Raw genomic sequence first — 60,698 nt, 5'->3', positions numbered from 1 at the left:
AATAGACCCAATTCATCCAACTGCACCTGGAGAGGAAGGTTAAAAGGAACAGTGACAAACCTTCTATGATGAAGGTTTCTATGTTATTAACATGAATTCCTTTTTTTCAGGTACAGGGCACACGACAGGCAAAACTTTCGGCGCCTGTCGTGTGAAAGTGGGTTTTCTCGGGGCACTCCCGTTTCCCCCCACATCAAATTCTTCAGGCATTGGATTTCTAGATCCCAGCCTAGGCAACCTTTTTGCCAGACCCAGAATCGGGCCGTTTGATTTGATCTGAATTTGAATGAATTACATTCATGTTCACATCTGCCCAACTTTTTCATTTCGGGACAGGTCCCGGCCTTTCTTTCCTCTGCTGCCTTTGCCTCCACCCAAAAGAACATTTAGTGAGACATTCTCTACCCAAAAAGTCAAGAATAATAACGATAATTAATTTATTAAAATAATAATTAAAAAAAAAACACCACTTAATCTTAATAACAATCCACGAAAGGGGACGAAGAGGAACTACAAAGTTCCTGAACACCCCAGTTGGAGAGAGAACTCTTCTGATTTCTCTCTCTCTAAACTGAACCCCTGCCACGTTAGTTTAGTTAGTTTAGTTTCTTCTATGATGAAAAAGTTTGGCCCACTGAGTAAGGAAAACACAACCCCAGATGCTGTGGTAAAGATCGAAGTTTTGAAGCATACATTAAACACAGTTGCAAACGACGAAGGTGTAGAGGGGTTCACGGATGTGCAAACTCTGGACTGAAGAAATCCCCTGTGCAGAGCCAAAACTTCTAATGGTGAACAGGGTCCAACAGTTTCAAGGCGAAAGTCCTGGCAGAGTCAAAGACCACAGACCAGGAGTATAATTTTGATCGAATAAGGTCACGATAGATATTTAGCATGGAACATCGATCTGCACCCCAAGATGTGAAAAAGAGGACACGGAGGATGTTCAGCGCCCTTGTTCACTTCACGCTTAGCTGCTTGATGTGTGGAATAAACGTCAGCTTACTGTTAAATATAAGCCCCAAGAACTCGGCCTCAGGGACCAAGGAAAGCACAGCTTTACCAGTATGGAATTCAAGATCTAGGTGAATACTCCGTTGACGGCAAAAAATGCATGCAAATGTTTTCGAGAGAGAAAGGTTAAAACCCTTTGCTGTGGTCCACGTCAGTAAATGATTGAAGGCAGTCTGTAGCTGCCGCTCAATATCCCTCATATTTGACGACTGGCACGAAATGTTTGCAATTGTAGGGAGTAATTGTGCACTGATGCCATTAATCTTTATAATTAAAATTGTAATACTCAAGACACAGCCCTAAGGGACTCTAAGTACCTGTGGGAAAGAATAGGAAATTGTCGAACGGACCTGGAATCGCCGATGCATTGATAAATGTTTAATAAAAATCGGTAAATTGCCTCGCAACCTATACGAGTTCAGGTCTTGCAAGATCACGTACCTCAAAGTTGTATCATGAGCTTTATCAAGATGAAGAAATTTAGAAACAAGATATTGCCGTTTGAGAAGAGTTTCCCTAATTGATGTTTCAAATCGAATCAGGTTGTCCATGGTGGACCATTGTCTTCGGAACCCGCACTGAGTGAATGAGAGGAGGTTGTTTGATTCAAGAAACCAAACAAGACAAGCATTAACCATCCTCTTTAATATCTTACGGAGACAAATCGTCAAAGCAATTGGACGGTTGTTCAAAGGAATCTTGAGATCCTTCCCAGTTTAGGAAAAGAGAGTATAATTGCATATTGCAAAGCATTGGGAAAACATTATCTTGCAAGATACAGTTAATAACAATTATAAGAATAGCAAGAGAGGTAGTACAGAGATGGGGCACAAACTCGTAGTGAGTATCATAAGGTCCGATTGATGTACTTCCAGGATAAAAGGATGATTATAGTCATAGAGACGATCACCCTGAAAAGAATGAGGCAATCATTCTGTTCGTGTTTTGATGGCTAAGAAAAATTGGGAATGAAGCATAATTGCTAGATGCACTATAAAAGCTTTTGCCGAGAGTATTGGCGATGCTCTGGGTATCAGCAACTTCCTGGTCATCAGAGAACAAGATTAAAAAAGGTCAGAGGTATACCGGCCACTAACCTTTCGAATTTTGTTTCATATGCTTTGGAACTGGTGGTAGAAGAAATGCTAGAAGTTTATTTAATCCAAGACTCTTTGTAGCTATGACGTCTGACCTGCCGAGGATGAACACAAACCTACTCAAATGCAATGCGGTTTAAAAGTGTGGGATATCTACGAAAGGTATCCCAAGCCCGTTTTTGAGTTGCTGTTTTTTTGTCATGTGGCAGTCAGGATTCTCCCAAGGATGAGGATACCGTGGAAAACTTGTCGAGGTTTTAAAAACGCACTGAGAAGCTGCCTGGATAATGCAGTCAGTTATTGCTGCAACACAGTCATCTATCGCTACCACGATCAAGTTCTGAGAGAGTAGGTAAAGGAGGTACGTTAGGTGGTCCAACTTCCATCGAGGCACGCGGATCGGATAGCATCAACCACGGCCAGTCTCCCTCAAAATGATAAGAAAGTGATCACTGCCCCGTGAAAAACTGTCGACTGTCCAAAAAAAGTAAAGGGGAGCAGATACAAAGGTCTGTCGCAGTAAAATACTGACTAGGTGCATAAACACATGTATAAGAACCAGTATTGAAGAGAGACAGGCTGTGGTCCAACAGCAAATACTTTATAGCACGACCCCTCTCATCAATACTAGCCCAAAGGGGGTTATGTCCATTAAAATCCCTCAATATTAAAAAGGGAAATGGTAACTGATCAATGAGGGTATCAAGGTTTAACTGATTATACATCTCTTCAAGAGGCAGGTAGAGAGAAGAAATAATGATGATACGACCCAAGAAAACACGGATGGCTAAAACCTCCAAGGGTGTATCAAGTGACAAGGATAGGATGGGCAAACGCTGATCAACCAGCAATGCCATCCCACCATGCACTCGTCCATCACATGACCTGTCGTTTCTGTACAAAAGATATTACTCAAAGATGACTGTATCAGCAAATCTCAACAGAATTGTTCTAATGTAACCAGCCGTATATGTGCCTGTACACGTAGAATGAAACAAACAGCTGTGAACTTATAGGTTTCTTTTAATATTTAATATTAATATGCTTATATATGTGTTTGTCTACGTATAATGAAACAAACGGCTGTGAATTTGTGTATTGTATGAAGTATGAAGAAAAACGTATATTAGAAGCATCAATGTTACACATTGTTAATATAAATGTTACTCATTGATAATGTTGATATAAAAATACCTTCGTAAAAATACATTTTTAATGTTCAGTAAAAATAAGTTGAAGTACCTCACTCATAAATTTTTATATCGTTTGTTTATAATTTTAATTTCACTCTATCGAAAGTTATTTCTTAAACCTTTTCTCTTGCTTAGATTATATTTTAGGTAAAGTCAGTTCAATGAAATATGAATAAAAAAATGGATTTATTGTTTAAAAATGTCAGCAATATCTATCAATGTTCGGGTCGACTGTAGCATATCCTTACATAGTCACACCAAAGCTTTGCATCCAAGAATCCGATCCAGCTTGAGGCTACATAACATCAAAAATATTTTTTGTGTCAGGTTTAGGGACACTAATCCAGTCAACATTCAGTACAAGGTAAGTTCTTATAACATTTATCTAACTTGTCTAAGAAACGGGTAACATTTGGAATGTAATAAAACTGTAACATTCTGTAGATGTCTTTAACCACAAGAAACAAGTGAAAGCCATGTTACACACCTACAGTAACGTACAGATTCGTGACGATACATGATGTAACCATTTTTGTTTTGTTTCACTTATCTACTACTTACGTAACACCAAAACTAGTGATACCTTGATCTCATGGTTGTTTTGTAATGAACAATAATCCTTTGGAATAGTTAGTGAAGTTTTAGAATATGTGTTCGTATATGCAATCCTCGAAAACCTCAGGTAACTAAATAATCACTTATTTAATTGGTTGATTTCCTATACACTTATAATGAAATTTATATTTAACCTTGAAACCCTAATTTATTTTACAATTTCATATCGTTTTTATACAAACGAAAAAGATTTCCCCCTTCATGATCGAGCACATTCTGTAATATGAAGTATGCATTTATAACTTAACATGTTTTCAAACATTTCATTTCCTAACTCGCTTCGTCAAGCAAGCTATAACCTGATTCTTTGTTTGGAATTAAGTACAAAGCTACATAATGGACTATCTGTGCTCTGCTTACCATGGTTATCGAAACCCCGTTTCTACCGGTGTGAGTCCGCGGACATTCCATTGTGTCACTGGGGGGCATGACCTGATTCATCAATGAAGTTGAATATAAGCTTTATGATATTTTTGCAGGAGTCTCTTTTCAAAGTATACTAATACAATTCTCATAATTTCATCATTGTTGAGTTTAATGCATAAAGACTTGTTAGTTATAATTTTTATTTTTGTATAACGCTGTATGTTATTGTTTCAACTTTTTTGTAGGTATCTATGCTTTGAGCTTTAGTTTTCTTTATCGCACTACGTGTGAGTGACTGGGATTCCTACTCGCGACCCAAAATATATGAGTTCAATTAATTGCAACGATCTGTTGAAAAAAATTACTGTAAACACCAGTAGCCAAATGTCCCTCGTCCTCTGGTTATTTCGCCAGATGTCTGTAGGCTTTTCACCAAAATCTGTCCTGTAAGAAGGTGTATAGATAGGTAAGCGTGGTATTAATTTTAGCTTCTTACCACATTGAGACAGTGTATACCTCAAAATACTTAGCAGAGAACTGTGTTACAAATAAACATGTATGGATTTCGTGTAAAGGTAGGACAACATCTCCTGCAAGACATACAAGTACAGTCTGCATTCAAAGTACCTTCTGCTGATCTCGAAAAATTATGCGTGATGCCTAATGTATTATGCAGTGTAAAAATCTGTCAATTATAACTTTGAAGCCTGTGTTGTAGATTATATTCCTCGAAAGGTATCTGATGATTATGCAATGACTACTAGCGTACTGTCAGATGTCAGATCATTGTACAAACTGGCTGCCTTTCTAATATAAGTATCAATGACTTCTCTCTCACAAATTCACGTCTGACTGTCTGTTGATGGGTCATCGCTATTGCAACTTCAACATTTATTACTTCACCAGTAGATGATGATAATACTGTCTTCATCATTTTAATCATCTGCATAAATCAGTTCCTGGTTGAGCTGTTCTGGAACAGAAGAGGCTACTGGGATGTGACTGGCAGTGGTATGATGAGTGATGTGTCAGTCAACACATGTGTGTGTAGCTGTTGACAAGGGCCCACACATTCTACTGTCATCAGCCTTACCAATTAGTATGTGGCTCGCATTACCTCTAGCGTAAACTTTCTCTAAGAGACACTTCACAGAACCATACCCAGTCATGAAATGTCTGATACACCCAATAAAGTTCATGAATGTACAGAAACCTCTGGACCTGAGAATAATATCATGAAATTCGCTTCCATCGGGTTGACATTTTATAATTATCAGTGTTTTTTACCAACATAGCCAATGAAATGCTATGATGGGTATCACATTATACGGTTTGGTATGGTTGCGAATAAATTACATGCTAGAGTAGATACAAGACAGATTTGTAGGTCCAAGGTCGATCATAGGTAGAAAAATTATTTCCGCTGTTCTAAAATAATAGGACCAATGACGTATGAAAATACTCAAGAGTGTGTTAATAGTACCATCGACAGTGTTTTACGTGGCTGGAAATCCAACTTTTTATAAGTCAGAGACTGCAACCCTGTACATGGCAATGTGAAGTATTCTACAATAAATCATCCAAGACCTAATAATATTCTGTTGTGACAGATATTTGAAGGATAATCCTTGTATCTTTTTTTGCAGGAGTAATTGTGGCTGTGACACAGAATAAGTGTTGAGGTTATCAGTGGTTCTCACACTGTGGTCAATATTTTTACCCACATACTGAATGTTATCGCCTGCAGTGAAGTTAAGGGTGTCAGTGTTGTGAGTTACAGCAGTACTCTATTAAAATAACTGGACTTTCTGATTTAAGCTGCATAAACCACATTCACTGAAAGACTCAAAGAGCATCCTATAGAAAAGTGCTCAGCCAGTCCCTGGTGAAGTGCAACTATTAAAACCTGTGGTATAGCTGCTTCAGTTATACCCCGGCCAGTCTATTACCTAATGAGAGCAGGTGCAACAGAGTATGCAAAGACTGCGGGAAGAAAGATTACATCTTACTGGGATAAGGATGTGTATATAAATATTAGTCAACTGATTTAAAGACTTCACATTATTAACTGTAGTCTACTCATCACCCTAGGTTATAGGGATAATTAACTACTTTGATGAATGCTTTTACCTTTACGTGAATCTTGTAACTTTCTTTTCTTGAATCACTTTGAAGTTTGGTTGTCTTCTGTCAAAAACTTTGTTTCAAACTCTGATGTTGGTGTACAGAGTTTATGGTATATAGCATTAGCTTCATGGAGGATCTGGGCGTACTTTATTCGAGCCGTGAGAAAACCACTTTCAACTATTCAGAAAATCCATTGTTCTAAAATAAATTTATTGATGTGAATATTTCCTATCAGCATGTTTGTCTGGTTTCAAATAATTATATACAAGAAGAAAGATGTATATATATGATATTTGATGCAGTAGTTCTTTGCCATAAAGCGATATAAAGGGCTATCTGTGCTGTGTCCACAACACTTATTAGATCTAGGTAGTAGTGTTATATGCGTTCAACCATTATTTTAAGACACGAAAGGGAGTGAAGACTATATATTGCCTGGAATTTGTAAAGGTGATTGTGTGGAAGGTTTTCAAATAACAGTTTGGCTTTCCTTGCTTGGAATATGTCACAAAACTACACAAGGGTTATCCATATTTGCTGTCATTAATTTAGCAATAAAAAAGTAGAGAAAAGGGAGCTAGTCATCACCAACCCCAGCCAACTCCTGTTCAACTCTTTTACCAAAATATAGATAAATTTATCATCACTTTATGATAGCTAAAAAATCGACCATAAACACTTACTGTAAAATACTACAATATTTTGTACAACGGTGATACTACTTCAAGTTTTATTCTGTAATATATATTTCAGGATCGTACTTACATTGATTATTGTAACTTTGATTTGTTGTTACACGCTTAAACTATACAGCGCAATTACGGACATAACTACTTTTATAATTAGATATGAAGAACTGACTTTATATTGTTTATTTTATGTAGACTTCCAATAGTTCAAGGCTCGTCCTCTGCCTTTCTGGCTCCGATATTTGCTATTTTGAGTTTACCTCAGTGGAAGTGTCCTAGTGAAGAAGAAATGTTGTCGGCAACAGAAGAAGAGCTACAAGAAATCTGGCAAATCCGAATGAGAGAGGTGAGAAATTATTCAAACATAGTTTATTAAAATAATCAATATTCTATTTAAACATATGGTATTAATATGAAGGTAACTACAGCTTCCCTGTCAAAAAGTGTAAGGTTATGAATGACACAATAAAAAATAGTTATATCCGTGTTGTTCACCTTCGTTTGTCCATTCTATTTATTCTATACATTGAAGTAAGGTATGTTCGTTTGTAGTCGAGCACAAAACTACACAATGGGCGATAGGTGCTTCGCCCACAACGTACATTGAAACCTGGTTTGTAGCATTGTAACTACGCAAACATACCTTTGTGCTACAAGAGTACAATTGACTTAAGAAAACCAAACAATAAAATATACAGATTTTAAGAACGAAAGGTAATTCTTTAAAGGACTTAGCCCGTGCTATGTTTTTATACATTTTTATATGAATGATATACCTACGATCGAGTGTATCAAGTATTCTTAGTTTTTATTTCTAATACGTGTCTTACATAAAAATACATGTATTTAAATTAATATAATTCTTATCTGGAGCATTACTATTTACAATTAAGCATGAGATAATCCATTCCACTGAAAGTAAATATAGTATTAAATTGTTCTGATTTTATTGCCCTAGGAAATTATCATGAACATGAATAAATACAACTTTACCACAAGGATCTGTACTTTTGTATTATTTTAATAAAAAAATATTATAAGATATCTATTCTAGCAGTTTTCTTTTTAAAAAAATATACGTAAGTGTACCTATTAATTTTAATATACAGTAACTATGATCTTACTTACCTAAATAAACTTTAAGTGGGCACATAACAGCCTTATTATATAAAGTTTCTATCTATGTTGTTTATAATGTAGCTTCTCTTATATTTCACTAGAAACAAAACGCTATCATTTTGACATCCATCTTTGAAATGGTTATTGAACTCACAGGTGTTATTGGAGTAATGCTTTAGTGGTTAACACCTTTAGTTTTTATTCCCACTGTATCTTTATAGGACTTTCTCTTTTCGAAGAAGCAGCTTCTATAGCTAGTAAAAACTGTGGAATAGCAATTATGTAAGTCTTGTTCTATAATGAACTTATTCTTGGTGTGTTGTTATTATTATAGATAAACATGGAAGGTTCATTAAAATCTTTCGCTGAAGAAATAAGAACATTTCATGGGTCACTCAGATACGATAGCTGAAAATTAATTGTTCGTCCATAGAGCCAGCCCACACTTCATCTGAAACCAAAACTGAATGCATATTATTCAGTAATTGAAAATTTTCTAAACTGTTGCGAAGAGGTTATAGAAGCTCTTAAATAAAGGTAAAGAAATCCGCCAACCATAAACTAAGCCGAAATATTTGTTCTCGGAATTAGGCTTAGTATTGATTCTTTCTCAATACATTTATGTATATCTTCATTTATTTACAAAATACACATTTATCGTATTTCTCTTACTTGAGTTGTAGCTATTTCTAACTCTATAATATTTAAATTTCTTGTTATTTTAGTTATCACATTTATTTATTGTGTGCCAGGATGTATCAGGTATCGAGTAAGCTTGACTTCAGTTACGAATATGAAGACGGTTAATAAAACATAAAACATGTTATTTTACAAGGTTTAGACGTTTCCGAATAACTTATTCCATCTTCAGGAAAATTTGAAAATCGTGTTGCATAAATGATTATTGCTAAACTTATAATAATATCATCATTAGTTTACTTAGTTATTAAGAAAACCGGTAAATGGATGGATAAAATAATATATATCTATATATTATAGAACAGCTGAGTTAAGAGTGTGAAAACTTTGAACAAATTTAGATCTAAATGTGAGTCGTTAAGGGTGAGGTGAACTTTCCCTTAATATGGAGATTAAGATCTAAAAATCTTGTGGTGGTGTCAAATATAAAGTTGAATGAAATATTGTGACCTGTAGTTTCAGAATGTGGATGAATGGATGGATGTCTGAGTTTAAATAGCAGATGGTATAATTCTGTTTGAAAATCTAGATGTTCACATACATCTTGTTTTTACAATGTACGCAACTTTACTGCAGTACGAGCTTAATTTGAGTGTAAACTTATTTTTATTAAAGAAGAGAATTGTTTTGTTTTTAATTGATAGGGATTCTGAAACCAAAAAGTAAAAAAGAGAATGAGTGGAAATGTACATTGTCTGGTGGTTGAAATTTATTTTACAGGAAATTGCTTGTAATCTTTATTTGTAAACCAGTAGGATAGCAATTACTTAATATTTGCTATTTAGAAGATTAATTTATTTGCATAAGATAAAATAAATAGAACAAAGATTAAAAATTATGTTTAACCAGAATACGTTTTAACAAGTTGAGGATAAAATTATTGACGTTGGTGTGGATGGCAGTAAAAGTTCTTTATGATAAATATAGGTTCAAATACCTTCATTTTCTTTGTTAATATTGACGTCTAGGAAAAGTAAAGAATTATTTTCTTCAAGATCGAATGTCAATGGGATATGGAGATGTTGGGAATTAGGGTAAGAAAGAAACATGGCTTATAACGTGACTTGATTGTCTAAACAGGAAGAAAGTTTTATCAGTATAGTGCTTGTAAAAGCCAGGTTTAAATTAACGTGGGCAGTTTTCTAACCACTTGATGGTACAGAAAACTATTGGCTATTGTTAGACCCAGGAAGGATCCCATGGCGATTCAATCAACCTGGTCATAAATGACGTTATAAAATAGTAATTGGTTTAACTTTCTGCGGGGAACAGGAAGTTTCAGGAATTGTTTAATGGTGAAATCAAGATACTGTTCAGTGTCTGTGAGAAAGAGAAGTCCTACGATTACATTTTAAGTTTCATTAAGGGATATATAAGGTATATAGATATTCAATATCAAAACTGACCATAACATATTTATCAACAAAGAAGTATTTTAGCAAATGTAAAAGAATAAAAGTAAATTCATTCAAGGTGAGGGGTTTTAGGATAGAAACAATAAAAGTAAACAATTTATAATTGCTAAAATAAGTGGCTTTAAAGTTCAGGAAACCTAGAATTTATACAGGTATCGAAACAGTTTTAAACAGAGCTAAAATATCACAAAGACTAAAATGTAACAGCCCCTTAAAATCTCATTAGTAATCAGTCTATAAATCTGCTGATGTCTAAATAATGGAGAAATGCTGCTGTTTAAATACAATATAAACAAAGCTAGATTATTTGAGGTCTACATCTAACTCGCGTGATTTGAAATCATTCGTCTTTGAGAGAAGAGGAAGGAAACTCTCAGTACCTTACACGCTTCGCCTGCAGAAGAGATGGTTGTCTAGCCATGGATGTCATGAATGAAGGAACAAACGTCCTAACGTCGAAAAACATATTTAAAGAACAATAAGAATGATTATAGGTCCGCGTGCAATAAGAGTAAGGAAGTGATTTGTGTACTTGAGTGAATTTATTGTCCAAATTAAAATTAACATGAACATAAAATCTGGATATCAATTATACTTGATAGAAATAGAAATTGTATTGTACCACCATCACTAGAAGATTGAGATTCACCTGAAGAAACATCGTATACATACACTTTTATGGGAAGATACAGGAAAGTATGTTATACATAAAGTATGCTTATTAATAAATACTCATGATTTAGGCCTTACACCAGCGAAAATTTGGAGAATTAATTTAGCCAAAGATAAGTTTTACCTTCGTTATTAGTGATATAGACTGATAATGAACAGGTTGTAACAAGTAACTTTGGTTATTGATGATCAGTGCTATAGCAGTAAGTATTTAGATACCAATTCTTGTTTTGTTCTTGTTCAGTTTTCAGAACATTTTTCCTTCTTGTGCTGTTCTCACAGTATTTCCAAAACATTAATATTCTGGATGTAGCTACAGTAAAGAAACAGTATGGAAGATCAAACAGTTTCCATTTTTCAAGCTTTCTCCAGTGCGTATACATTTTAATACGGTTCACGTATATTCAATTTTTCTATAAACAAACACTAATACTTTAATTATAAATTTCTTTAGCTAAATAAATAAAATCTCCAAATTAATGTCACTGCAACTTTAAACTTTTTATTGTGAGATTTGATCAAATCAAGAATATTAAAATCCATTTTGTGTTTTATGAGGTTTTATTATCATACAATCTTGAAATGTTAAAATAGGAACCACAACAACTATATCACAATACATGTAATAGAAAAACGATTATTATGCATATTTGTATTTTTTGTGGGAAATAAATATCACATCACTATGTGGAACTACATATCCTTTAACATTATCATTATATACGGACCAGCATGGCAAGGTGGTATGGGAACTTGACTCGGGATTTGAGAGTCGCGGGTTTGAAACCCCGGTCAACCAAACATTATCGTTTTTTCAGTTTTGAAGGAGTCATAATGTCATAATCAATCCCATTATTCTCTGGTAAAAGAGTTTTCTAAGAGTTGACTGTGGATAGTGATGACTAGTACCTTTTTCTAATCTTTAATTGCTAAATTATGGACAAACAGAGATGTGTTGTTTGTCGTGAAGTTCGAAACAAACCAAATCAATAGTTATGTTCTACATATGTTTAACATTATATACACATTTACACTAAATTTTTTGTTACTGATTGAATAAAAGTGGATGTCCACCTCATTCTACAAATTACTTATTTGTTTTTAAACATGTCCCCTTTGTTTATCTTTATACTTATATATAAATCTAATTTCGCTCACAATACATTACAATTAATGATTTACTTGAACCAATTTTAATAAAAGTAAAATGCATAATGTTTAGACCATTCTTTGTAATGCCAAGGGAAATATAACTCCAATATTTCTTCCAGGTGTTGCTTACCGTAATTACAGCGTGGGTATTTTGTGCCGGACCTTGGAACAACCAACGTAGCGAGAACTGATCTTAGTGTACAGACTATGTACTCTAGTCCCTGGTTTAGGCTTTTATCCATGTAATGAGTTACAGAAACTGATTTTTTATCATTCTATATAAAGTAGATTAATTTTCTCTTTCCCAGTTAGTAGCTTATAAAATTATCTTCTGGTCGGTTTTTCTAATTAGAACCAATTTATCTGTTCAGGTATAGAGAATCAAATTTTATTATGAAGTTCACAAGACAACTTAAAACCCTCATAAAATTATACTATCTTGAATTATAAGTTAGAATAATTAAACGCGAAAATGTGAAAGATGTGGAAATGTTTTATGTTTTATTGCAAATGTATTTTGTTAAACTTGTTGATGTGTATTTAACAATGTTACATTTGAGTAATCAGATAGGTGCGTGGTAGACGAAAAAATGCTGTTTCAGACATTTTTGAATCCTTATATTAAAAACTTTAGCCCATTTTCAGCTATATATCTATGTTCACTATATCGTGACCAATACTTTAAACACTCGGTTGTTTGCTTCTGAAGGCTGCATTGCTACTCTCATTTGATAATTTCAGGTTGAAATCGGTTATAAATATCTCATTTTAGAACCTAAAGTTCATACATTTCACCATTATTAAGCTATAGTTTTCATTATATATTTTTGTATGATGTGTGCCTCGAGTGACGTAAGAAGATATGTATGTTTTTATTATGTTCGTAGCTATATGTCCAAAAACATTTAAGTAATTTAAATTTTACTTTTATAATATAAATATAAATATAATATTTTATAATATACAGTTGTCTTAGTAACAGCAATGATTTCTATATATCTAGCCGTGTGAATTACAAGTTCACGTAATTAATTATCATTTGCTATACTCTGATTATTTACATTTTAGTGAGAAAATTCGCCTGGTTCTTTTCCTTTTACTTTGAACTAATTCTGACGGGCGAGGTGCATATATCATTTGTTTCAAAGTATGTTTTTATACAACGCTATGTAGTTGTTGTATGATACATATATTCTGCTCAGCCGATGTAATAGAACGGGTCTTTGTTTTTATTCTTATTACATTCACAATTCTGCAAATTGGAAATTGAATTAATTCAGTTTCTTTATCCACTGGGCAGTAACGAAGAATAAATAAGTTACGTTATTAACGTTAGTGTCACATATTCTTCGAATATTTGTACAGAAATAGTTTAATTTTGTTTAATAAAATCTACATAAACACCATAAACGTAAATCTTTATCACGATAAGAACTGACGATGTTTGGGACGTCTATGGTATATCCTTACTTGGTCACGTCATAGCTCAGATTGAAAGACTCTGACCAGTCTCGAGACTACATAATATCAACAATACTTTTAGTCTCAAGTTTTGGGACCCTAAGCTAGTTAACATTTGATGCAAGATAAGATTCTATAATATTCATCTAAATTTAATTGGCTTAGAAATGGGGAGAACTTCAAATGTCTTAGAACTGTGGTATCCTTAGATTACTTTAACCACAAGGAACAAATTGAATTCGTTATTTTATACTTTCACTTGTCATACACTGTTATAAATTACACTATTTTAATAGTTTTGTTAATTTCATGGCTTTGTCTTACTTTTCATAAATCACAGAATTCTATACGCAATATTCAACACATCCATATATTTCATAAATAGGTGTAATGTTCCAAACGATGTGGGAAAGTTTTTCTTTAACTTAAGTTCGTTGTCGAATGATAACTTCTTACGTGAATAGTGATACAAATTCAACATTTCAATGAAATACTAGTTTTATTCATATGATATTTCAAAAAAGTAATATGGTTTTGGTTTGTCTGATTTTAATTTCGCACAAAGATGCATGAGAGCTATCTCTTCTTCGCCCACGATGGGTATCGAAACCCGGATTCAAGCACTATAAGTTTGCAGACACACCAATGTGCCACTGGGGCCAGTTTGAAATGTGAATGAAAAGCTGATGACTGGTGTTGTTTTTGATAATGAAGGTGTAAAATAACTAACTATAGTGAAAAAAAAAGCAAGTTTGAAGGGATACTATCCTTTCTCTACATGTTATTAATAAACTAGAGTATATGAATAAACTTGTGGCTCGAAGGACATCTTCAGAAAGATCTGTAACGAGTCATACCTTTGCTGTTGTAAGAAAGATGCAGCGTCTTGTAACAGATGACAATCTTTTGCAATGGGCCGTTGTATAAATCAGCCAGACTTATATCTACAGCTAATTTCTGCGTGAGAAAGAAATGTGCTGTGTACCCAAGGCTCATGGTTCGTGACCCTTTACAACAAGTCGTTTACAAAATGATCAGTCTAATTTAATCTTACCCATGCTTTAAAAGGTGCAATGAAATAAGAAAATCCACTTTACCTGCTATTACAGATTTTAAATTTCTGTTTGTCAAACTTATGAAGATCAGTCGAGTTTAAACTTCGGAACTCCAGAAATAAAAGATCTTCAAATTTTCAAGAATGATTAGTCCTCATTATGCTATCCGAAATAGCATAATTTCAAAGAAAATGAAAGGTTTAATATATAGTAACGTTTCTCATACTTACTGAAAACAGAGTGAATCTATTTAATGTCATTGATAAATTATCAATATTTATAATATATATAAATACATTAAAAACATTTTTAGTTTCACATGAGAAAATGTATATGTTTGAAGTTAAGCACAAAGCTAACTTTGTTAAGTTAGGCTATCTGTGCTCCTCCTATTACAGGTATTGCAACTGGATTTTTAGTATTTTCACACTGATGTGCAACCGAAAAACTGAAAAATACACCTGATTTGCAAGTGACATATCTTTTAATTATTTATTTTCAAGCTTAAATCTACAGAACAAGACTAACTGTGCTGTGCTCATCATGTGTAAGGATTGTTATATAATGTAACTAGATAACTGGATTTGCAAATTTCTGAAATATTACACTATCCTGACTAGACTACCCAGTATGTGGGTCATCATCTCGATTGAGTTTAGTCACAATCGGTTAATTTATTTCTTCTTCACAGTTTTTCTAGAAGCGAAGCGGAAAACAGCGTTTGTCGTTTAAACTGAGGCTGTTCACGTGACAAGCCTTTGAAAACTTTTGTCAAACCTACACGCTTCAATGTCTTTGTTTGTTTGTTTTGAATTTCGCGCAAAGCTATTCGACAGTTATTTGCGCTAGCTGTCTCTAATTTAGCAGTGTAAGACTAGAAGGACGGCAGCTAATCATCACCACCCACCGCCAACTCTGGGGCTACTCTTTTACCAACGAATAGTGGAATTGACCGTCACATTATAACGCCCCCATGGCTGAAAGGGCGAGCATGTTTGGTGCGACCGAGATTCGAACCCACGACCCTCGGATTACGAGTCGAACGCTTTAACACGCTTGGCCATGCCGGGCCTACACGCTTAGATGCAATAGAATAACTGCGAGTTACTTCTACTTTCAGAGCGTCAACGTAACATATTTGGTTTCAAAAAACGATGACAGTTAACACTACAAACTTCGATGTGTAAAAGTTATAAGTCCATGTTTCTGAAAACTTACTATTTAAGGTAAATAGAAAATAATTAATTCATTCCTCATTCTCTGCTATTCTGAAAATAGTCGATTGATGTGACAGTCAGTACAACTATACGTTGGTAAAAGAGTAGTCTGAGAGCTGGCGGTGGGTGGTAATGACTAGCTGTCTTTCCTCTTGTCTTACAATGCTAAATTAGGGACGGCTAGCACAGATAGCCCTCCAGTAGCTTTGTGCGAAATTAAAAAACAAACAAACAAACTTTTTTTTTAAATGACTTCATATGTTAGGTGTGATGAAAATGTTGGAAGATGTTACTTAAAGCTACTTTTTGTTCACTTTTTAAAAATCTAAAATTAAAAGTCTTCTCCGTACAAAACGTATGAACAAGGAATTTTTGAGAAGTTGTCATACAGAACCAGATTTATCTTCATACTGTTACTCTCTGAAGTGCTGCGGGTACAACATGAGCACCAAAGTGACGTCAATATAGGTTATTTTCTAAAAAAACTACACATTACTCAGTACTTAACATTTAATTCCTATGTTAGACTATACTAAGTATATTTTTCTGTGGCATAAAGTTTATATGCTTAAGAAAAGACAAAACGAATGATAAAAGAGATTCCGTAACTGCCAACTCAAAACTTCAGTTCACTGCAAGAACGCCTGAGCTCAAGAAAACTATTACATTAAAATAATTAATTCATTAATTAGTTTATTATATGTGTTATAAAATTATCGTCTATCTCATCATCCTTTTATATTTAGAAAATTATTCGTGATTGTTTTTAATTTTTGTTCCAAGGTTACACATTTCAGTATGTAAGAAGATATAAAGATTTACTTCTAACAATTATTTTCTCAATAGTGTCGGAACAAGAGAATTACGTTAACAATAAATTACCTAAACAGGACCATTTTTTCAGTGTCTTTTACCCAACTTAATACAAAGGGTATTAAGGATGTGTGATGTAATTCAAAACTATTTGCCCCGTAACTTTGTTTTTTGGTCTTTAGGTGTAAAGCTAAACATGTGCTGTCTGCATATACTCTCGAATAATTTTCAATTGATAGAATATAGTCTAATCAGTATGATGCTATACCTACCAATAAATTCCAGTAGTAATAAAATGAGTATTAATTCTGCTCGCATTTTATAACAGAATTACATATAGAAAGTCAACCAACATGAATGTAGTGTAACATTGTAAAATCTGTTATTCCTAGCTTGCAAATTTTATCTACTTATACTATTATTTATTTTAAGGAAAGGATTTCGTTTGTTTTGTTTTGAATTCGCAAAGCTGCACAATGGCTATCTGCAGTAGGCCTCCTTAATTTAGCAGTGTACGACTAGAGGCAAGGTAGCTAGTCATCACCACCCACCGCCAACTCTTGGGCTGCTCTTTTACCCACGAATAGTGGGATTCAATGTCAAATTATAGCGCCCACACGGCTGAAAGGACGAGCATGTTTCTAGTGATGGGGATTCAACTTTATCTAAATTTTTAATAAAATGACGATTACGACAAATCAATTCAAATCTAATAATGTTTATATATATATTTTTACAGAATGACACAAAACCAGTTTATTATATGTAAAGCTAAAATATAATAAGTAATCAATATGCCGATGACACCCTGGTCGCTGCCAAGATAAACCAGTTTTAAGGTTATCCTTACAAGAATGTTTATATTTTAATGTTTTCTGGTTATTAGAGAATCACCATTTTATTCTGCAACTTATCCGTTAAATAACAACAGGCAGATAAAGCTGAAAGTATCTTGACATATTATTATAAAAGTGAACTACTTATACACTTTGCCATACCAGTTCAATGCACTTTGAAAACATAAGAGACAGCGAGAATGATATACAGTTTCAAATCCTAACGCTCCACTTAGAGAACGAAGCATTTACGTTGTGAGTTTGTGTTATCTCATAGCATCAGGCTATCTCATGAGTCCGCCAAGGGAAGTTGAAACCATTTTTTCTAAATCCATAGACTTATCGCTCTACCACTGGAAGACTTTACGTGTTGTTTACTGGCAGTCAGATTTATGTTTCACCAGTCGTAAGAAGACAAACACACATACAGACTTTGCTTAGTAACGATTTAATATTCAATTTTTAGAGTGTTTGATATTTATCTTGTTTCTATATCTATCACTCGTTTTAATGTTTATTATATGTTTTTTATCAATCACAAGTTTGTAACCTCTTTGTATTTTCATCTAATGTATTGCACTCATGCTTTAAAGTGATGTAACACACCAAACTACAAAACAAACGTGTAAAACATACTATCTTGGTGTACTCGCTATATACCATGGCAGCCTTTAATAAAAACAAAAAACATACACAAAAAGAAATGCAAATTTATTTCGTTTAGGAAATGACGCAGCAAACCAACTCGTCACGGTTCTCTTGAAAACCAGTATGTTTATTGGTGAACTCATTGCGTTTTTGTTAGACAATTCCATACCAGGTAAGGATTGTTTGTTTGTATTCAGGCATAAAGCTACACAATGGACTATCTATGCTCTTCCCCCACGTGTATCGAAACCCAGTTTATAACCGTGTGAGTCCACTGTCATATCACTGTGCCACTGGTGGGCACGTCAGATAAGGAGACATTCATTTGAGAGTTTGTAATCAAAGAGAATACATTTCAACGTTACGAGTATTTCCGTTAAAGTATTATGTTACACTTTTATTAGTGTTTAAGTTACAAATATTCAACTACTCGGGTTTTCTGCAATAGGTATGTGATATTTTATAATTTTATTGTCTGCTGAGTTCACGAAACACCTTGCAATATGAAATAACTTTTCTGTATAAATATCCACCCAATTATTTAGTTTTTATTTTTCTAACTTCATAACTTTAATTTCGGGCAAATAAAATCAGATTATAATTCTACAATGATAGGTTTATTTTAACTACTAACAAACAATATTCCCTCTCAACTGTTTCTTCCTCCTCATAATTCACGAGTCACAATTACCCCCAGTTATTTCTATAGCTATCTCAGTGGTACCGGAGCATATGTACCAAACTTTGTATCCTGCTAGGTTTTTAGTTTGGACATAAAGACAGTTTCAAATATGTCGCCCCAAAATCCCAAGAAGGAACAGGAACACAAAAAGTGATGCCCATATTTGTCTCAACGACCCTAGAAACCAACTCTTAGACCCTCATCATGTTTGGGTGATTTTCAGCTGCCATTTTACCCCTTCTTTTCAAAGGCGACACCATATAAATAACGAATTCCCTGCCGAACTCTCCTATCACGTTTCATTCTGTTAACTCCAGAACTGTGTGAAAAGCTGAATTAACACAGAACAGACAAAAATACTAAATATTCATAAACACACTCACACACCTAAAGAGAAATTTCAGGATTGAGATAAAAAGTTTATGGGCTCCTTTGAAAAGTAGTTTATGTGAAATTATAAACATACTAATTTACCGAATGGTACTATTTAAGTACTTTAGAAATATTTAATATCGTTTAACCCTTAAATACAGTATTTCTAGTATTTTAATACCATCACATTTATATTTAGAAGTGTTCATATTAGAAAGCAAATATTTGTAATACAGAGAAATAACAGAAGATGATATTTGCGATATGGAGCCGCAACGAACAGTTGGTTTAACCTATGGTTTCCAATGTTAGAAAAGATAAAAACTTTCTTCGAACGTGATTTTAAATTATGTATTTCTTTAATAAATTGTAAATTTACCGAAATTTGTTGCTCATAAAATCACAAGTTTTCACCTTTTTAATTTGGACTTCCTCAGTGGCCCGAAGCCAGGACATTCATTTTCAAACAATTAGAAAAACTTATTTGAATTAACACTGTGATAATCACCGCGTTAGTTCCGAAATTCAAGCATCCAGTACATGAAGATTCACTTTTAAAAAATTATAAAAGTTATTAGAAACCTTCTGGCCAGTGATACTTAAAAATTAGATCATTTGATACATTTAAGTGTTAACTGATCAACATCATTCGTCTTTAAACGTTACGTTGTGTTCGTATTTCATTCAATAAAAGAACTTTAAAGCTGAAAATAAATACAACGATAGAAATTTTATGAAGGCAGTTGTTCGTTAAAGTTTACTTTTGCAAACATGACATATTTGAAGGTATTTTACTTATAAGATTTCGCATATGGAATTAATTTAACCATGTAATAGTTGAATTTAATAAAAATGATCAATACAATTTAAAAGCTGATATCTCTTAAATTAATTTATTATTGTATGCTCTGAACAGCTCTATGAAAAGAAATACACTATTTTTCAAATCCATGTTTGGTTGATTTATTAGATGTGTTATATGTATGGTTAGGAATTTTGTGTTTTTGTTGACGGTAAAACAAAATTTTATTAATATTTAATATATCAAATGCTTTACTCTGAACATATAAAACAGTATTTTAGCTATCATAATATCATTTAGATCATTTGACACTATATGCCGCGCCAATAGTACAGTATTTGTTGTAAGATGCTTTCGCAAAAATGCGATAGATTTATATTGTTTAGACATGCCTGGCATGGCCAAGTGTGTTAAGGCGTTCGACTCGTAATCCGAGGGTTGCGGGTTCAAATCCCCGTCGCACCAAACATGTTCGCCATTTCAGCCGTGGGGGCGTTATAAAACGACCGTCAATCCTACTTTTCGTTGGTAAAAGAGTAGCCCAAGAGTTGGCGGTGAGTGGTGATGACTTGCTGCCTTCCCTCTAGTTTTACACTACTAAATTAGGGACGGCTAGCACAGATAGCCCTCGAGTAGCTTTGTGCGAAATTCAAAACAAACAAACAAACAAAATATTGTTTAGAATGTTAGCAAAAGAAAAAGACAACTAGTCTAATAGTACAAATTGCCAGTTTGTGGAGTATTATTATTCGAACCATAAAACCTCAGGTTCAAGGAATGGCAATACTACAGATATTTTCAAATCGGAGTTATCTAAAATTAACTATTTACTGGGTTGTCAAACCAATATGACATCGCCTGCAGTTATCATTCTCTGTATCTGTGCACATGTGTAAAGAATATTCTTCGCAATCTTTAAATTTAATTGCGATCAAATTTGATACAACGGTTCAGTGCCACTCAAGAATCAATTGTTTAACTGTTAGTCAAGGAAGGTCAAAGTTCGAGGTCACATTGTACGTCAACAATTTAATTTGAAATGTCTCTCATGCGCTGTTGATCGAATTTGTTACAAATTTTGAGCTAAACTAATTGGTTAATTATTGTGAACAAAGGTCAAGTTCACACAGAATAATTGATAAAAATTACATTTAACCATCTAATTTGTAAACTTACAATGTAATGAATTGAGAGAAAGTTTATCACAAAGATTAAAGTTTAAATAACCGAAGAAAACATCTGAGTTCGTGATTAATTCATTCTTTGCTTATACAACTTCATGTTTTATGAGTGGTAAAACTATCAGTAGTAGAAGAAACTCGCATCAATATCATTCGCCTCTCATAATTCCAATACAGGTAAAAGGAACAAAGATGCCTTGAAAAAAATTAAATCTAAATCCAGGTAAGGATAACAGTGTTTAAATCCTAGATCAGGGAAACTAGCTGCATTCCTTTTTCTTTTGAACTGCTAAATTAGTGTCGGCTAGCACAAATAGCCTTAGTGTAGATTAGTGTGAAATTTCTAAACAAACAAACACTTGTCTTATTAACATTTCAATTAAACTACAAAGCAATTGTATATTAGCAGAGATTATGGTGTGAGTGAATATTCGTTTAGATACAAGAGCAGGAATAATAGATATTGAATATGTTAAAAATCAAATATTTAACATAGAATTAAGGTGGACATTAACTCTTCAGGTAATTGGTAAAGTGAATGAAAAATATTTATAATAATATAAATACGTTATACACAACAATAAAACAAATGTAAAAGTATTTATTTTGAAATACTGCTGCAATATATATTTCAAACATAAATTACTTATATATATATCTTTGCTTTGTGGTATTTGTTTTATAATATGTTTGTCGTGCTTCCCACCTTGTTTTATTGCAACCTTACAAAACATTTCTGAGCAACACTCAATTATTTTTATAATGTTTCTTTTTTAACTATAATATTTATAACTGAGGTTTTCATTTATGTTTATATAAAAGCGAAATTTGTGTGAACCGTGTTCAAATCTATACTCATTGGAAAAAGCTTGAAAAGGGCAGCTGTTTGATCTTCCATCCACTTTCTCTACTGTAGCTACAACCAGCAATATTAATGTTTCCAAGGTATTGGGATAAGAGCATCAACAGGATGTTTGTTTTGAATGTAGATACGTCGCTTTTCAGGGATAATTTTGAAGTTTTCTAGTGATTATAGAACAACAATATTTCTTAGGTAATATGACAAAGTTGTGTAACTATTGCATATCATCAGCAGGATAAGGCATTTTTACTGACGTTTTTACTGACATATTTGAGATAAACCTCAGGTTTCTTCAAGAGTCAATGCTTTGAATTCAAAACAAACAAACTTTGCTAGAATAAAATATTTTATTGCACAAGCCTGAATATTTAAAGTTTATAAAAATTCTTTTGCTTTTGAATAAAGGATTTTCCAAAATTAAATTCGCAGATTTCAGAAAATAATATTCATTTTTATTATAATACTCATGGATTTTTTTTACATATTGGAAGTAAAACACCTCTTATTTAGATCAAATAATTATTTGGCTTACAACCATGAACATTTTTATTATTATGTTTGTCACAATATATATGAACAAAGTGACGAAAATGAAAGAATATTAATGTTAAACGAACATGTATTATTATTTATCGTGATTTGTGTGTGTGTTGAAATATTCCTTCTTTAATCTCGAAACTAATCTTTATGGTACTCTTTATGTGTGATGTCTGTAGCATCTGGTTTCAATGATCAGCTATCATGTTGATATTTTATCTTCCGTGAAGTTTTTCAGTCTTGGTATCAGGTGTAAGGTTGACTCAATGTGAACATTGCTTCTTCATCCAGTGCTGGTATCGTGCTCTGCTGTATCATTGACACATAAAAAAAAAACAATATGAAAACTTATTTTAAACGATTTGTTGATCCAACAACATGGAAAGGACTATTTAGTATCCACAGTGTTACCAATCAGGTTTTGTACTTGACCTTATTAATAAGTTTCACATTTTCGCACGTTTCCTTCAAGTGAAGCAAACACAAAATTGGAACAGAAGTATATTTGTTACCATTGTAAAGTAAACTTGTTTTAGAAGAAAACAATGAAGAATAATCACTCTCTTTATTCATAGACTGCAGCTCCTAGGATTGATATTAATTCAGCAATATTATTGCAATAAAAAGTGAACCTTCTTGCGAAAAGTATAGTGTAAACTATTTCTCACGACTTCTGTACCTGTAAAAGTACGTACCTACCGTGACATTTAAAGTTGAGAAGAATCCCTATTGTCGTTTCTATTGGCATCAGACTCAGAATCGCATGAAACTGTATGAAGAGTCTCTGATGAAGTAGGTACAAGTAGATCAAGTTCATGAACATCTCTTGTTGGTCTTATAGCAGACTAAAGGCTCGATGTGTGTATGTTAAATACTAGTGATTGCCAGTATTACTGCCAGCCGAATGAAATAAACGTTTATTAATCGAAAAACTACAAATATTTGACGAAAAACTTTCATATATTTCCAAATTTTCAAATTGGACGTTAGTTTTTCAACGAAGATATTAGATATTTTCGTCAGCAAAAACTAACTTGTGCTCTCAGAAGCATCTAGTTACCTTCCCCGTAAAGTACATTTCACCTGTGTATCAACATAGAATTAATTCAGTCACCGTTAAACGTCAGTAAAAGATTGAGTTCCATACCAGATAGAAAACTTGTACTCTTTGCAAGTATAAAAATTATTGTGAATAAACCTTTATTTTTTATAACTGTTTTTAGAAATTGTATTGTTTTTGTATATTAAAATATATTTGTGTTAAAGAAAATTACTGTAGCCATCTTGTTGACAAATATAATAAATCTGATAAACTTTGACATTGCATTAACTTATAATTAAAATCAAAGTTTTCAGCTATTTGAAATCGTAATAATTAACGAACGTAACAATCAATCGCAGACTCGTGCGAGATAAATCGTAATACGTCACAAGACCTTCTTATAAGATTATTTGTGACACTGCGTTGAGTAAAAATCTTTACACTTTTAATGAAATTAATAAAATCGTTCAAGTTGAAGTAGTTCTTATTATTACAGTAATAATTTGTTATTATTTATCCAAATCTCTGTTGTTAAGATTCACATTGTTATTAATTTCCAGGTGTACTCTTTTGTAGCGAATCAGTTTAAAATGATATAAGATTTTCTGATAATAATTGTTTTTACTTTTGTGTTAATTAACGAAATGTTCATTTCTTATGTCGGATACATATAACTGTTTTAATATATTTTCTCACCTCTATCATTCTGAGTGTCCAGATTTCTTGTAGCGTAACTTCTGTTGCCGACAACACTTCTTCTTCTTTGAGACACTTTCATTGAGGTGAACTCAAAATAGCAAATATCGGAGCCATCAAAAGAAATGTAACTTTTCACGTCAGAATATTATATTTGTTCTACGTACAACAGCGCAGAAAGTCCAAGCGACAATATACAATGTAGAAACTATCTTGATTATGTGTATATATATATTTGTATTTAAAAACTTTAAACAGGTTTAGGGTTCTACCTAAAACTATACTTTTGTTAGAAACTTTTCATCAGACAGTATCTTTCCTATACATAGTTTGATGATGTTACATCAAAATGATTTTGGAATTTCACCAGTTTTATTCTTCCTATCACGTCTAATTATGGTTTATCTCATGACCTTGTCACGTTGTTTACATAGCTAGAGGCTCCATCTTATAAAGATTCTGTGTCCCCTTCTTCCCTATTTCTTACCATATTTCATCTAGAGCATTAAGATGGTGGGATCTCAACGTTTCTTTCAAGAATCTGAATACATGGAAATTCATAGGTGATGCGTCAGGAGTCTTTTTTTGTATGACTTTGTAACGAATATCTTTAACGAACGTTAAATGTTCAGCTGCATGTGATGGTTGAATGAATTTGTTATTTAACATGCTTGTACAAATATGCATTGAATTTCAAAGCTCTTCTAACGCATTTATTCTGTGTGTAACTAATTAATAACTCGTCTTGTCAAAACATTTTCGACTAATTTTAATATGTTTGTTTGGAGTTCAGCACAAGGCGACACAGTGGACTACCTGTGATTTGCCCACCAAGGGTATTGAAAACTAGATTCTAGCGTTGTAATACACGTAAACAAAATAACGAAATTTACTACGGAGTAGTATCATACCAAGGAAGATACCATGTAATGATGTTAATGTCTATTAATTCCAATAAAAATGTTAATATGTGACATTTGCATTTATGAATTAGGTGATTCACGGTATATATGTAGCAGTCACTAAAACGCAATCCACACTGTGTGATCTTTGGAAGGAAACAAGAGCTATAGCCATATTCCACTATGGAAAGAAACCAAAGAGTTGGTGGTGAGTCCTGTCCTTTACTTGTCTGTTAGCTAAAAAGTAGTGATGGCTGGTGTAGATAGTAAATCTATAGACTTACAATAAATTTCTAAAATAAATTGCATCGATGTCTAGTGATTACTTGATGTTTTTATTTCTTGTAGAAACTTTGATGTATTAAATTATTTTTTGTTTGTATTCGGAATTTCGCGCAAAGCTACACGAGGGCTATCTCCGCTAGCAGTCCCTAATTTTGTAGTGTAAGACTAGAGAGAAGTAGGCTAGTCATCAACACCCATCGCCAACACTTGGGCTACTCTTTTATTAACGAATACTTGCATTCACCGTCACATTATAACGGATAGTGTGATTGACCGCCAGATTATAACGCCCTCACGGCTGAAAACGCGAGCATGTTTGGTGCTACGAGGACTGTAACCCGCGTCCCTCGAATTACAAGTCGAATCCCTTAACCCACTTCGCCATGCAGGACCCGGTATTAAATTATGATTGAACTTTGTAAATTCTCCTTATTTTACGTTATTAACAACAACATCTTTATTTTCAGACAGAAAACACTTAATTTCAGAAATAAGAAGTTTTTTTTTATAATTTCTATTGATATCGTAAAGATCGTTTGAGTGTTAATATGTCTCAAACACGAAATCTTGTATCAACGACATAATCCTCTATTGAGAGTATATATTCTAAAATATTTTGTGTTTGGACAAGTTTAATTTACTGAGTGAATGACATCTAAATTGACTCCTAACCTTGTTTTGGTTGTTGTTATAGTTTTTATCACGTGATATATATGCATGATGAGATTTAGCTATTTGATATACAAACGTTATTTTCTACTTACTGCTTGGCTATTAAGTATTCATGTAAAAAATAATGCTTTATACATATATATGTGTGTGTAAAGCAGATAATAATAATTACTGTGATAGAAATGATACACGAATAACATAATATTAATGTTAGGGATAAGAGTGTCATCTTTATTGGGTAGAAGATCATTTACTAGTGTTTTGCTCCGCAGTTTTACCAATGAATAACAAACTTAGATGTTTGTTGTTCAGAGATTATTAAATGCTATCAAATGAGTCATTAAGTAAAACATTTGATAATTCTAATCTTTAATATACTCAGTCGTAAAACAGGAACGACCGTACCATATCTAATTATATCAAACAGATTATACGTTTATACGAACTTGTTTGTTAACTGTTGTAACTAAATAAAAGACTACCATATCATTATATTACAGAGTCAATGTTATCATTATTTTTCTTTGGGGAATTAAATCTTATAAATAATGGTCTCACTTTACGGAGAAAAATATTCTGATCGTATGTTGGACTGATAGGAATGTACTTGAAAATTTTATATCTTTTAATGAAGTTCATGCCGAACGGAAGGTCATAGGTTGAAGGTGACGATAATGTCAACTGCTCACCTTGAGATCCATTATGTTCAAGGCCTTGCTCTCTCCATTTCAAAAGTCCTCTTTCTTCGTCTGTCCCTGAAATTCATACATTCTTATTATATATTTTTAGCTTCGAGAGTAATTTAAATGTGTTATTATTTCCGTTGATCAAAATGAAAAGTGTTTAGTCATTTATATCTAATAACACATTTATCGTTAAAATGGCATATTTTCCATTTTCTTATACAGTTGTTTTTTTCCTGATTTTTACAAGTTTCTCAGCTTTGAATAAAAATATTTAATACTTCTCGATTGTTAACCAAAAAGAAACGAAGCAAATTTTCTTCGATCTTACAGCTGAGGTGATGTAATACATGAAAGATAGTGATATGACAGAAAATTAGTTTTTTATAAGAAAGAGGTTATTGAAATTGGTTTTCAGTGCGATAAACTATCAGACTAAGGGCTAAGTCTGTAAAACTTTCATGCCTGACTGTCACATGACATAAAATGATGATTTTGTAAAATGAGAGAGAATAGAATTCGTAAAGATTTTACAAGCAGACTCTGACTGTTGCTACCAAAAAATGTATGTAACAATGAAAAATGGAAATAGGTAGATGATTTATCAGATACGTCATGTTACAGATGCAATTTGATTTTTTCGTATTCGAATATTATGCCAAAAATTGTAATATTTTATACACTTTCCAAGAAAATAAACTGAATATTTTGTGGCTGAGAAATAATAAAACACTTAACGTAATACTTTAACGTTGTCACAAATCACATTGAAATGTATTCAGTTTATTCACAAACCCTCGAAGAAATGTTCTCTCACCTGGTATGGAATTGTCTAACACAAACGCAATGAGTCCACCAACAAATACGCTGGTGTTCAAAAGAACTGTAATGAGTTGGTTTGCTACGTCATTTCCTAAATGAAACAAAATAAATAATTTAATAATAAGTTACATTAAGGTCTACCAACCCGTTGTAACTTAAAGAAAAATTTACAAACTGATGATCTGGTTCTCTGGTAACTAGATAAGTCTCAACCATCTTATAATGTTACAAGAATTTTCCATTTTGTGTGAGACTAACCTTTATCATATATTCTTCCACATTTTGTACTCTCTATGTTTTGTAAATTATGGAGCATGTAACGTTCAGTATTATCTAATAGATGGTTTTAGAAACCCTTTCATAACGTTTAAGAAATTCCTTCCCAAAACTCTAATAACACTAAAATGTCTACGTACCTATATCAATAATACCTGGGTGTCTCTTGAACCACTTTGGAATGGTAATGCCCATAAAAAGAGATAATCCAAGGATAAAAATATTTCTCGATGAGTGAAGGTCGACATATCGGACATTTGACAGTCCAACTCCCGTTACCAATGCAAACATAACACATATGATTCCTCCAATAATGGGCTCAGGAATAGTGTTTAGGAAGGCTCCAAACTTCACCAGAACTGCAAAAATCAACATGGTAACCGCACCATACTGAACAACACGACGACTAGCCACCTGTTGGTGTAAAACGGGAGGAAAAGAAAACTTGATGCGAGTTTTATGTTTCTGCAATACATATTTAACAATATTTGTTAAATATGTGAAATATCAGCAGTTATGTTACACATACACATGTATAATAACACAATAAATCTAAGCAATTGACAATAATATTCAAAATTGTAATACAAGTGCTCTAATCTCTATTTGAGAGGCAGCACATGGGTATACTTTTGTTATTCTGATTGCTGCAACGGTTTGACTGTAGGAAGTCATTCCACCTCCAGATCCCCAAATTCCAGAAACGATACAGCAAAGTCCTTCTGCAAATATTCCACGGTTTATGGCGCTAGGTGGAAGAGGAGGTGCGGAGACTAGACGTGCGCATGCGTAGTAATCTCCTACTGATTCCAATACCGATGCTAATACTCCAGTAAACATTCCAAAAACAGCACCGATACTGACTGTTGGTAAACCCCACTGTCCTGAAAGACCGAAATGAAGATGTAAATGATCTACCGTTATTTCAAACGTAACATTCTTAACATACATATCTTCTGCTTTAACAAAACACACGTACAATAAAACAAATCTTTCAGATTATAGCTTTTAATTAGTATATTTTTATTTCAAGAAAATGTATGATATTAACGATTTTATATTGTACAGTAAACTTTACAATCAAATTAGTTTCAAAAATTGAAGTGATAACAAGTTTCTGCATTGACAGAACTAAACAAAAGATAATTTCGTAAACTACTTACGTAAATAAAAAGAGCTAAATTTTAATGAATATTTTTATGACTACTTTCCTGGATACGGAAACCTAAACCAGGGACTAGAGTACATCGTCTCTACACGAAGATCAGTTCTGGCTGAGTTGGTTGGACCCAGGGCACCAGCAGCAGTTAGTATGAAGCAAATAACCCAAGCAATAACTATGGTAAGTAAAATCTGAAAATAGGCTTAGAATTATTTGTTATTCGATATTCAAATGTTTTTTTCTAACCATTATATATATAACTTTTATTAGAAATGTTTCAGCAATTTATATTAGTAATGAAGTCTTTGTGAGTGGAGATTGATTTAGATGTAAGCGCAGTAATAATGTTTATTGAATACGTTGAGAACGAAACAGTTAAAATTGACCTAAGGTGGACGTTCACTCTATAGTTAATTAGTAAACGCTATTTAAAACAATACAGTTATAATTGTATAAATACGTGACACATAACAATAAAACAAAGATAAAGTTACTTATTGTGATCTTGCCCTTGTAATACGTTCCTTCTGGTTTCCATTTTGATATTTCTCGTAACGTTACAACAATAGAAGTTGGCTGTATTTAAATTTTTTCGTTTCTCCAACTGTACAGCAAAACATTTCTCTAGAATACTAAATTATTTCGGGAATGTTTTTTTCAATTAAAGTTAATAATTGAGACTTTGTTGAGTGTTTATCTAAATGTGAAATGTGTGTGAAACGTGTTTAAAATCTATACCCACTGGGAAAAGCTTGAAAAACGGCAGTTGTTTGATCTTCCATCCTGTTTCTCTACTGTAGCTGCAACCAGGAATATTAATGTTTTCCAGATACTGGGAGAAGAGCACAAGAAGTAAAATTGTTCTGAGAAATAAACAACAAGAAGATACAGATATTTTAATACTGGATTGTAAGAACACTGAATACATAACTGGAAAAGCTATTTTGTACAACAGAGTTTATATGAATGTTTAACAGTAGTAATTAATATCAGTTTGATCTTAGCAGTTAATGTTCTCAAAGTTAACCTTTTTACAGTGTTATGTGTAAGGCTACCCTTAGATTATCTATATATTTAGCAGTAATCATATCTCCCTGTATTCCTTCAACAGTGTATTTGCCATATATTTTAACATGTCGTTTTGCAGGGAAAAATTTCAAGTTTTCTAGTTAATTCTTAGGCAATAATTTTATGTCGTTGTTTCATCTTAAAGGGCGAAAATGTTAAGTACAGGGATTCGAACCGGCAACATGCAATTTTAAACGCATCAACCACCAGGCCATGTCAAGCTTATAGTGTATGGTATAATGTGTTATGTCACAAACTTCCTCACAATTTATATTCATTAACTTTTTAAAAGATCAAAGGGAAAACTTTTCCTCTTAGCATTTTTTCAAAATCTGATGCAAAATGTGACGATTATCTACTAAGCGTAGAAAATATTAAATTAAAAGATCGAAATATACGATACATGATTACGAAATAATGCTGTTGCATAAAGATAAACATTGTGGACATTATTATAGAATAGTTTCACCTTAATGTGATTTTGTTCTAAATAAAGATTTCATTTCGAAAGTCATTATAATGAGAACGGTTAGTTTGATTGAATGTTTGCAAAGGAAAATATAGTTGTGATTATGGAAAAGGCAAGGCTATTACTTAGGTTGTTTAGGAGTTTCTCGTGATTTATTATTAAAGTTTTGATACGTAAGAGAGTTGTTTAGGTTATCGGTAATCTCTACAGTGTTTTGTGTGTTTGACGGAGAAAGTAGAAGTATATTTAATATACTTACAGGTTGGACAAGATACTTTCAATAGTGAACTGTGTTGTTTTGTACTAGAAACAAACGATTCTCCTTTTCTTTCAGATAGCGATGAGGTTTCTAACATACCGAACGTATCAATTTGGTCTCTTTTTGATTTTGTGCAAAGCTAAATGAGGACTCTCTGCGCTAGCCGTTCTTAATTTAGCAGTGTAAGACTAGAGGGAAGACCGCTAATCATCATCACCCACCGCCAACTCTTGGGCTACTCTTTTATAAACGAATACTTGGATTCACCGTCACATTATAACGCCCAGACGGCTAAAAGGGCTAGCACGTTTGGTGTGACGAGAATTCGATCCCGCGACCTTCAGATTATGACTCGAGTGTCTTAACCACTTGGCCATACCGGGACCTTGACGTATTCGTGCGATACCATAAAATATAGTTCCTGCCGGAGCAGGTGGTTAAAGAACTCGAGTCGTAATATGAGGGTTACGGGTTCGAAACCCTATCGCACCAAACATGTTCACCCTTTCAGCCTTGGGGGAGTTATAAAGTGACGGTCAATCCAAGTATCCGTTAATAAAAGAGTAGCCCAAGAGTTGGCGGTGGGTTGTGATGGCTATCTGCCTTCTCTATAATCTTACACTGCTAAATTAGTGACGGCTAGCGCAGATTGCCTTCGTTCAGCTTTGCGCGATATTCATATCAAGCTATAAAATATTTCATATTTTACAAATAAAAGCTTCACTGGAGTATTACAAGTTTCTCTATAACACTAACAAAATACCATTAATAAGTTAATTATAAAACAAGACTTACAAAATTGATATTCCCCAGTTTTTACTAGCTGTATAAGCTGCTTCTTCGAAGAGAGAAAATCCAACCAACGATATGGTAGGGACAAAAACTAAAGGTGTTAACCATTGAAGTATCATTCCTATAACACCTGTAAGACCTATAACCATTTCAAAGATGGATGCCCCAATGATAGCGCCTTGTATCTAAACAAATATATTAAGACTTACATTTTAAATGATGAAAAGATATATAGATTATTGAATTTAAAGTATGTAGGATATTTGCTGTTATACATATATTTTTATAATTATGTTTGTTTCATTTTAATGCATGAGACACACATCGTGAAATGTGTATTGGGAAAGTCACGCTTTTTCTCTATATTTGCAGAAGATTCTAGAGCGTAAGAATCAATAATGTATGATGTGTAGGTAAAATACTAGTGATTGCCAGTATAATTGCTAGATGAATTTTCTAGAATTACGCCCATTGAGTATAAAAGGTAATCATCACAACACGCTATGTTGGGTAGTTACAGTCAGTATACTTTAAACCTCGGAAGCTATAATTGTGACAAACATTTGATAAACGGAAAAGTAGCCCAAATGTTTACGGTGGGTGGTGACCTCTAGCTGCCTTCCCTCTAGTCTTACACTGCTAAATTAGGTACGGCTAGCGCAGATAGCCCTCTTGTAGTTTTGCACGAAATTCAAAAGCAAACGAATAGGAAAACTACAGACATTTGACCAAGAAAGTTAATAAATTTCAAACATAGCAAACATTCAACTTTCCTGAAATATTATATTACAGCCAATCCCAGTATTCGTTCGTTGAAGAGTATCATAAGAGTTGGCAGTGAGAGGATATGACAATTAGCTGCTTTCTTCTGTACTAACACTGCAAAATTGGGTATGGCTACAGATAACCCTCGGGTTACTTTGGGCGAGATCCAAAAACAAACCAGAACAGATGGAAGATTCAGTACTCCTTGAAAAACGCTTATATGTAAACCATTATTTGTAATAGCCTTTATACTAAACTGTGTTATTGTTTATATATTAAAATATATTTGTGTTAAGTATAGTAACTTGGAGACTTGTCGGAGATGAATCGTAATAGGTAACATGCGATTTTTATTTTAATAATAAAATTTATAAAGTTAACGCGTTGAGTAAAAACCTGCGTCTTTAATGAAATTGATAAAGTCGTTGAATCTAAAATAGTTCTTATTACTACAGAAATAATTTGTTTTCATTTATCCAAATCTCCATCGTTAACTTAACATTCTTATTAATTTCCAGGTGTTCTCATTTAGTAGTGAATCAGATTTAAATAATTTAAAATTTTATGACAATAATTGCTTTATTTTGTTCAATAATTAACAAAATCCTTGCTTCTGATATCGGATACATAATATTCCAACAAGCTGTTTTGATATAATTTCTCACCTCTCGCATTCTGATTTGCCAGATTTCTTGTAGCTCTTCCTCTGTTGCCGACAACATTTCTTCTTCACTAGGACACTTCCACTGAGGTAAACTCAAAGTAGCAAATATTGGAATCAGAAAGGCTGAAGAAGGGCCTTGAATAATGGGTAGTCTACATAAAAACACTAAATAAGTTTTTAGTCTAAGTATTAAATCAGCTCTTTGTATAATTACTCAGAGTCCAAGCGACAACAAACAATATCAAAACTCTCCCGAATGTATAAACATTTTTATTAAGAATTTGAAACAGTTTCAGAGTTCGACATCAAGCTGTATTATTGTCTCGTAATCTCTCACAGCAACAACTTCAGTATTCACCAAACAGGTTCTTTCATACACACAGTTTGAAGTCATTCCGTCAAAATGATTTTCAAATTTCAGCTGTTTCGTTTATGTTTCTACTACTAATTATGCTTTATACAATGACATTGCCTACTTTCAATAATGCTATACTGTAGTTTACTTTGCTAAAGGCTGGTTTATAAACATTCCATTTCCAAGATCACCATTCTTACCGTATTTTATTTAGAGAATGGAGATAGTTGTATCTCAACGCTTCTCTCAAAAATCAAAATACACAGACATTAAAAAAGTTACATCAGTTGTCTATATACATATGTCTTCATGAGGAATATCTTTTACTGACGTTTCATTTTCCAGCTGCATCAGATAGTTGAACGGGTTTGGCCTAATGACCAGTATACGTCAGCTATAACTTCACTTTGTCATTGGTTTGTTTTATGAGCGAGACGGTCATGTCCTACTATTCTATAATAATGGAAATCGCAGTGGATACCGTGTCTAGCTGTTGTTTTCACAGTCTTAAAATTCTAAAATAGGCTTTGCAACATTCTTCGTTTGCACGTTCTTTACAAACAAAATATTAAGCTTTAGATTTAAAACAAATGTTTGTTACATATTGTTGCGATAATGTACGTCAATGTAAATACGTAACATGGTTATCATTTCAGAATATTACAGTTTTATATACATACCTGTGAAAACGGCTGATAAGGATAAAGAAAGCACTATATTGAGGAGCGACCAACCTTTCGACCTTCTTCGGTCATCGTGAAGTTCACAAAGAAAGAAAGAGGTAGCTCACCGATAGCTGACCACATGTTTGAAAGCGGTTGCGTAATTGAGTGTAGGAATGTAGAGGGCGTGCTTAGATGTTAGATTATATTTATTAACATAGGTAAAAGGTGCTCCTTTGTATTGGTTTATTTTTGGCTTGAGTTGCTGTATAAGAAAGGTTTCTTTAATTTTACGTTTGTTTATGTTTGTTTCTTTAAGTTCTCTACAGCTATGTTTTGTTTATTTGAGTTGCAGTGTTCGAAAACGTGTGAACAACACTAAATAAATACAAAATGCACCTTCACACAATTGAACAGCCGCCTTCAAACATGTGATCAGCATTCTGTGAGTTACCTATTTCTTTTTTGTGAACCTGACGATGACCGAAGAAGGTCGCAACGTTGTTCGCTCCTAACATAGTGCTTTCTCTACTCATACCAGCTGTTTTTACATATATACTTTTTCTGTAAGTGGGTTTTCTCGTCATCATAGATTATAGTTTTATGATATTGAAAATGTTCCCCACTTTTAAGCATTTAAACTTAGATGGATGAAATTCGCTCTCACCTTGTACCGAAAGTTGACTGGATTAGGGTTCCTAAACCTGACACAAAAAATAATGTTGATGTTATGTAGCCCCTCGCCGGGTCGGTTTCTTGGATGCAGAGCTTTGGTGTGACTAAGTAAGAATATGCCAAAGTCGACCCGAAGATCATCAGAAATTGCTATTAATGTAAAACCAATAAATACAGTTTAGTTTTCATGTTTTAATCAAATACCACTTGAAATACGTTCTAAATAAGTGTAAGAGGTTCTTATTAAACACTAAAGAAGGGAACTAAACTGTTTCTATATTAGTGTTTCAGCAATATGTAACATGAACCATAATAATTTATTCTTCCATCCTATTCAGTGGACAATGTAATTGAATAAAAAAGTATTTTATTAGGTGCAACTGAATAATTTCTGTGAATTTCACCGCTATCTGTGATTTGAAATATTACTGATGTGTTTATAGTTAAGTCAGATAAAACACACAAGAGGAAATGTATTAACTTAGGACAAGACATCAGTTTTAGTTTGAGATACTAATATTTCTAATTCAACAGTATGAACCGTTTTTCCTTTAATACATCATAGATGTTCCAAAAAAGTTGTACGCGTGTCACGTTTCAGATTTGAATGGTGCTTTGCCTATTTACGTGAGTTAAACTAAGACATTAAGAATACACAGAGGAATCTCATATTTAAATGCGTAAATGTATTTTAAAAAAATAAACACAAATAATCCAGGCTTAATTTTTTCGTATAAAATATCACTAACAATAAAATTATTTAACGATATAAATTTCTTATCATTCACTTATGATTCGTTTTTATCAGCAAAATCGTAAACATTGATAAAAACAGAAACATAAAAAAATTGAAATCCATGTACAGTCATGTGAAAAAAGTTAGGACACCCTATGAAAGCCTGTCTATTTTTGTTACATTTTTGGATATATAGATATTTAATCTCAATTTCAACAATACTGAGAGAGTATAGGACTATTACTGAACAATTAAAACTGAAGAAAAACTTCTCAAGATCTTCTGTAAATGTAATTCTGCAAAAATGCATATTCTAACTGAACTAAAAGTTAGACGCTTGTTGTAGCCATCTGCCAGTCTCTGACACCGGTCTGAAGAAAGTTTGACCCACTCCTCAATGCAGAATTCTTTCAGCTGTGAGATGTTTGAGGGGTTTCTTGCATGTTCAGCCCGTTCCAAGTCACCCCACAGCATCTCAATGGGATTAAGATCTGGGCTTTGACTTGGCCATTCCAGGACTCTCCATTTCTTAGTTTTCAGCCAGTCCTTGGTGGATTTGCTAGTATGTTTTGGGTCACTTCTGTGTTGCAGGGTGCAGTTCCGCTTCAGCTTCAATTGTTGTACAGATGGTCTCATATGATCCTCAAGCGCCCTCTGATACACAGTAGAATTCATGATGCATTCTATGATTGTGAGCTGTTCCGGTCCTACTGCAGCAAAGCAGCCCTAAACCATGACACTTCCAACTCCATGCTTGACAGTTGGTATGAGGTTCTTTTCTTGGAATGCTTTATTTGGTTTACGCCAAATATGTCCTCTGTTCTGGTGTCCAAATAATTCAATTTTGGACTGTCTAAAGAACATTATTCCAAAAGTTCTGGTCTTTGTCTACATTCTCTCTGGAAAACTTCAGTCTTGTCTTGATGTTTCTCTTACAGAGCAAAGGTTTTCTCCTTGCACACCTCTTATGCAAGTTAAAATTGTGGAGTCTCTTTCTGATTGTAGAAGCTTGCACTTTCACATCAACAGTAGCCAGAGCCTACTGTAGGTCCCGTGATGACATGTTAGGGTGTTTGGAGACTTCTTTCAGCATCTTGCGGTCTGCTCTCGGGGTGAACTTGTTTGGACAATCAGATCTGAGCATGTTGGCAGTTGTTTTGAAAGCTCTCCACTTGATTACTATTTTCCGGACAGTGGAATGGCTTATTTCAAAATTTTTGAAATCTTTTTAAATCCGTCACCAGACTCATTAGCTGCTACAATTTTCTTTCTGAAGGTCTAAGACAGCTCTTTTGCTCTCACCATGGTGCTCGCTCTCACTTCAACAATCAGGAGCACACCAAACAAAATGTCTAAGGTTGAAATAGGACAAACCTCATTCGAAATGCTGAGTAACGATGTTCTAATCGTGTGACCCTGGTGTGATACTCCTTTGTGTGATCTGAGCCATTTTAAGAGGGAGTAAATGTGGGGATATCCTAACTTTTTCCTCAGTTAGAATATGCATTTTTGTAGAATTATATTTACAGAAGATCTTGAAAAGTGTTTTCTTCAGTTTTAATTGTTTAGTTAGATTCCTATAATCTCTCTGTATTGTTAAATTTAAGATTAAATATCTATATATCCAAAAATGTTAGAAAAATACATATGCTTTCATATGGTGTTCTAAATTTTTCACGTGACTGTATCTTTAATGTATTACTGACATACTCCGTATTTGTGTAATTCTGACCTTCATGACCAATTAAATGAGGTTAGGTTGATTATTATGATATTCCGTGTAACTTTACATACATCAAACATTTAATTATATATATGAACGAGCAAAGTATCATAATTCAATATGTTATGCTCCAAAAACATAAATATTCTTGTCTCAAATCCAAAAACGTATTTTTCTACAGTTGAGAGTTACTGTTTCAGATCGTATCTAATGTTAAAACTCAAAAGAAAACATTTCGTTCTGAACGAACACTTGTGCGACACGTTATAATCTTGAACAAAATCAAATAAAATATCAAAATAAGCCCTCATGTAAAGGAAAATAGGAGAAAATATGAAGTTTAACTTCATTTAGACATCAAACTAATCATTAATGAGGACTAGTGGTAAGAATACTGGGTGAAAATAAGTTTTGAAAATAAAGTTCTTGACAGTTTAATGCAAAATAATAATATTAAAATAATGTAAGATATTATATAAATATATAAGGTGTAACATATTACTGACTTAGAAAATACGAATAGTAAAAGTCGACAATAAACTCCATGTTCTCACCTGAATCCCAAGTATAATACACAGGTACCAACGAGGAACTTCATCCACAGAGTATAAGATGTCACTCCTGACTCTGTCTTCGTCTTCGATGTCCACAACAGAAACCTTCATGTTGAAAAATAACGGTGGTTTATAAAATAGATAATTGTTTGTTTAATTACTTCCTATTTAATTCTTGTAGAAATAGTGTAGCTTAGCGTAAGGAGCTGGAAATTTCCTTCATATTTACACTGAATGTCCTTCAGAGGTATATTACACTAAATTAGGTGGAATATAGGGTAGTATCTAGACGTGTTTTGTGTAATAACTAAATCTTTGTTGATATAATAATATATTCTTTAGGATAAAATATAATAAATTAATGTAGGGAACTCTTACGTTTTATATTGCTACATAAATTTGGTTTAAGATTCGTATGCGTGTGCAATTTTGACATTTGCCCACTTCTCAGTAGCTCAGCGGTAAGTCTAAAAGTTGATAATGCTACTAGCCGGGGTTTCGATACCTGTGGTGAGTACACTAAGCTCACCGTGTTGACTTTTTTCTTATTCCTTTGTAGGTTGGGAACGTTGACCGGGGGGGCAAGTGGTTAAGGTGTTTGACTCGTAATGCAAGAGTCGCAGGTTTGATTATCAGTCGCACCAAACATACTCGATGTTTTAACCGTGGGCGCAGTATCATATTTTGCAGTATAACATTAGAGGGAAAGAAACTTGTCAATACCATGTACCACCAACTCTTGGGTTTTTCTTTTACCAACGAATATTGGGATTAACCGCGATTTTATAACGCCCAACAATTGAAAAATTGATCACGTTTGTTATGCCCGGAATTGAACCTGCGACCCTGATATTGAGAGTAAAGTGCCTTCACCAATGACAATGCACGACCCAGTTTTGTGTTTAATAACAAACAAAGCAACAATAGATATTACGTGATTTTTCTATAAAATTTTATTTTATTATTATTTTTTTGACATGGAGAGAGCAATTATAACTAACCCGATTGTCATTAGAACATAAATTAGAGTATGTAATAGAACATAAGTTTCAATCCACTTTTCAATCCACGGTTAGAACGAAAGTTAATTTATTTGTTTTGTTCAATTCATTTATAGTCACGTTGCACTTCACTCAAACAGACTCATTTTCACGAGGAATATAGATAAACTGTCATAGTAACTTAAACAAGTATTACTGTAGATTTAGTGTGATGTTGAGCTAATTTTTCAGATAACTTGTAAAACCAACGTATTAAGAAACATTTTGAGAAACTACAAAATATATATATTCTGAAAAAAAGTTTTAAAACATTTATTTATTCTTATATTATTGGATATTCTATAATACTCTAGTTGTTCTATTCTTATATGTTTCTTTCTTTCTGTTGTTGTTTGAATTAAGCCCAAAGCTACTGAATGGGCTATCTGTGTTCTGCCCACGAATGGTATTGAAACCCGGTTTTTAGCGTTGTAAGTCCGCTGACATACCGCTGAGCCATTGAAGGGCTTTTTTTTTCTTTCTAAAGTACTTATTAACTAAAATAACCTAATTCATTTGTTTCGAAAACCTTACACCAAGTCTCTTACCTTCAGCTCATCGATTTCGTTCAGCATTTCGTTTTCTTCTATCTACGTGTAAAGATATAGATAAATGTATACACACATAAGCATTTTAATATTTAAAGTGAAAAAAATCGAAACCTATTTGGTTTCTTTCAGCTCATTCGTATTATATATATATATAAACAAGTTACTTTTGTATTGACAGTATTCAAATTTCAGTTGTTTATTAAGAGGTGCATGTTTAAAAGCTTAGTAGCCAATCTTATTTTTATATGATCGATCTTTGGCTGTTTTTACATAAGATTAAAAAATAGGGTTCATATCATCTTTATTATAAATTAACACATGTTTTAGTAACTTTATAGGATCAGTAGCAGGAACATTGTCGCCTTTGTCACCGACGTAGTGGTGGCAGCGTTGAAAGATCTACAATATGGCGGAAGTCCTACATCTACTTTTGCCAAGATGCAGCTTATTTGAGCTGATCGGAAACTCCACAGCCTTGAAGGACTGCGTAGGAAGCAGGTATAACAGTGAAATCGACAAGTTCAGGTAAATAATGGTTTCGATTTTACACTTTAATATACAAGAGGCTTACACAACAAGAAGGTTTCACTCTGGAGGGTTTGCAAGAACATGGTATTGATATCATTTTTACAAACAAAACATATCTGAATAGAAACAACGATTTCAGATTAACTGGATATACTGTTATCTCAAGCCCTAAATCAAAAAAGGAGAGGAACCGCGGTATTATACAAAAGTGACATGACCATAACACATGATGAAACTATTAGAGAAAGTAATAACGAAATTCTAGTTTGCCACTTTAAGCCTTCTAATACAATAGCGTTCACGTTAGCTGTGTTTTCTGCATCCCATCGGGCAACGTCAGATACGAGTGTATTTAAACAATTTCTTTGTAGAAACACTACATTTATCTTAGGTGATTTAAAGTCAAAGTATACCAACTTTCCATGTAGGAAAACAAACAGGAAGGAGATGATTATAAATAAATTTATGGAAGAAACTGACCTTGTGGTTATAGATGATAACATTCCCACACATACCCATATAGATGACTCTCAAGACATTCTTGATTTGGTAATACTTACCCCAAACATTTTGCTATATATTTCTAATTTCTGCGAATTAGCTAACATAGGAGGGGATCACGACTCCGTGCATTTCGCGCTGTTCCACCGAACAACCACTTCACGTGAATCCCCTCCCCTTTTCTGTAACTTTTCACGGACAAATTTGGAAATGTTCAGCACATATCTCAACTTGTCTTCCGTTGAAATAGATTTTATCACACCCAATGAGCCCACGATTGATAATTTAGCTTTTCCCATAACCTCTAATAAAATCCGCAATCTCGACTGTATCCCCATGTAAGATAATATAACTTAAATTTGAGTCGTGGAAACTAACTCCCGAGATCCACTCGCATGTAACACAAAGATGCCAATTTATTATTACGCAAAACTGCCACACAAAAACAATAATTAATAGGGAAAATAACATAATAAAACCATTAATATTACGGCAGCAAGATATCAACCGGAAAGATTTCTGCCTATCCAAAGATGAAAGCAAAAAATACCAAACTATAAAGCCATTAGTGTCTCAACCGATTCTACTAGAGCAGAACTATTTACCCAATATCTTGCGTCAGCATTCCAAATCCCAAGTCTACCATCATTGTTCGATTCCAATTGGTGGACTCGACAGATAGCCAAATGTCATTTAGCTCTAAGAAAACACACACACAATAAAACACATCTGTAACAATACAACACGCCTGATTTCATTTGCCAAGTAAAATTAGATATCGACAAACAAGCCTTGCAAGGCCACGTGGTTAAGGCACTCGACTCAATCTTAGTGTCATTGGCTTGAATCCCCGTCACACCAAACATGCTCGCCTTTTCAGCCGTGCGAGCATTATAATGTGACGGTAAATCATGATATTCGTTATGAAAAAGAGTAGCTCAAGAGTTGGCGGTGGCTGATGATGATTAGCTGTCTTCCCTCTAGCCTTACACTGCTAAATTAGGGACGACTAGCGCAGATATCCCTTGTGTCAAAATAAACAAACACAAATATCGAAAAATCAAAATACACTGCCCATCACTTAAAACAGGTTACCCCCTACTGGAAAACAAGAATTATAATAGTCATTCCGATAACAACTACAGGCTTACAAACTCTGACAAATTAGAAGAAAATAAGTCTCCTCAACTTGACAGGAAAACGTATTGAAAAGATAATCACGAACAGGCTCTTATTTTATAAAAAACCAATAAGAACCTGTTCCATTATCACAAAAGCTGTCGAATGTTTTTTAACATCAAGAAATACTGCAACTGTCATATGTTTGTGGTTAAATAATTGAAATACAGTTTCTGTTAATCTAAGTAGGTGATCATTGGGCTACATTTAGCATAATGGATTGCTGATCAAATTATATGAACTCAAAATCCCACACACAGTTATTCAGTGTATCTCAAGCTTTGCTCAATCACATAATCTAATGGTGTAACAGGTAGTGTGTAGCTTTATATCCTAACTAAACACAGGCAATTATACTTCACGAGTTGTTAAAACATAAAAAAGAAACTAATCCAAATAGATAACCCTACCACACACAGATATTAAATACACTAAATCTATAAAACTTCTCAGAGTTACCTTCAATAGGTCTCTGCGCTGTAGGAATCACGTTAGCAAAATTTGAAAATCTGTCAACCAAAGTATTACTTTCCCTAGACTTATAGAAGGCACTCACAAAGGATGCTAGGCCTACCATTACAACCACTTATAAAGCTTGTATCAGGCCACTCATTGAATATTAATGCATTATCACGTGCAACATGTCAAATGAACTCATGTAAAAAGTAGAAACACTACAATACCGAGTAATCCGTATGGCATATCGTTTTTCAAGATATACTCCCTTAAACTTCTTATATTTACTACGGACATTACTAAAACCTAGTGAAATAATCCGGAATTTAGCCAAAAGATATTATCAAACAGCCAAACACTAACAAAACAATTTTCGACGTCAGCCAAAATAACCACCATATGGCCCACCCATCAGTCTCCTTACAAAATAGTGTACTAACCAAATTTTAGCCGAAAGTGTTCTAAACATCAACATTCTTAATTTTAATTTCAGGTACATAGCTCGGGTTCTCTCCGGATATATCGAGTCTGGGGAGTGACAATGGGTTTTAACGGGGTTCCTCCAAACAAATTCTTGACATAGGATATGCAGATCCGAAGTCGCCCTCAAGGACCATAAGACCTGTATTGGTCGAAGATTTTGTGATAGTCACGTATTGGAGCCTGTTGTTGGTCTTTTCTCCGCCGCTTGCCGATGATAGATGATAACAACAATTTGTTTGTGAATGGATGTGTAAATAATGTTCGTATTTATACACACATACGTTTTTTTTTCTTAACATGGTTTAACCTAATATCCAATCACGAATAGGGTGAAGAAAAACTAAGTTTCTTGGCGTCCCCTTCCAGTCGAATCTGTCCAGAGCTCCTGCTAGGGTCCAGTTAAAACCTAAACCGAAATACTTGCTAGGTTTTCTGCTTTTGCTAGCCGCAATATTATGGTAAAACATAAAATCAAAAGATTGTCAATATTAATAAACATACGTTGTTTTAACAACTTCAGAAAACTTGGTACATACAGTTGGTTTTAATTTTTCATAATAATTTACATTTCGTACTTTTTAATTGAATAAAGTCACTACTACGAAATGAGATGGAAGCAATTGAAATGTCAGCTCTCATGTTCTGTAAACCAACTATGTCATACGCTACAAATTCTATAAATTAAAATTTCCTTCATAGTTACTTAATAAATATTAGAATTCGTTATTATTCACAAAGGTATTTTGTAAAATAACCAGTAAACAATATTAGAAGAAATTGTTCAGTTGATTTACATCATATCACGTCATATGGAAATAGGAGAAAACAACAACAGTAACCACAACAATTAAATAGATTACCCAAATCTCCTCACAACACGAAGTAAGTGCCGAAGCTGGAATGTTAATACGTTTATTGATATACTCATGATGATAGGTTGTTATATTTTGAAAATTAACTATATCTATGTCTTATTATTTTAGTTTTGATTATTAAAAACAAGATCAAAATCTTTAATGAAAAGTTACACTTAAATTTTTACAAGTAGGTTCTGGGATGTAAACTAAACATACTGTGTGAAAACGATAATTTACTAAAACATAAAACAAATAAGGTAGAGGTAGAATGAAACAACTATTATATTGTAATATCAGGCAATATATCAATTGTTGCCTTCGTAACCAATGAATAATTGTTAAGTCTGTGTATAATGCATATCGGAATGCATTCTTATTATATTGTTTTAAACCAAGAAAATCGAGTTCTCAGGCTATTTAGAAAACATACTTCATATTTACTAGAATACTTTTTAAATTTCACTTTTAATGTAATCAGTGACGAGTGTGGTCATCCGAAATGATTAAATTTTGAATGAGTTGAGTTGCTAAGGTGGTAAAGGTTATCTTCTATATGTGTATAAATATTTCAGAAGATCATTCAAATATATTTTAAACAGATGTATCAATTGTTGTAATTGGAAGAAAAATTTGTTTGCCACGTACAATTACTAAAATATTATTATTCCAACAATTATCTTTATAAGGAGGTTCTTTTCTATATAAATTTTTTTTATCCTTTAAACTTTGACAGCTTTACGATCGAAACATACATGATTTTATTAACCAGATGATATTTCTTAGACTTAGTTATAAAGTTTGTGTTATGCTGTTCCCGTGTTCATCGATCCAAATAGCGCTGTATTTTATCTTACTGATACTTTTGTTGATCTATGAAAAAATGTATATCAGATTCCGTGTGTGATTGTTACTAACAGATTATATAATGTAGTGTGGGCCGGTTTCTGTTATTCGAAAACATTTATAATAATTAAGAGAACAAAGTTATCTTACCTTGATACCTCCTACAAGAGCTAAACAAGTCAGTTTTTACAACAATATGGATTCTAATATTGAATGATGGTTTTGAATTAGAGATATGTGAGGTTGTGAATATATAAATATATAATATATAAATAATTAAATTATTTCTCCTTCGAGGTTTTGAAGAAAAAAATCCAAAAATATTATGTCATATGTAGCATATTCCTGACAGAGGCCTGAAAATATCAGAACTTTGACTTTTTGTGTAATCTTGGTCATCGAGAAAATTAAGTGTTTTATACAGAAGTCTTGCTTCTAATGAGGTTTTGAGGTTGTTTTATAATACGAGTTTCGATGTAATATCCGATATACATACACGAAATATTTGTAACACAAAAATATAATGAATTTGTAAAACCCAATTTTGATTTTAACGACATATAGGTATTTTATTAATATAAGTCTCGAAGCTGTGATCTGAATAAAATTGTGAATAAAAACTTCGTTGATATTAAAAACTCAATTTTTTTTCAAATAACCATTGAAGTTTTTAAGAGTCTTTAAACTTAATTAATGCTTAAATGTCTCTAAACATCCAATATTGATTGACAAAAATCAAACGATATTTCAATAATATTACGGCTATTTGCGAAAAAAACATGTTGGAAAAGGTTTAAATAATTTGTAAAGATATAATTTATATGTACATTGGATAGTTTATTACTGTAGTGTTATAAAACAAAAAGGGCGGGTCAAGTTATAATGTTACTTATACCACATCAAGTAAAGGTTTAATACAAGTGACTGTTCATATAGATGAATAAAATTTTCTAAAATTACCTTAAGTTCGTAAACTGGTTTGTCCCGCACCATGGTAACAAAGGACTTTTAATGTTCACTCCAAGATATAACAGGTTCAGAAGAAGATGGATAATGTCGAACACAGCTCTAGGTAACTGTGTATAAATGATCCTTCCAACGTAAATGTACCTGTTGAATGTACTAATAATGAGGTGCACATGTTTAGGTTGCTGCGTTCTTGATCCGTAAAGATGAGAGGTGGAACAACGTAATCACCGGAAATGACGAAACTATTTCTCTATCAGTCGTTTGTTTCTTCGTTTTTGGATTTTGCGCAAAGCTTCACGGGGGCTATCTGCGCTAGCCGTCCCAAATTTAGCACTGTAATATAAGAAGGAAGGAAGCTTGTCATAACCACCCACCTCCAACTATTGAGTTACTCTTTTCCAACGAATAGGGCGGTTGAAAAGGTAAGCATGTTTGGTGTGATGGGATTCGAGGCCACTATCTTCAGATGAGGAGCCCCGTGCCCGAATCAACTGGCCATGCCAAGTCAAAATGAAATGAACAGGCTAAATAATGTCTACTCCCTTAATTCTAGCTGAAACAACTTTGTCAATGGAATTCACTTTTACTCTTAAAAACAATCTCCGTTAGAATGATTGTGAGTCCCATACTCGCATTATTATACGACTATTTTTACGAATGTTAACATATTCAGTGTTATTTGACTTAGTTTTATCAGCTAATATATTAACATAATTTTGGTTAGTTTATCATAATGACTATATAGAAATGTTTTGCAACGTTTAAACAGCCACCATCCCATTTACTGTTTTTTTTACTTATTTATGATTAGATATTAGATACTTTTTAGGTTGTCCTTAAGTTTGTTACACTGGGAAGGAAATATATAGTTTATTAGCGATACTAAACCATTCTTTCAGGTAAACACAATTCTGCCAAAATAAGCCTTTCGACAAAGATATATCACCATATAGTTTTCCAACTGATAATAACAGTTCTTTCATTACTTTAGAAGTCTTAGTATATTTATCGGAGAATTCGATTGATCAGTGTTTTTCTTTTACTTTTTTTTAATGTAAACACCTTGGCAAATACCAATAGTTTGCATGCCAGACAAAATTATGGTTCGAGGTGGAAAAATCCAAAATATAACCTCCCAACTACGATAAATCGTCGCTAATCAGTTCAAGGTTAAATAATTTTGGGCACTATTGTAAAGTTACGTTTACTGCGTTAAGGTGAACGGAGCATAAGATGTATACTAAAATATAAATAGTATATATATATAAAACAGCTCCGCATATTAGTAACAAGAGATAATTCTCACGAGCCAAATCACTTGATATTCCTTCAGACGTGTTTAGGGCAAAATAATCTATGACATCTTCTCTTATTTTTCTCTTTTTATTTCCTACACTTTTCTGCGCCAGCGATACCGAACGTTTCATCGTGATCTCTACCAGCTTACCCCTAATTTGAAATTCTTTTAGACGGAATTAAAGTGATCTATGAGACCTAGGGCGTGGTTGATATATCAGTTCAAATGGCTCGACTTCTTTAAAACTGTAATTTTATCTCAAATCTGTCAAGAGATGACGGAGCTATCAGTTAATGTTTTTTACTTGAAAAACATAACATAAATATATATTATGTTGTAACGAAAAAAAATCTTTTACAATAGTAACAATGTAAGCGAACTTCAATTTTGCATTTTAGTTTAATAAATGTATGTCAACTAAAGTAAAATACCCTTGCACATTGCCCCTTTCAACAAAAATAGCGTGAGAAAGTTGTGATGTTTGTAAAAATGTTACATCGATTGTATTGTATTTTTATTTCAGGTCGGTTGTCATTGTTATATACACCGACGACTGAGTTCTGTGGATGCGCATCGAGTGCACATTAGTTAACCAGGGCACAAAAAACAACGATAAAAACTTAACATGTCAGGAATGTTGTATAAAGTATAAAACCACAAGATGAGGGTTGTGGGTTCTTCCAAACAGGGGGTGTTCAGAAAATCGTTTGGTTTGGAATTGAGCACAAAGTTACACAATATGCTATTTATGCTCGAAACACGGTTTATGGCGGTGTGACTCTGTAGATAAATCTCTGTGCTTCTAGAAGACTGAACAGACGTTCTCCTTCAACCCCGCCTGTGAATTTCCTTACCTGCGAGGGATTGTTTGTTTCTGAATTTCGCACAAAGCTACTCGAGGGCTATCTGTGCTAGCCGTCCCTAATTTAGCAGTGTAAGACTAGAGGGAAGGCAGCTAGTCATCAACACCCACCGCCAACTCTTGGGCTACTCTTTTACCAACGAATAGTGGGATTGACCGTCACATTATAACGCCCCCACGGCTGAAAGGGCGAGCATGTTTGGCGCGATTGGGATGCGAACCCGCGACCCTCAGATTACGAGTCGCACGCCTTAACACGCTTGGCCATGCCGGACCTTTTAAAGGAAGTTTCTGGCCAATGCTGCCTTCTTAAAAACTCTTACTATTATCGACGGTTTTCTTCTAAAGTATCGGGAAGTTTTATATTAAAAAAAATAGCTGTTCTGTATTTCATATCACCAGATGTCACCTCGATGAATGATAGAGAAGATATGTTTGTTTGTTTTTTGTTTGTTTTTGGAATTTCGCACAAAGCTACTCGAGGGCTATCTGTGCTTGCCGTCCCTAATTTAGCAGTGTAAGACTAGAGGGAAGGCAGCTAGTCATCACCACCCACCGCCAACTCTTGGGCTACTCTTTTACCAACGAATAGTGGGATTGACCGTCACATTATACACCCCCACGGCTGGGAGGGCGAGCATGTTTAACGCGATGCGGGCGCGAACCCGCGACCCTCGGATTACGAGTCGCACGCCTTACGCGCTTGGCCATGCCAGGCCAAGAGAAGATATGTAAGAGTTTTACAACAGTATATGTAATTTATCAAGAACATTTTTGCCTAAAACAAAGAAAATGTAATAACTTATATGAGGAATATTTTAATGATCGAATGGATTTCACGAGGCCTAACATCAATTTTCTTTTTCGACGACCCTCTACTGTTCCACTCTCATCACGAGTACGAGAGAATGACAATGAAATTGACCTGAAGCCAGTATACAGCACGTGAACATATGATTAAGGAGTTTCAGTTAAACATTTATGTGAACGAAATTGCTTACATAACCATTGTGAGTATAGGTATAGAATTACGTGTATTTTTTTTGTGATAAAAACATAACAAATGGCCCGGCATTGCCAGGTAGCTAAGGCAATTTGGGGTACGATTACCCACAGAAGACACAGCAGGTAATTTAGTGTGACTTTTTTTAAAATAAATAAAGCTGTTAGAAGCTACACATGTAGCAATATATTTAAAGATAACTCGTTAAATACACAAATACTAAACCAGAAAAAGTTCACAATGTTTCAAGTGTTGGAGGTTCAGCATGCAGATGTGTTGAGAACCTAAATGTAAAGGTTGAAACGTTTAAAATTAAAATTCTGCCTGTACAAACACACCTACACACGTAATTCCATTTGGTTATAGCAGGTTTTAAAAGAAGGAATGAAGTTTCACCATATTCTCTTTATAGCTTAATACGTTAGCACCCCACACTCTAGCACAGCAACACGTCTACGGACTCACTACTCTAAAAAAACGGGTTTCGATACCAGTTATGGGCAGAGCACATACAGATAGCATTTTGTGTAGTTTTGTGCTAATAACAAACAACTTCTATCGTTCCAAAACTATTTTCTCTGAACGTAAGTTTTTGTCTTATTCCGATAATATATTTAAAAATTATGCGTCTGTCTGACAAACTCGCTATTTGAAATAAAAAGTTGAAGTGACCCCTGCTTGATCTGTCAATCCACCCAAAATTCAAGTGGTTGTATTCAGAAAACCATAATGCACTCAACATATGAACTCCTTTATGATAAAGAATTCTAGCATTGGGTTTCAGCCAGATTTTGGAGAAAAAAATTAGTTTCTTGAAAAGCACATGTAATCATAAACTCTAATTACATTGGAATTAAACCTCACTCTGCCTTAAATTTGTAATACTCTGGAGCCAAGTAGTTCAAGAGAAAATTTACTTTAATTATTCTAAATTTATTCATCGTCTAAGTTCAGAAGTATCTTCTTTTGTGTTTTATATTTTTTTTATTTATGATCAGTAAATTGAGTATTCCTGAATTTCAACAACAAAGCGCTAGTATGAATTACGATATATTGAATTTATAATTTATTTATATTTTGTTGTTTTAAAAGAGCTAACATTAAATTAATTGTTAAATCAGAGACGGAATTTAAATGGTTAATCAGTAACTTTGAGGACTAATAATACTAAAACCTTAGTTTCGATACCAGTTGTCAGTAGAGCATAGATATCTCACTGATACTTTGTACAGTTAACTGGAGACAAAAAAGAAAAAAAAAAGATTTATGTCTCGCTATCTCCATTCCAATTATCACTTTAAACACATTCAATTGAAATATACAATTGTTTGTTTTTTTTCGTTTTAGGATTACCCGCAAAGATACCCGAGAGTTTGGGGCGCTATCTGTCCCTAATTTAGCAGTGAAAAAATAGTTGAAACGTAGCTGGTCATCAACACTCACCGCCAATTAATGGGCTACTTTTTATCAACGAATAATTGGATTGACAACAACATTATAACACCCACACGGCTAAAAAGACGAGCATGTTTGGTGTTACGTGATTCGAACCCTTTATCCAAATATTACGAATCGAGTGCCTTAACCTCCTGGCCATGTTGGGCCGTCGTCTATACTGGACTAATTAAAAATACTCTGATGAAATATCTGCACTTTCCTGAGATTTTTATCAATAATATCAGGCCTATTGTGTCTGTTGATTCCCCTACTTTCGACATTTAAAACGAATAACTTTGGATATGTGAAGATTACCAGTCTGGTATTGAAAGAAAGGCCTTATGATCATGCAGCAAACAATTTATATATATATACATATATACATATATATAAATGTATCGTTACTTTCCTCTAAGTTGAAATTCATAATGACCTAATTAAGATGAATGTGAACATGTGTAGTGATAATTCTGAGAAAACTGTTTTTGTAGTGTTAACATCTCAGGGATACGATCTAGTGTAAAATACTATGTGTTGATATGACACGCAAGCGTTAAAGGAATCTGCGTATAAGTTGTTTTTTGTTTTTTTTTTGTTGTTGAAACATTAAGAATGAAACTGCGACTTTCAATCATTGAAACCTGAAGCCTGGTGATACGTGTTTCGTTACTTAACCACAGCCTCGATATGAAAAAGGGTAGACACAATTTTTCTGACACACCTTCAGAAAACTTTTTCATGGAGAGATAAATAACCTGAATGTATCTAAACTGAACTCAGTCATGATGACGGTTCACATTTTAGGCAGACTAGTCAGGCTAGAACGTTCATTCAGAATATAGCACTCCTAGCTCCAGCAGTTTTGGAAATGTTGCAGGTTGGAACATGATACGGAGATTATCTTATAAGTATTATAATTAGCTTTTATTGCTGAGTATTAGTGGTCGAAATAATATTATCACAAATGTTTTGTAATAAGAACGAGGCTTTATGTAATACACAAAGTTCAGTGATGCTTTTGATGAAGTGGTTTAAGCAAACTTCGTATTCATTGCGCTTTATAAGGAAAACCAGAAACATTTTGGGGGTTTAGAGTTTTAAAACTATGAAATTTGTTACAAACATTCAAGCAGATTAGACAATCAAGAGAAGACAATTATGAGATGGTTTAAATGCTTCTTACATCCAATGTCATGGTTGTTGTTTGTTTATTTTATTTCGAAAGATGTGTAACAAATTCAAATTTTATTACAATGATTTTGAAACTGTAAACTAACAGGGAATTCAACAAGGGAGAGGGCTCATTAAATAAAGTACATTTATTTTATAAAAAACATTAACTCCTAACTTTAATCAGGTTTTGATGAATATTCATCTGGTTTCTGTTTTCTATTTACAAGGCATTGAACAATATGGATTTTACTCAATAATTCGCTAGTGGTGAACCATTAAAATTGCTTAAGAATCACACGACTTAATATTCCTGTTCTTGATAGCATAAAACAAGAGATACTATCGATTTGTGTAGATTCTTTTGATAAGTAGAATGCTTTGAACTTATTTATTACTCAGAGGTTCTGTCTAATCAAGAAAGAATATTTACAGACTTTATTTGCTGGTGATAACCCAGGGTTGTTCTTGTATGGTAAAGATTTGTACATAGATTATTTTAGCTGTTATTGAAAACCCTTTAGTTTATTTTTAACTTCGGTATAAAAATATGGTATCTTTAACCTAACATTACCGGTAAATTAAGAAGTGTACCCAATGCTGGATGTACTTGGAAGATAAACACAATATCAGTCTAAGCTCTTGTTCACATTTGTGTTGGTAAATCTAACGTTTTTGGGCAAAGAAAATAAACGAATAGAAAGTTACAGTTAATGTAAATTACAAAGAAAACACAAAATATAATTAATAGAGAATTTGAACTTGACATGGCTTCGTGGTTAGGGCTCTTGACTTGTGATGAGAATCAAGAATTTATATCCTGTCTCCGAACAAGCTAGTCATATGTGGTTGCAGTTTAGGCCTGTAATCTTGCTTTTACCCAACATAACCAGGTAGTTATAGTTCTTCATTCCCAACTAGAGGATGGCTAACTAGAATCCTCGTACCACCGAACATGCTCGTCCTCTCAACCTTGAGTGCGTTATAATATAACGATCAATCCCACTACTGATTGTAAGAGAGTAGCCCAAGAATTATCGGTGAGTGGTGATGGCTAGCTCCCTTTCCTTAATGTTTTACTGTTAAATTAAAGACTGCTAGCATAGATAGAGCTCGTGTAGTTTTGTGTAAAATATGAAACAAGCCAAACCATCCACGTGTAAAATTTTTCTCTTGAAAACCTACCACCCACATTAAACCTTGTTGAGGTCAGTATCGTTACCTTGAAAACGGAGTATTGAACGAATTTAGTATTGGTCCAGTGTTAATTAATAATGCTATATTCAAGTCTGCTTATATCAGATCATCCCTTAAGTAATGTCCAATTTTAGGTTCAGAAAAAGAGAAAGGATTTCAAACGCTTTTAATGTTAGTTAATCAATAATGCATGTCCCATTATTATTAATTACTTCCTGTAAACGATTCACAAGCTTCTCAATGTTACTTATATAAAGTTCTTGGGATTTTGTGGAAAACAACGTGGAGAAAGAAGTTTTGACATCTTTATGTGTTCCAAACTCTTTTCCATCAGTATAGTTCTGCAAACTTCGGAATAGATTGTAATCATAAATTATTACCTGTCTAATGTGTTCCTCAGACACATCCATCTTCATAAGGGTTTATTTGATTAAAGATCTGAAAAAGTGGAGTTGGGTTAGTTTGTTTTGTTTGTCTGAACATTTTTATACATGTCCTACTACATATTATAGGCATTAAGGCCTTCCACAAAGATAGAAATGATGATGCACTTTCTGTATTAAATATTCGGACATTACATGTGGGATGACCTGATAAAATAAATTAAATACGAACTTTAAACTTATTTGGTATTCTACGATTAACAGTTCGATTATTTAATGTTTTTAAATAACAACCAACTAATTTATCCCATTTTTATCCTTAAGAATTAGATTAAGCAAATGTTAAGGATTGACACAAATTAATCAGATGAAATATAACGCTGGGATTTATATTGGTCAAACAAACCTACCCATTACAGATACATAAAGAACAACACGTAATAAACCGTTAAGTTGAAAATTATGCTATAGCAGAACACGTGCATATAATACAACACGATTTCACGAGTGAAAACGAAAATTTTAGCTTAACGTCAAAATATTACATTTTTAACATACAACAATCATTCAAAGCAATACAATTAAAAATAGAGATGGACTGAAACCAGATAAAGGTCCATCAAGCCATTGCAGTGATATGTTGCGTGACATGTTGTAAATATTGGCGACAGGTTTATGTAAGTAACTATAATTCCAAATGACTTGCCAAAAGTATAGATATTGCGTGTTTTTCTTTTAGCTAAGCCACATTGAGCTATTTGCTCTGTCCATCGAGGTGAACTGAATCCCTGATTTTAACGTTAAAAATCCATAGACTTACTGCTTGCTGTAACAGCGGGGTACGTACAAATGTCGAACACAAATGTCTCCTAAATAACTTTTGAATATTACGTAGAAAGCATAAAAACATTTCATGTTTTTTAAGTGGAGGTCATTGAGTGCTGTAATAAACATTAGTCTGAGCCATATTAGGGCTAATCTTTTTTTAAATTTTAAGTCTCCAAGTTTTCTTAGTTTGGACTATGTTGTTTCAATTGTTTTCGTAGAGTTAAAACTATCTGTATTACTATAGTTTTCTACGTGAGATATACATCGAACCCCACTGCTTTTTATACACTTTTTTTTACTAGTCCATACTATTAGCGATATTTTTGGGCACCAGCAATACGAAACTGTGTGTGTGTTTTCATTTAGTAAAGCCACCTCGGGCTATCTGCTGAGTCCACCGTTTTAAATCCGTAAACTTATCGCTGTATTAACGGGAGACAAGAATACGAAACTTGGACATGTTTATACTCGAATCAATATTATTACTCAGATCTCTATCAGCTTAACTTCAAGTATAATTATATTCCAAAGTAGCAAATCATATATATATATATGTATATATTAGTAACCGTTTCAGAAACTAACTCGCTAGGACAAGAGTAAGTATAGATTTTCAACGCTAAAAACATGGGTTCGATTCCCTTCGATGGACACAGCAGATAGCCCGATGTGGCTTCGCTTCAAAAAATGCACACACACAAAGATACGTTTCAGTAAAATAAAAAAAATCATTGAAAATTCAGATGGAAGAGTTTTGTGAAATAATCAGAGCGACAAGTTTCGTTATTTTCTTTTAAACGCATGCCTGGAAAACGCACTTCTTTACTTCGATGGAAATTCGTTAAAAATTGAAATTTTTATTCACTCATTAAACACTTAGATAACGATTTAGACGACTTCATAAATACACTAAACTTTAGTTTCACTGAACCAAAAGTGTAAACTGATTATTGTTATTATTTAAACATTTGTTAAAGTGGTTTATAACGAACTGTTTTTATGACCACCATTTTGTTTCATCATGATCCATAATATTAATTACTACCGTTCCTAATGATTTTTATACTTGTGTAAAAGTGAAATATTTTATTTTAATGAATTATTAGATTTTAAACATTACTAAAGTGTAGGTCGTTCATCCTAATATATAATGATGTTTTTCCCTAGTAAAACTTAAGACATTTCATTTAAAACATATAATTTTTGAATACAACAATTTGCTCAGTTCCACCTTCGTGATAAGGTATTCACAATGTATTCGGAAAATAGCACTATTATTAAATATGTGGCATAAAAATTTAGAGCCAAACATAATTTTTGAACAATCAATAACATATATCAAAAACATTCAAGTGATGTAGCGTAAGATTTGTTTCTTTTGAACGTCGCACAAATATACGCTAGGATTACCTACGTTATTTATAACACTTCCCACAAACCTATTCGTTAGTAAAAAATTAGTCCAAGAGTTAGCGGTGGGTGGTGATGACTAGCTGTTTTCTCTTTAGTCTTACACTGTTAAATTAGGGACGGCTAACGCAGATAGCTATCGAGTAGCTTTCCGCGAAATTCCAAAATAACCAAACCAAACCTCCCAAGGCTGAAAGGGCGAGCATATTCTGTGAAAGGAATTCAAATCCACGGCTGTCATTTTCCAATTTGAGCTAGGTTTTTACCACTTCGAGATCTGCAAGTTAACCGCTGTATTTGAGGCGTTGAACTCAAATATTACAGAATCATCAATAGGCAGCTTTTATATTTGTCAGAAGATATAGGGTATTACACAATATTATATTTCTAAAATATTAGAGTGCATCAAATTTTGTATCTGTTTATATTTGTTTTATATTCATTTTATTTTCATTTCTTTTTATAGTAAGTACACAAGATATATTATATGCTTCTAATGTGATATTTTGTGATTAATGATATACCTATTTTTAACTACGTGAAACATTCACCTAATTGTCTAACAGTAAGATCAAATCTATTCAATTTGACCACGTGCCGAACGTGTTACAGAAAACTTCTTTAGAGTAATAAAAGAAAACAGGAAGCCGTTGTGATTCATAAAACCCTTGGGCTGACTGGAACATTTTGTTAGCAACAGCTTAGTTCTTAATTGATATGTTGTTTTTTTTCTTTCTCTTTACGGTAAAAAACATTGAACTTAAATTAAATATTTCAACGAAACGATAGCGAAGCCACTACTCTAGATAATTTACCGACGGATTTTATCTAACAGAAAGACAATCTAATTTTTAAACACTATATCAATACAAAATTTGGAAAATGATAATTGTGTCATACAGTTATTCTTTTAAGCTCATCTCTCCATGAAACAATGGTGAATAATGTAAATATTTTATAATATTATACATGTGGTGTGAATTTCTACAGACTCTTCAGTCAATCTGTTCAGATATATATACATATATAAAAGGTAAAATGTCTCATCTGTGGGTCTGTTCCTTATCCACGTACGGCCACATCTGAAAAGCTACAAACTACAAACTCAAGTCACTTATAGAACTATGTACGGGAAGTAACGTGGGTTTCGTGAATTTTGCCTCAGAACCAGGAACGTGAGCCGAAAGTGACCAATAGTGTAATATTTGTCAAAAATGGACGACAAATTGGACTCAAATTGAAAATTCAGGATGTTTTTGTTAATCTTTGTCAAGAGAGCTCTTATTTACCTTTCTTCTCTGTGTGAGGACTTATTGTAGGTTATAACAATTTAGAAACTTCGTGGAGCCTTCCTTTGTACTCCTTCTATCCCCCTCAATGTTTTCTACGTATACGTGCCTTCACTCAAATTCCCCCTGAACTGAAAAAGGCTGGTACTTTCTTTCACACATGTACGAACGCTCGTTCCACTACATAGGCTTTCTTCTGTCACATATTATGATTTATTTGTGAGTGCTTACAAAAAACTACTATACGATGACTTTACAAATTGTTTGACATTGGAAAGTTTTCACTTGAGTTGTGTTGTAGCCAGAAGTGAATAAATCAAATAATCATTAAACGGAATGACAATGAAGTCACAGTAAGCTGAAAACACATAATCTATTATAATTTATCACGGATGAGTCACCATTTTATTATGTTATATACGTTAGGTATTACGATTTCAAATACTTGAAAATTTTAATTTTAATTTAAAAGTTAATTGAATATCAATATCAAATATATAATATTTACCAACAAGATTGATAACGTGATACACACAATTTTCTTTCTTTACACAACTATATTTTAATATACAAACAACAGCACAATTTATAATAACTGTAATTCTAAATAACGATTTATGTAGAAAACGTTAACAAACTTGTCAACAGTATTGAGTTTAATATCTGGTCTGGAACTCAATCTTTTATTTACGGTTCACCAACAGCAAATTAATTCTGTATCCATACACAGGTAAAATATAATTAAGGGGAAAGCTAGTTAGCTGCTTCAATAAGCACAAATACGTTTTTCAGTGATAATAATATCTAATATCCTCGGTGACATATTTAAATCCGAATTTAATTCAATGAAGTTGAATGGATTGTTACGTTTGAAACCAATAAACATTCTTAGTCAAATATCTGTAGTTTTCTGATAAATAAGCGTTTGCCACAATTATAATTTCCGAGGTTATAATATACTAACAGAAGCAAACCAACAATGTAAAAGTGTCTACCTACGATTCGATAGTTACCTTTTATGAACTCGAAAGGAGATTTTCTATAAATTTTAGCTGAGGCAACAATAGTGGTATTTTATATACACACATCGTCGTACATTGTTTATTCTTACGCTCAAGAATCTTATAAAAATTTAGAGAAAAGGAAGGACTTTCGTATTACACATTTAACAACATAAGTTACATGCATTTCTAAATACATATATGAAACAGAAACAAGTATAGATATTACAATAAATATATAACGTTAAATCCGTTACATATGATCTGACAGTGGAAATGAGGACACCGAAAGGAAGGGAATTTTATTTTGGAAACTCGAAAACTCATTGTGAACAGAAAACGATGTGCCTGCATTTGCTTTGATGAAAATAGTTTCAGTGACTCTTTATTTTTGTCACATGCAATTATTTAGTTAGGTAAAGAAATGATTTTTGCAAAATCTCCCGAGTAATATGGTTAATTTAATAAAAACCGCTGAAGGTATGAAAAGCCATTTTCATATACTAGTGATAAATTGGTCCAAAATATTCAAGATACCATCGAGATCATCCCCCTGAAGACTCTTGCCGGTTCAGTATACTGATACATAATGGACGAATTTAATCCCTGCGTGAAATTTCTACTTAATTAATTTATAGTCAACAGTTTTACTTCAAACAAGTCTTCGCTGTTCTGTATAACCTATCGAAAATTAACTACTTTGTTTTAGTGCTGCCATTTATGATGCAATCTTGCCATGGCACTCAGCATAATATAGTTTTATTGTTGTAACCTAACTTCATTTTTCGTATTTTCTCGTTCCTTAATTATAGCAATAGAAATAAAACTAAATATCCAAATACAGTTATTCAGTAAAATTTAACTTTTCTTCTTTATACCTTTAACTAGATCTATCACTTTCATAGCTCATTTAATTCTTTGTGCTTTTAATAAGCAACGTACCAAGTATTAATTATAACTCATGGCTATACCGCATGGTTCAGATCTTCATCACTCATCAGATACATCAGTAAGAAGAAAAAATATCATATAGTTTTGTTTGTTTGAATTTCGCGTAAAGCTATTCGAGAACTATCTGCGCTATCCATCCCTAATTTATCGGAGGGAAGGCAGCTTGTCATCACCACCCACCGCCAACTCTTGGGCTATTTTTTTAACCAACGAATGGTGGGATTGACCATTGCATTATAACGTCCCCACAGCTGAAAGAGCGAGCATGTTTGGTGTGATCGGGATTCGAACCCGCGACCATCGCATTAGGAGTCAAACGCCTTAACACACTTGGCCCTGGCGGCCCAGCAAAATATCAAATTTTCATAATTATAAGCTTTATTTATCCAGTTTGCTGTAATTTGCCTTGCTATTTCATGTTTCTTACATTGTTACGTAATATTATTATGCGTCAAATAACAACATTTATCTATCTTATGTGTTTTCATAATTAATCATCAGTTTATAACAGTGTTAGTTATTTCATGTCATTAAATTATTTTCCAATAACCATTAGAATTACGATTAAGCTCTAAATAAAGCGTACACTCAAAACATTTAAATAAAAACGTTTTTGTTACTTAAGGTGTGTGCTTATACCTCCTTTGGTAGAATGTTTAGGTAGAATATTTGTGATGCGTAATCTGAGGGTTGCGGATTTTAATCCCCATCATACCAAATATGCTCGTTCTTTCAGCCGTGAAGGCGTTAGAATATGACTATTAATCCTATTATTTGTTTGTAAAATTGTAGCCCAGAAGTTGGCGGTGGATGGTGATGATTAGTTGCCTTCCCTCGAGTTTTACATTGCTTAGTTAAGGACAATTAGAGCAAATAGCCCTCATATAGCTTTGCACTAAATTCAAAAGAAACCAAAATTAAAACCTAATTTACCAGTGTAAGAGTACAGGGAAGGCAGCTAGCCATCACTACCCACTCACTGTCATCTCTTGGGATTCTCTTTTATCAAAAAATAGTGGGAATGACTGTCATTTTAAAATGACCTCACGACAAAAATACACTTATATTAGTACGTTAAAATACTTTACAAATGTTTATTTTAAACATTATTCGACAATATTCAAAAGACTTAAAATTAGTGTAACCTCTAGGTACAAACTGAAGACTATTATAACCTGTATGTACAAAATGAAAATTACTATAACCTCTGCGTGCAATTATTTTATCATTTTGCTAGTTTTGAATTAGTGAACTATAGGAAAAGACAATAGAAATATTACCCATTTCCACGTCTTGTATGACACGTGTCACACTGAACAGAGGAGTTTTACTGTTTCTCCTTTAATACATAGATTGCCACAAGTTTAGTAGCGCGTTTTTACGGAAACAAGAAGTGAATCACGGGTCATTGATGCACACTCCGGGAACGCTAAGGAGACCGAGTAAGGATGGATAATTTGTTTCACTATAGAACGATTAATTTTTATCAACACAAAGGTTTGTATGCTCAGTGATATGCTTTTTAAAGTGAAAATAACATGATATAAGAAAACATTTCTTTCAAAGTACGCATATACCAGACTTCGAAACAAGTTGTTCGCTCTGAATGTATGTGTTTTCTCATAACAAAGCCACATCGGGCTATCTGCTGTGTTCATCGAGGGAAATCAAACTCATAAGTTTAGCGTTGTAAATCCGTAGACATACCGCTGTGCCAGTAGGAGACTGGTTTGCTTGAATTTCCTAATATAGCAATGATAGGCTAGAGGGAAAGCAGATAATCAACACCAACCACCACCAAGTCTTGGGCTACTCTTTTTAGTAGCGGATAATGTTTATTTGTTTGTTTAGAATAAAGCACAAAGCTACACAAAGGGTTATCTGTGCTCTGCCCACCACGATTATCGAATGTCGGTTTCTAGCGGTGTGAGTTCTCAGACATACCACTGTGTTACTTGGGTGCAAATAAAGTGTGTTTGTGTCTTTATAGCAAAGCCACATCAGGCTATCTCTTGTGTCCACCAAGGAGAATCGATCCTCTGATTGTAGCGTTGTAAATTCGTAGACTTATCGCTGTATCAGCTGAAATGGGGAGCATATTCGATGAAAGGTATTTGAACCCATAATAGCTAGATTGTAAGTCAAACATCCCAACCACAAGGCGAATCAGTAAAGAAACTCAAACATGTGTTAAAGTGCAATTCGAATCATATTATTTCTGCGAAAGGAGCCAAAGACCACTTAGAGGGATCACCTGTTTTACCACTTGTATCACTCTACCGTAGTGTAGGATCAATAGACACGAAACTTGCTTTACCTAAGGGGCATTTAAAGTTGTAATTTGTTATTTCTTTGCATCAATAAGATGTGCGCATGTCTCGAAAGATGAGAAGAACTGTGTATTCTGTACGTTACAACAGAGCATAATGTATGAATTTCAAAATTGATAAATGAACATATTTGTTACTTTTAATTTTTGTTTTAATTGCTTTTTAAACAGAACAGTTTCAGTGACATAGCTGACATCAAAACTTAAAAAATATCATGTTAAGCTCTGCTTCTATAAAGGCTCACTTA

General features: G+C 33.4%; 2 protein-coding genes across 2 annotated transcripts; both read right to left on the bottom strand.

Moving 5' to 3' along the window:
* Nucleotides 1-26,172: 26,172 nt before the first annotated feature.
* On the bottom strand, nucleotides 26,173-28,995 carry LOC143246499 (solute carrier family 23 member 1-like). Its single transcript, XM_076493326.1, has 4 exons — nucleotides 28,633-28,995; nucleotides 28,143-28,416; nucleotides 27,722-27,817; nucleotides 26,173-26,976 (listed from the first exon to the last, which is right to left on the bottom strand). The coding sequence occupies exons 1-4, from the start codon at nucleotides 28,951-28,953 to the stop codon at nucleotides 26,711-26,713; spliced, it is 957 nt and encodes a 318-aa protein (XP_076349441.1). The 5' UTR covers nucleotides 28,954-28,995; the 3' UTR covers nucleotides 26,173-26,710.
* A 210-nt stretch (nucleotides 28,996-29,205) lies between these two features.
* Nucleotides 29,206-45,517, bottom strand: LOC143246500 (solute carrier family 23 member 2-like). The gene is made up of 8 exons (XM_076493327.1): nucleotides 45,285-45,517; nucleotides 39,475-39,516; nucleotides 37,887-37,991; nucleotides 34,866-35,023; nucleotides 33,183-33,333; nucleotides 31,756-31,937; nucleotides 29,907-30,027; nucleotides 29,206-29,355 (listed from the first exon to the last, which is right to left on the bottom strand). Exons 1-8 carry the CDS (start codon nucleotides 45,315-45,317, stop codon nucleotides 29,206-29,208), a joined length of 942 nt encoding a protein of 313 aa, XP_076349442.1. The 5' UTR covers nucleotides 45,318-45,517.
* Nucleotides 45,518-60,698: the final 15,181 nt, after the last annotated feature.

The sequence above is a fragment of the Tachypleus tridentatus genome, chromosome 3 (assembly GCF_004210375.1).
Source record: "Tachypleus tridentatus isolate NWPU-2018 chromosome 3, ASM421037v1, whole genome shotgun sequence".
Taxonomy (NCBI): Eukaryota; Metazoa; Arthropoda; class Merostomata; order Xiphosura; family Limulidae; genus Tachypleus; species Tachypleus tridentatus.
Note: the sequence above shows the minus strand (reverse complement) of the source record. Positions and strands in the feature narration are given on the sequence as shown.

Coding starts and splice junctions, on each gene's coding strand:
- LOC143246499 (XM_076493326.1), bottom strand. CDS start 28,953: ATGTATGTTAAGAATGTTACGTTTGAAATAACGGTAGATCATTTACAT. Junction 28,417..28,632: donor CAGCAATCAGAATAACAAAA/GTATACCCATGT, acceptor TTACACCAACAG/GTGGCTAGTCGTCGTGTTGT. Junction 26,977..27,721: donor GTTAGACAATTCCATACCAG/GTGAGAGAACAT, acceptor TATGAATTTCAG/GGACAGACGAAGAAAGAGGA.
- LOC143246500 (XM_076493327.1), bottom strand. CDS start 45,317: ATGGTGCGGGACAAACCAGTTTACGAACTTAAG. Junction 37,992..39,474: donor ACGAAATCGATGAGCTGAAG/GTAAGAGACTTG, acceptor TTCAACATGAAG/GTTTCTGTTGTGGACATCGA. Junction 29,356..29,906: donor CGTTTTTCAAGCTTTTCCCA/GTGGGTATAGAT, acceptor GCCTATTTTCAG/ATTTTACTTACCATAGTTAT.